The sequence below is a fragment of the Bos mutus genome, chromosome X (genome assembly GCF_027580195.1).
Source record: "Bos mutus isolate GX-2022 chromosome X, NWIPB_WYAK_1.1, whole genome shotgun sequence".
NCBI classification, from domain to species: domain Eukaryota; kingdom Metazoa; phylum Chordata; class Mammalia; order Artiodactyla; family Bovidae; genus Bos; species Bos mutus.
Window position 1 is genome coordinate 96753153 of NC_091646.1, and position 72089 is coordinate 96825241.

Here is a 72089-nt window from a genome sequence, read left to right on the forward strand (position 1 = left end):
TGACCACAAGCCTATTGATAATTGTCCACTGCTAACTACCTAGGTTTAAGGCATATGAATCATGGGTTGACTTTGATTGTATCTTTCTTTTTCCTTTGTTCAGACTAGTTTCAGGGAATTTGGGGAGGTGGGTTTAGACGCATACGCTTAGGGTATATAAAGTTTTCACAAAAACTGGCCGGGGTCCTTGGCTAGGAGGAGACTCTGCCTTGGGTCCACCGGTGTGGGCCTGCTCCACTGCACTCCACTCTCTGCAGTGTCCTTCTGAGTGAATTTGTTTCCCGGAATTTGTGGCTACAACAAATTGATGCTTTTGAAGTATGGTGTTGGAGAAGACTCTTGAGAGTGCCTTGGGCTGCAAGGAAATCCAACCAGTCCATCCTAAAGGAGATCAGTCCTGGGAGTTGATTGGAAGGACTGATTTTGAAGCTGAAACTCCAATACTTTGGCTACCTGATGCGAAGAGCTGACTCATTTGAAAAGACCCTGATGCTGGAAAAGATTGAGGGCAGGGGGAGAAGGGGACGACAGGGGATGAGATGGTTGGATGGTATCACCTACTCAATGGACATGGGTTTGGGTAAACTCCGGGAGTTGGTGATGGACAGAGAGGCCTGGCGTGCTGCGGTTCATCGGATCACAAAGAGTCGGACACGACTGAAAGACTGAACTGAACTGAAGCTAGATCTGCATCTTTGGTTGCTTTTGTTATTATAATCACACATAATGGCCTGCCTCAGGGAACCCTGCCCCTCTGACTGACTGTTAAGCTAAAGTGCCTTTGTTCAGAACTCTGTCCACCAGTAGATGGCAAGAAGGAAGAAATTAACACATCCTACTGCCTGAGGCTTGCCATTTTAGGGGATACTTGCAAGATGAAATGGCCTTTTTACTTTGTTTCCTCACCTCCCCCCATCTCTGATCCATAAAAGAACCTGGCATCCAGACCCCAACAAGATGATTATTTTGAGACATTAGCCTGCCATCTTCCCGGTCATCTGGTTTTCCAAATAAAGTTGTATTCCTTTCCTCAACTCTTTGTCCTCAGATTCACTGGCTTCTTGTGTGGCAAACAAAGTGAGCTTGGACTCATAACAGTTCTAGCACTTAGAAACTTTGAAGGCAAGTGACAGAAATCATAAGAAACTCAGGAAAACCAAAATTTTGTTCTTCAACTGTGTTTCAGGTCACAAGAAAAAGATTGAATTCTGGACCTCAGGAACCACTGGAAAACTACAGACTTGAACCAGGGCTGAGAAAGTCAGTGGAAACGTTCATCTCACTTCTTGGTCCTCTGCATTTCTGCTTCATTCCTCCTTGCAGATGAATGTTCTCTGCTTCTCAGTTAAATGGTGGAAAAATAGCTATCTCACAACCCCTGAACAAAATGACTCAGACACACTCACACAAAAAGCCTTAGCTCAGTTCCAGTCTAGCTTCCTATAGATGTGCATTTGATTGGTCTAGACAGCTCTAGATGTCCACCCTGCTCCAAATGTTACAGGCAGAAGGCTGAAGTCATGAGCTGCTAAGAGAGGTGAAGGAGACACCCTGGTCTCTGATCCTGTGGATTCAAGGATAAACTACTTCTCAAATTAAGAATAACTTTAGAATGGAAAGATACTCTAAATATCTACTGTAATTGTTCAAACTTCTTACCGCTGCTTTCAACTCTGTATCACATGGTAATGAAACTAAATTTATATTTTTAATTTTTTACATTTAATATTTTTTTACTTGATTGACAAATTTTATTTTAAGGAGTATTGCTTATGAGGAAACTTGGTAAATTATTATTCTCTGGAAAAATTTTGAAATGTATTTTTTACAAAGGTTTTTAAAATCTTGAAATTCAAAATTCAAGTGCAATATCCTTGCAAAAGAGCAAAGTACTGTACAGGCAACACATACTATACCTCATCTAAAACATACAAATGGGGGAGGGATAGATTGGGAGTTTGGGATTGCCATGTACACACCACTATATTTAAAATAGACAACCAGCAAGGACCTACTGTATAGCACAGGAAACTCTATTCTGTAATGACTTAAATGGAAAAAAAATTTGAAAAAGAATAGAGTCATGTATATGTATAACTACTGTATACCTGAAACAAACACAACATTGTTAATCAACTATAACATAAAATAAAAATTAAAAAGTATAAAATATACAAAGGAAAGCAAAATGTTAAATTGAAAAGTGCCATTGAAATTTCTGAATTATTTCTCTGGAAGCTTCAGAAAGGACCAAAGTATCAAATATTAAACACATGCTAGTGTTGCTGAAATAAAAAACTTAGTTCATGTAACAGCTAGGGTTTTTCAGCTAATGAAGATATTTGTCTCATTTGCAAGAATGACATTTATGTAGTGAATATTATGTGTTCTTTGATACATATAATTATAGTTTTTCATATATTATTTTGTGTGTATATTCATTTGAAAATAAAATGAATACCTACTCTTATGTATTTTCCTAAGAGAAATGAAAGCATCCTCACACAAAGACTTATATATGAATGTTCATGGCAGCTTTGTTCATAATAGTCCCAAATGAAAATAACCAAAGTGTGTCTCCACTGGTGAATGAATAAACGGATTATGTTATATCAGACAACAGACTATGGACTACTACTCAACATTAAAAAGGAGCAAGCTACTGGTATAGGCAGAAATATTAAAAGATCTCAAATGCCTTATGCTAAGTGAAGAAAGTCAGGCACAAAAGACTAACATACCATATGATTCTATTATGGGACATCATCCTGGAAAAAGTGAAATTATAGGAAGAGAAATCAGATCAATGCTAAGGAATGGGTCGGGGGGATTAGTTATAAAAGGAGATGAAGGAATTTTGGGGAAATGTTAAATCTTATGATTATGGTGGTGGGTGCATGACTTTATAGTTGCCAAAATTTATCAAACTGTGGACTTGAAAATGGCCAATTCTCCATTATCTAAATCATATCTCAATAAACCTGATTATAAAAATGAAATAAAAGAAATACAAAATGATAAATTAATGAATACAGCATACAAATTTGCTACTCTTAAAACTCACAAAAATAGATTTTACTTACATAATACATATTTCAAAATTGAACTGTCTCCTATAGTCTCATAAGTATTCATTACCTTAAAAATAATGCCTCCTGATGGATTAGACATTGAAGTTACATTGATCAACCTATTTGCAATCTAAATACTAGAGGAAAACTTTCAAGTTTTGCCTATTTTATGGAAAGCCAACATGTATATCTTCCCCAGGTACAGACAGACAAATCCAGGTTATATCTGAGGAAATTTCAGAAAACTCTGGTTTCATCTGACATTTAGATATTTAATCTATCATAGCATATCCTGCTAATTAAGTACATTTCTATTTAATTGATGTGAGCTCACTGGGACCTGTAAAATGAAAAGAAACATTTCAATGACTGACCAGGTCAGTCTGGTCTTTCCCTTATAGAACATTTCTTCATTTATAATTTTCAAAGGAACAAAAGTCTAAGGTGATCCAGATGACTGGTCTCCCACATTGCAGGAAGATTCTTTACCAGCTGAGCCACAAGGGAAGCCCTAAAGTCACGTCCAGCTCTTTGCAACCCTGAATTCTCCAGGCCAGAATACTAGAGTGGGTGGCCTTTCCCTTCTCCAAGGTATCTTCCCAACCCAGGAATCAAACTGGGGTCTCCTGCTTTGCAGGTGGATTCTTTACCAGCTGAGCAACCAAGGAAGACCAAAACTTGTCAAAAGAACAAAATGAAGGCAAAGAACAAAGTGAAGGGATCCAAAGATAAAGAAAATGAATTCCTAGGGACAACTCCAATGTAGAAGATGAGAATCTTATTTCATGAGTAGAGAAGGCTCTTATGTTCATGAGTGCCAGGAGTTCAGCTAAGATTTTCTTGGGTTCCTCAGATCCTGGGGTCCAGCAGCAGTCATTACAAAGGAGAGTTGCCTGGGCATTACACTGTGAGGAAGCATACATCCTCAGTACCATGACTCTTAGGAGCACTGGGAAGTACATGGTATATATGAGTATATGATTCATATCCCTTGCTAGGTCAGGGAATATAGGCCTCCTTATGAGCAGAACTGTGCTTTCCTGTAGCCTCAGTATTATCTCAAAGACTGTTTTTTTCTGGGAAGTACTATGGTCATCAGAATGAGGCACTGAAGGAAGACCTCTGGCAAAAAGAAACTACCTTTATTGGGGCTACTTTATTGTGCATTGTCAATAACTCATCCAATGAAGAGACACCAAAACAAGAAATGAGCTTCAAGAACTTCCCTCGTGGTCTGGTGGCTTAGACTCCATGCTCCCAATGCAGGGGTTTTGGGTTTGATCTCTGGTCAGGGAGCTAGATCCCTCCTGCCACAACTAAGAGCCTGAATGCTGCAACTAAGTCCTGACACAGCCAAATACATAGATAGAAAGGTATTTTTCTAAAAATGACCTTCAGGTCTCCTGGCCCTGGTTCTCTGAGGCCTACCTCCATTCTGGTCTTCCTGAGAGAGACTGGCTGGCACCTGAGAACAGACACAGGAGGAAGAACTGGACACCTTGCAGCGTACATATTATGATTATATTTGTTTTCCCTGCAAAATAGACTTTATGGTATTAATTAGTATAAACGACTTTTTAAGATTTTTTTTTTTTTTTACTGACAAAGGACAGAGAATTTCTCAAGCAATATACAGCAGAACACTATGCTAATCCAAGGTAATTATTGAGGCCAGTCTCTTTGTCTCTTTTCTCCTGGGAAATGTGTTTTGCCAAGCTACCTTGGTTCTCTTTGGACTATTCCACTTCCATTTTCTTTTCTCAAACATCCGGTATGCTCTATTTGCTCATTTTCTTCCTTCTTAACTTTAACATGACTTTTAGAGCAGAAATCCCCAACCTCTGGGATCTAATGTCTGATGTCTGAGGTGGAGTTGATGTAATAATAATAGAAATAAAGTGCACAATAAATGTAATGTAATGTGCTTGAATCATCCAGAACCCCCCCCTCCCCTGCAACTGTTGGCCCATGGAAGACTTGTCTTCCATGAAACTGGTCCCTGGTGCCAAAAAGGTTGGAGACTGCTGTTTTACAAAATTCTCTCTCCTCTGTGATCAGTGTCATGCAGTAATTAAGAGAAGAGGCTCTGGAATCACATGGACCTCAGCTTGAATCATGATCCCACAAATTACTACATAATCAAGTAATTTACCTTCCCTATGCCTGCAAGTTAAGAATAGCACATGGCTTATAAAGCTATTGTGCATGCATGCTCAGTCCGATCCAACTCTTTGCAACACCATGGACTGTAACCTGCCAGGCTCCTCTGTCTATGGAATTCTCCAGGCATGAATACTGGAGTGGGTAGCCATTCCCTCCTCCAGGGGATCTTCCCAACCCAGGGATCAAACCTGCTGTATTGCGTCTCCTGCATTGGCAGGCAAATTGTTTATCACTGAGCCACCTGGGAAGCCCACATAACGCTATTATGGGGATTTAAAAGATAGCCCATGTAATGTGTTACATAGTCTCAGGCACATGATAGGGACTCTGTAAATGTTACCTTTTTGCATTCTCACTGCATCTCTTCAGCTTCTGCCTCCAGTTCTGATTGATAAATTATTTTCTGACTCTCTGTGTTCAAATTCTTGACAAAGAAAATCAGGTTGCCATAACTCTCCTATCAAACCACACAGCTACACGACTGTCCATGGATTAATGACACTTCAGTCAGATACCCTCTCCTGACAACCTCACCATGGCCCGGACATGAGTTTAGGTTACAAAATCTGCCTATCAAAGAAGAAGAGGCTAAGAGGAAAGCAGTTTCCTGATGGAGAATCAAGGCTGATTGTTATTGATCAGCATCATGGAAAGAAAATATTTATAAATTAAGAGTTTCACAGTATTAAACCAATGTTTCTTTGTATCAGAAATGATCATGGTAAATGCTTGCTATTGGCTTTGATGAGTTTGGTTGGTAGGGTACATCTGTCTACTTAAGCCTATTTACTTTGAGAATTTCTTTTGTAATACATCAATATAATAATAACAATTAATTCAAAGGCAATTCTAGACATACAAAATAAAATTGCTTCCATGAAACTGTCTCATAGCAATCAGTCTCTGACCTGACAGTGGATAAAATTAATGTGAACTCTATCTGTCATTGCCTGTGTGGTGAACATCTTCCTGAAGGTAAATTGGCTTCACACAGCAGACAGGCATGCCAAAAATTATCCACATACACCTCCTAGAAAGGGGCATGGGAGCTCAAATTCAAATGAAACCATCTGTGCAGAGAGGTCTGTGAAGCTGATGGGTACGTTATTTACAGGCCAATTCTGTGAGGCTTGCTGGCTGAGTAATTAGGACAATCGCTACTCTGGCCTTTAGCCCCTACTCTGACTTAGCTCACACAATTTATATACCCAAATAGACAAGTTCTCCACCACTCTTCTGATCAAGTGCAATGCAGTCTATTCTAGGGCATAACTTTATTGCCAAATTGTCTACTCTGATTTATTTCTTTGTAGTTCATTTTAAAACTATGATATCAGGAGATAACTTTTGAAACTCAATTGTTAAAGGCAGCAAGACACTAGGGTGAATTCATTCATTCACCCATTCATTTAACCAATGCTTTCCAAAGATCTACTTATGGTAGATCTTGTTTTCAAATGCTTGAGATACATCAATAAACAAAACTAAAAAAAATCCTAGAGCTTACCTTCTATGCAGACCAAAAATAAACAAGATACGGACTTCCCTGGCAGTCCAGTGGTTAAGATTCTGTGCTTCCACTACAGGGGGCATGGGTTCAACCCCTGGTCAGGGAATTGAGATCTCGCATGCCTTGTGACCATAAATAAAATAGAATGAAATAGATAAACAAGTAAAATATAAGGTATGATAGAGAGTGATCGAGATTGGATTTTCTTATTCTTTTTTTAAGAGCAGCAAAGGAAGAAACACTTTCATTCTTTTTAAGGTAGAGGGGTAGATTTAACATTAATAAGACTGGAAAAACACTGGATGGAAAATGAAAATCTCTCACATGGACAAATTCATCTGTTGGTAAAAACTCCCCAGTGGCCTATAGCCTCAGGCAGAACAAAGTCAAAGGCCGCAAACCAGTCAAATTGACCAGAGAGGGAGTGAATTCTACTGAAGATTAAAGGATATGTTGCTGCTGCTGCTGCTGCTAAGTCGCTTCAGTCGTGTCCAACTCTGTGTGACCCCATAGATGGCAGCCCACCAGGCTCCCCTGTCTCTGGGTTTCTCCAGGCAAGAATACTGGAGTGGGTTGCCATTAAAGGATATGTTAGGTAAGGCCTTAAAGTAAATGAAAGCAAGGAACAGATCTAGAAACCTGGTCATCAGAAGAGGAGAAAATATCAAGTATGTACTGAAGGTAAGGCCAGACAGAAGAGCGGACAAAGCTGAAGACAATCTCCTACTAGGAGCTCAGAGATAGGTTAGGAGTATTTGGGGACCAGATCCCTAAACAGGATCTCAGCAATAGGAGGCAGAATCCAGCCAAAGAACCTGAGAAACGATTTGGAACAACTCAGCCAAGCTAACCTTAACTCTAAATCAATAGTCACCCTCAACCAGGAAATTTGAAAAATGTTTTAGGGGCTTCCCTGGCAGTCCAGTGGTTGGGACTTCACACTTTTAATGCAGGGGATGCAGGTTCGATCCCTGATCAGGGAAATAGGATCCCACATGTGCTTCATGGCTTTGTCAAAAAAACAAAAATTAATAAGAAAAATGTTTCAGGGCAGAAGTCAATTCATTCTGTCTTGGAATGCTGGTAAAAAGAAGGGAGGGTGGCTATGACAGTAATTTCAAGGATGGTATTTAAAATTCTTCACAACCGGTATTATAGTGTAGTGTCCAAACAAAATGGAAATGGATCCTAATGCTGAAAAGGATCCTGGAAGGCAGGCCCAGGCATGCCGCCTTAGTTGCTGAATGGATCATATGGTATTGAGGTGGGATGTCTAGGGCAATGACAAAGAGGAGGTCTGGGGGCTCAGGGAAGTGGCTGATAATCAACTGGCACTCTAACACCTCAATATATTGATATAGTTTGCCCATTTTTTGGGTACTCTAAATCCGAAATCCTCGAGGAAGAGTTTTGATGACACAAAGTACTTTATCCAGTCAGAGCATTTTGGTCCACGTAAAGACTGCAGCATAGGACTTCCCTGGTGGTACAGTGGATAAACAATCTGCCTGCCAAGGCAGGGGACATGGGTTTGATTCCAGATCCAGGAAGACCCCACATGCTGTGGAGTAGTTGAACCCCTTGGCCACAACTGCTGAAGCCCACACGCCTAGAGCCTGTGCTCTGCAACAAGAGAAGCCACCGCCTTGACAAGCCCGCGTACTGCAGCAAAGAGTAACCCCCACTCACTAGAGGCAGTCTATGCACAGCAAGGAAGAGACAGCAAAGCCAAAACTAAATAGAAAAATAAAATCTCTCCTCTAGCTAGAAAAAAAAAAAAGAGAGAGAGAGAGCAGCATAGTCATTAGAATACACAGTTCTGGCCAAGCCACTTGCAGGCTGTGTCTCTGGCATGTTCCTTATTCTCTGCAAGTCCTGGCCTTCCAGTCATGAAATGGGATGGTGACACCTACTTCATGGAGTGTTGTGAAGATCAAAGGGATGGGAAAATGCCCAGCCTAATGACTTCTACACAGAAACTGAGCAGTCATTCCTGGAATAGTGTTGCTGTGGAAGGGACCTAGATTAGATCTTGGCCAGTTCCCTGGGACATAGGAGAAAGTTGAGGTCCTGGGATGCTGTCACTTCCTTGTGGTCAGCCAGGAGTTTAATCACAAGCTCAAAAGAGGAACGCAGGTTTCCTGGCTCCCAGTGGAATGCTTTTCATTCTATGTTATACTGTTTCTTTTATCCTTTTACAAATGATGTACCATGGCTTTGCCCCTGTGGTATGTTAATGTGTTCATATTAGTAACTTTTTGCTGTAGACAGGTAGAAGAAGGAGAAGTGAAGTCTCTTAGTCGGTGTCTGACTCTTTGCGACCCCATGGACTATAACCTACCAGGCTCCTCCATCCATGGGATTTTGCAGGCAAGAATACTGGAGTGGGTTGCCATTTCCTTCTCCAGGGGATCTTCCCAACCCAGGGATCGAACCTGGGTCTCCTGCACTGCAGGGAGACTCTTTACCATCTGAGCCACCAGGAAGAACAGGTAGTAAGGAAGAGGGAAAAATAAATATAAAATGAGATTTTACACATAAAGGATAAAACCTATAGAAGAATGCTTAATGAAGGGCTTGGGCGTGTGGTGTGGGGCTTCAATGAAAATAGCACACGTATAGGCCATGAACTCATTCTTTCCAGAATGATTAGTCAGCGTGATGCTCGCTGTCTATTGTCCTCACAAAGACTTATTGGTTATTCTCTAGCTGACTGTCCAGAAGTTCAAGTAGGAGCTATGTTCTGACAAAACACAGATGATCCTGCCCTGGGAACCACTGCCTGGAAGTCTGCCGAGAATCTGCATTTCTGTCTGTCTCTGGCAGTTTCACGATGATATTTAGAAGCAGCGATGTGAAGTGAATAGCCACAGAGTGGAGAGTTTTTCCATCAAGTTAGCGTGACCCCTGACAGCTGGGGACAGCAAACTCGCTTTTAAAGAAAACTGCCAAAGGGTCACCCTGCTCTAGCTTTTCTTTAGTTACCCAACACCAGCACATGGGTTCGTGTGTGGAGACAGCAAAGGAAACACGCCCCAGGCCCAGACTTTAGCCGCCTTCCCTTTCCCTGCGTCCTGCCCAACCTGCAGACCTGTAAGCAAGCAGCTCCGCTGAGGGAAGATGCGATGTGGTTCTGTGGTTCACTGGTGTGTGTGTGTGTGTGTCTGAGGGAAGATGCAATGTGGTTCTGTGGTTCATTGGTGTGTGTGTGTCTGTCTGAGGGAAGTTGAGATGTGGTTCCATGTTTCACTGGTGTTTGTGTGTGTGTGTGATTTTTCCAGAGACACAAACTCTACATAGTCACTACGGCAGCAGAACATGTTCTACCTTCCAAGAAGCAGAAGAAGCAGTCCCAATCTGTCAGAAAACAACTGTTTGCCAAATAACTCTCTCCCAGAAGCACTAACCTCAGTTTAATATGTTATTGATTTTCTAAACTGTTAAGTATGGTTTATAATGGCAATAACCTACATGATACCACTCATTACATCAGTTAATACCTAGTTTACTAGAACATTAACTTTCAGCACAGGGAATTAACTGGCAAACTGATTGTGTGTGTGTGTGTGTGTGTGTGTGTGAAAGAGAGAGTCTTACGATGAGAAATTTCCAAGTGTACATTAGTTATTTTTAAATGGCTATGGGAGCTTGACAGTGTAGCCCAAACTCTTCTTTTCTTCCTAGAAGCAACAGTCCAGTACTATGAAAGTATGAAATGCCCCTGACATTAGTGAAGTAATTCATAATTAGCCATTGGAAAATCAGGTACATTATTGATTAAATATCACTACTAATGGGAAGATGTGCTTGTGTATACATACACATGTGGAGAACTTGGGAATAGGGTAAGGAAGAGTTATAAACTATACAAAACATAAGTGCTGCTAGATCACTGGTGCAAGGTAAGATTCATGTTTATTCCTTTATAGGGAGGTAGCATGACATATGGGAAGTTCTTATATTTTATTGTATTCTCAACTTAGCATGTTTTTTGAACTTAGCATATTTTTCTACTTAGCTGTACTCATACAATACTTCCCTTGTGGCTCAGATGGTAAAGCATCTGTCTGCAATGCTGGAGACTGGGGTTCGATCCCTGGGTTGGGAAGATCCCCTGGAGAAGGAAATGGCAACCCACTCTAGTACTCTTGCCTGGAAAATCCCATGGACAGAGGAGCCTGGTAGGCTACAGTCCATGGGGTCGCAAAGAGTCAGACATGACTGAGAAACTTTACTTACTTACGCAATAATTTTTTCTAATACTGTTTATGAAAAATGCTTTTCTCAGTAAACTGTATATATATTTATATATATATAGTTTATATATAATCTATATGAAAACATACATGTGCCTGAAGAAGATGCCTTGATATCTTTGTATTTTTTAAGTATTTGGAGGAGACAAGACATCCAGAATGGTAGAGTGACAAGATTGGCAGATCTTCTACTTAACATACAATAATACAACTGGACAGATTGTCAAAATAGTCATTTTAATATTATTTGGAAATTTATCAAAGTGAAAGTTGCTCAGTTATGTCCAACTCTTTGTGACATAAAGAGTTTTATCTCCAGAGCTAGAACCTACATCTCTTATGTCTCCTGCATTGGCAGGAGGGTTCTTTACAACTAGCACAGCCTGGGAAGCCCCAAAGCCAAGGCACACAGGTCTGAAGTGGTAGGCCCAGGATTTGAACCCAAGCCACCTAGCTCCAGGTCCCCTGCCCTAACCACTACGCCATACAGCCTCTAAATTTACGAAAGGCATACAACAATCTGCAAAGCATTTGATTATGCTTAAAGAAACTGTTGAAATTCAGGCTTCAGGTACAAACAATGTTAGCCTATGACATTTTCACCTGTACCTGCTTCCTGTCTTCCCCTGCCTCTCACTAAATTTATCCTGGATAGTAGCTCTACTAAGGTGGACAAGCCATAAAAATCAGGTACTTCACTGCCAGTTGAGCCTAATCTAATTTGATAACCCACATAGAGGGACCTTTTTCTGGAATAATAGCTATCTTGGTGACAAAAAATCAGGGAAGGGCAACATTACAGCTGTCTAATTTGTGATACTGGATGAAGCAATTTACCATACAACCCAACAATTTCACTCCTAAGAGTCTACCCAAAAGAGATGAATGTATAGGTTCACACACAAACTTATACACAAATGTTCATAGCAGTATTATATATAACAGTCAAAAAACCTGAAAATAACCCATATGTTCATCAGTTGATGAATGGATAAACAAAATGTGGTAGATACATAAAACAGACTGTAATTCAACAATATAAAAGAAGGAACTACTGCTACATGTTACAACATAGAAGAATCTTTTTAAAAATAGCTAAGTGAAAGAAGCCAGTTAAAAGACCACATGTTATATTATTTTAGTTATGTGGAATGTCCAGAAAAGACAAATCTATAGAAACAGAAAACAGATTAATCATTGCAAAGGGGTAGGACTGTAGAGTGTATTTATTTATTCATTTTTAAATTTTATTTTATTTTTAAACTTTACAATATTGTATTAGTTTTGCCAAATATCAAAATGAATCCACCACAGGTATACCCGCGTTCCCCATCCTGAACCCTCCTCCCTCCTCCCTCCCCTACCCTCCCTCTGGGTTGTCCCAGTGCACCAGCCCCAAGCATCCAGTACCGTGCATCGAACCTGGACTGGCGACTCGTTTCATACATGATATTATACATGTTTCAATGCTATTCTCCCAAATCTCCCCACCCTTTCCCTCTCCCACAGAGTCCGTAAGACTGATCTATACATCGGTGTCTCTTTTGCTGTCTCGTATACAGGGTTATCGTTACCATCTTTCTAAATTCCATATATATGTGTTAGTATACTGTATTGGTGTTTTTCTTTCTGGCTTACTTCACTCTGTATAATAGGTTCCAGTTTCATCCACCTCATTAGAACTGATTCAAATGTATTCTTTTTAATGGCTGAGTAATACTCCATTGTGTATATGTACCACGGCTTGCTTATCCATTCATCTGCTGATGGGCATCTAGGTTGCTTCCATGTCCTGGCTATTATAAACAGTGCTGCGATGAACATTGGGGTACACGTGTCTCTTTCCCTTCTGGTTTCCTCAGTGTGTATGCCCAGCAGTGGGGTTGCTGGATCATAAGGCAGTTCTATTTCCAGTTTTTTAAGGGAATCTCCACACTGTTCTCCATAGTGGCTGTACTAGTTTGCATTCCCACCAACAGTGTAAGAGAGTTCCCTTTTCTCCACACCCTCTCCAGCATTTATTGCTTGTAGACTTTTGGATCGCAGCCATTCTGACTGGCGTGAAATGGTACCTCATAGCGGTTTTGATTTGCATTTCTCTGATAATGAGTGATGTTGAGCATCTTTTCATGTGTTTGTTAGCCATCTGTATGTCTTCTTTGGAGAAATGTCTATTTAGTTCTTTGGCCCATTTTTTGATTGGGTCATTTATTTTTCTGGAGTTGAGCTGTAGGAGTTGCTTGTATATTTTTGAGATTAGTTGTTTGTCGGTTGCTTCATTTGCTATTATTTTCTCCCATTCTGAAGGCTGCCTTTTCACCTTGCTAATAGTTTCCTTTGTTGTGCAGAAGCTTTTAAGTTTAATTAGGTCCCATTTGTTTATTTTTGCTTTTATTTCCAATATTCTGGGAGGCGGGTCATAGAGGATCCTGCTGTGATGTATGTCAGAGAGTGTTTTGCCTATGTTCTCCTCTAGGAGTTTTATAGTTTCTGGTCTTACGTCTAGATCTTTAATCCATTTTGAGTTTATTTTTGTGTAAGGTGTTAGAAAGTGTTCTAGTTTCATTCTTTTACAAGTGGTTGACCAGTTTTCCCAGCACCACTTGTTAAAGAGATTGTCTTTAATCCATTGTATATTCTTGCCTCCTTTGTCAAAGATAAGGTGTCCATATGTGCATGGATTTATCTCTGGGCTTTCTATTTTGTTCCATTGATCAATATTTCTGTCTTTGTGCCAGTACCATACTGTCTTGATGACTGTGGCTTTGTAATAGAGTCTGAAGTCAGGTAGGTTGATTCCTCCAGTTCCATTCTTCTTTCTCAAGATAGCTTTGGCTATTCGAGGTTTTTTGTGTTTCCATACAAATTGTGAAATTATTTGTTCTAGCTCTGTGAAGAATACCATTGGTAGCTTGATAGGGATTGCACTGAATCTATAAATTGCTTTGGGTAGTATACTCATTTTCACTATATTGATTCTTCCAAACCATGAACATGGTATATTTCTCCATCTATTAGTGTCCTCTTTGATTTCTTTCACCAGTGTTTTATAGTTTTCTATATATAGGTCTTTAGTTTCTTTAGCTAGATATATTCCTAAGTATTTTATTCTTTCCGTTGCAATGGTGAATGGAATTGTTTCCTTAATTTCTCTTTCAGTTTTCTCATTATTAGTGTATAGGAATGCAAGGGATTTCTGTGTGTTGATTTTATATCCTGCAACTTTACTATAGTCATTGATTAGTTCTAGTAATTTTCTGGTGGAGTCTTTAGGGTTTTCTATGTAAAGGATCATGTCATCTGCAAACAGTGAAAGTTTTACTTCTTCTTTTCCAATTTGGATTCCTTTTATTTCTTTTTCTGCTCTGATTGCTGTGGCCAAAACTTCCAAAACTATGTTGAATAGTAATGGTGAAAGTGGGCACCCTTGTCTTGTTCCTGACTTTAGAGGAAATGCTTTCAATTTTTCACCATTGAGGATAATGTTTGCTGTGGGTTTGTCGTATATAGCTTTTATTATGTTGAGGTATGTTCCTTCTATTCCTGCTTTCTGGAGAGTTCTTATCATAAATGGATGTTGAATTTTGTCAAAGGCTTTCTCTGAATCTATTGAGATAATCATATGGTTTTTGTTTTTCAATTTGTTAATGTGTATTACATTGATTGATTTGCGGATATTGAAGAATCCTTGCATCCCTGGGATAAAGCCCGCTTGGTCATGGTGTATGATCTTTTTAATGTATTGTTGGATTCTGATTGCTAGAATTTTGTTAAGGATTTTTGCATCTATGTTCATCAGTGATATTGGCCTGTAGTTTTCTTTTTTTGTGGGATCTTTGTCAGGTTTTGGTATTAGGGTGATGGTAGCCTCATAGAATGAGTTTGGAAGTTTACCTTCCTCTGCAATTTTCTGGAAGAGTTTGAGCAGGATAGGTGTTAGCTCTTCTCTAAATTTTTGGTAGAATTCAGCTGTGAAGCCGTCTGGACCGGGGCTTTTGTTTGCTGGGAGATTTTTGATTACAGTTTCAATTTCCGTGCTTGTGATGGGTCTGTTAAGATTTTCTATTTCTTCCTGTTCCAGTTTTGGAAAGTTGTACTTTTCTAAGAATTTGTCCATTTCTTCCACGTTGTCCATTTTATTGGCATATAATTGTTGATAGTAGTCTCTTATGATCCTTTGTATTTCTGTGTTGTCTGTTGTGATCTCTCCATTTTCATTTCTAATTTTGTTGATTTGATTTTTCTCCCTTTGTTTCTTGATGAGTCTGGCTAATGGTTTGTCAATTTTATTTATCCTTTCAAAGAACCAGCTTTTGGCTTTGTTGATTTTTGCTATGGTCTCTTTTGTTTCTTTTGCATTTATTTCTGCTCTAATTTTTAAGATTTCTTTCCTTCTACTAACCCTTGGGTTCTTCATTTCTTCCTTTTCTAGTTGCTTTAGGTGTAGGGTTAGGTTATTTATTTGACTTTTTTCTTGTTTCTTGAGGTATGCCTGTATTGCTATGAACTTTCCCCTTAGGACTGCTTTTAAAGTGTCCCACAGGTTTTGAGTTGTTGTGTTTTCATTTTCATTAGTTTCTATGCAAATTTTGATTTCTTTTTTGATTTCTTCTGTGATTTGTTGGTTATTCAGCAGCGTGTTGTTCAGCCTCCATATGTTGGAATTTTTAATAGTTTTTCTCCTGTAATTGAGATCTAATCTTACTGCATTGTGGTCAGAAAAGATGCTTGGAACGATTTCTATTTTTTGAATTTACCAAGGCTAGCTTTATGGCCCAGGATGTGATCTATCCTGGAGAAGGTTCCATGTGCGCTTGAGAAAAAGGTGAAATTCATTGTTTTGGGATGAAATGTCCTATAGATATCAATTAGGTCTAACTGGTCTATTGTATCGTTTAACGTTTGTGTTTCCTTGTTAATTTTCTGTTTAGTTGATCTATCCATAGGTGTGAGTGGGGTATTAAAGTCTCCCACTATTATTGTGTTATTGTTAATGTCTCCTTTCATACTTGTTAGCATTTGTCTTACATATTGTGGCGCTCCCGTGTTGGGTGCATATATATTTATAATTGTTATATCTTCTTCTTGGATTGATCCTTTGATCATTAGGTAGTGACCATCTTTGTCTCTTTTCACAGCTTTTGTTTTAAAGTCTATTTTATCTGATATAAGTATTGCTACTCCTGCTTTCTTTTGGTCCCTATTTGCATGGAAAATCTTTTTCCAGCCCTTCACTTTCAGTCTGTATGTGTCCCCTGATTTGAGGTGGGTCTCTTGTAGACTACATATGTAGGGGTCTTGTTTTTGTATCCATTCAGCCAGTCTTTGTCTTTTGGTTGGGGCATTCAACCCATTTACATTTAAGGTAATTACTGATAAGTATGATCCTGTTGCCATTTACTTTATTGTTTTGGGTTCGAGTTTATACACCGTTTTTGTGTTTCCTGTCTAGAGAATATCCTTTAGTATTTGTTGGAGAGCTGGTTTGGTGGTGCAGAATTCTCTCAGTTTTTGCTTGTCTGAGAAGCTTTTGATTTCTCCTTCATATTTGAATGAGATCCTTGCTGGGTACAATAATCTGGGCTGTAGGTTATTTTCTTTCATCGCTTTAAGTATGTCTTGTCATTCCCTCCTGGCTTGAAGAGTTTCTATCGAAAGATCAGCTGTTATCCTAATGGGAATTCCCTTGTGTCTTATTTGTTGTTTTTCCCTTGCTGCTTTTAATATTTGTTCTTTGTGTTTGATCTTTGTTAATTTGATTAATATGTGTCTTGGGGTGTTTCACCTTGGGTTTATCCTGTTTGGGACTCTCTGGGTTTCTTGGACTTGGGTGATTATTTCCTTCCCCATTTTAGAGAAGTTTTCCACTATTATCTCCTCAAGTATTTTCTCATGGTCTTTCTTTTGTCTTCTTCTTCTGGGACCCCTATGATTCGAATGTTGTAGCGTTTAATATTGTCCTGGAGGTCTCTGAGATTGTCCTCATTTCTTTTAATTCGTTTTTCTTTTATCCTCTCTGATTCATTTATTTCTACCATTCTATCTTCTAATTCACTAATCCTATCTTCTGCCTCTGTTATTCTACTATTTGTTGCCTCCAGAGTGTTTTTAATTTCATTTATTGCATTATTCATTTTATATTGACTCTCTTTTATTTCTTCTAGGTCCTTGTTAAACCTTTCTTGCATCTTCTCAATCTTTGTCTCCAAGCTATTTATCTGTGATTCCATTTTGATTTCAAGATTTTGGATCAATTTCACTATCATTATTCGGAATTCTTTATCAGGTAGATTCCCTATATCTTCCTCTTTTGTTTGGTTTGGTGGGCTTTTATCCTGTTCCTTTGTCTGCTGGGTATTCCTCTGTCTCTTCATCTTGTTTAAATTGCTGAGTTTGGGGTGTCCTTTCTGTATTCTGGCAGTTTGTGGAGTTCTCTTTATTGTGGCGTTTCCTTGCTCTGTGTGGGTTTGTACAGGTGGCTTGTCAAGGTTTCTTGGTTAGGGAAACTTGTGTCGGTGTTCTGGTGAGTGGAGCTGTATTTCTTCTCTCTCCTTTCGAAGACTTGGGTTGCTTTTCTGGGTGCCTGATGTCCTCTGCCGGCATTCAGAAGTTGTTTTGTGGAATTTACTCGGCGTTTAAATGTTCTTTTGATGAATCTGTGGGGGAGAAAGTGTTCTCCCCGTCCTACTCCCCCGCCATCTTAGGTCCTCCTGTAGAGTGTATTTAAATGAGCAAATGGAATCATTTTAGATTGTGATTATGGTTACGCAACTCTATAATTACCAAGAAACATTTAATTGTACACTTAAAAAGAGTGAATTGTATATAAGTGTACCTGAATAAAGCTGCTAAAATTGGTATACTATGGTGTGTAAAAATATGATTAAGAATACTAGCATTAACACAGAATAATCATTAGTTCTATTGTAATAATATGACTTTTCTTGAAGCATGAAGTATTTTGAAAAAGCATTGTAAGATTCTAAGTAAGTTTTATAAAGCAAGTCTCTTATTGCTTCATGATATACTAAAATAGAAACTTCTGAGAGCTCCATTATTTCCCTTGGTATATCTTAAGAAATTCTCCCATTCAGAAATGGTCTCATAAATCATGATAATAATAACTTCAGATAGTTATAGGAGAATCTATTCTGAAATTACAAGATGTGTAATTATATAAGCTACATACAGGATGTAGGAAAAATACAGGATTTGTTCCACATTTCAGCTATTGAAAGAGAGAAAAATAATTGCTGATAATTTACTTTGGCATTAACTTGGCATTAGACAATGCACTGAACAAAAGAATGAATACTGTTTCAGAGAGTATCTACCAAGTTCTCCTGAGATTAATGTAATTGTCAATTTCTAAACTAATTGAGGAACCTGAGACCAGTTTCCTTAAGTTCCTTTTAAAGAGCTTCTTCACTAGAGACTGATCAGATGCTCAGTTTATATACTGTTAGAACAACAGCAGCTCAATAAAATAGTCATTTTGTGTTGAAAAGATTTTTCCTAAAAAGTAGAAGATAAAATTATGGCCAATATGCTTTCTCTTTATTTAAATTTAAAATTTTGGATGAGCTATTTCTACCTATGAAAGTTATAACATAGAGGTATTTACACATATATGTGTATATTTAAATGAATAGTACTACCTAATGGTAATGGAGATACGGGAAATTTGATCATACCCTGTGGTGCTGGTGACATTGCCAAATGGAAAACAATTTGTCAGTGTGAATCTTGAAACATAAAAACCTTCATGCCTGTACCTAGTAACTCTCTTTCAGAGAATCTGTCCAAATAACCTGCTCCTTGGGCACTGCTTCAATACGTGCAGCCTTTTGGGGGGTTAGGGTACATGTGGATAGGAGAAAGAACAATATAACTCAAAGAATCTTAAATATTTGCTAATTTCAAAGTGCCTGACTGCATCATGATAAAAGAATTGAAAAAGACTAATGTAGGTTAAATCTCTTTTGCCTCTGACATATTTTCCACAAAGCCCTCCCAGTTTAGCTTCATTGCTGTGTCAGTCATACCTCATGTGAATTAAAAAGATATTACCAAAAGATCTGGGCAGAAGGAGTCTGGAATTGTGGCCCTTAAAGTTAATGTAGAAACAATTGTCACTTCATTCTCATTTTTAAGGTTTTACTCTTTTTAAAGCTTTTGGAACCTTGTGACCTACATGTGCATGTGCAGAGTCCTCATTTGTGTCCCCAAGCTTCTGATAGCTTGTATCAAGCATATCATTTTTGTAACAGGATGATAAATGCAATTCTTCCTGTAGGCTCAGAAAGAGGCCACAAAGGCTGAGAAGAGAATAATAGTTGCCTGGTAACTGCAGGATCTAAGCCAAGGACCTGGCTCATCTATGTAGGATTTACAAAGTGGGTGGCCCAATGCTAGATCTTCCAGCATTAATAGATCACCCACCTCCAGATCAGATTAGAACATGAGATTAAAAAGTCAAGATATTTAATTTTGTTCTTATTGTTTTGCTTTTGTTTTGTTTTATACTTCTTACTGAATTAGTGTAGCCAAAAGAGAAGTGCATATATTATAAGTGTGCAGCTCAATAAAATCTTATAAACTAAATTTACCCATAATGCTAGAATCAGATTAAGAAACAGAACATTACTAACTCCACAGACTGCTCCTTCAAACTTCTTCCAGCCAACCATACCACCATTTTTGAACTCTAACATATAACATGGAATAACGTAGCCTGTGTTAAGAATTTTATATAAATGGTGTAAGACAGTATACTCTTGTACTTGGCATATCTGTTCAATATTGTGTTTTTGATATACTGGTGTGTACAGTTGTAGAATTACCATTCTCAATGTTAAATTCTATTGTGTGAATATATATACCACAACTTATTTTTTTCCTTCTATTATTGATGGAAAATTAAGCAATTTTCAATTTGGAGATATTACAAATAGGGCTTCTACAAACACACTTTTGTTGAACATATATGTGCATGTCTGTTAGATATATGCCTAAAGAGTAGAACTGCTAAGTCAAAGAGAATAGATATGTTTAGCTATAGTATTGGAAAGCTGTGCAGAGTTCTATAGTATATAGAACTGCGGTGTTGGAGAAGGCTCTTGAGAGTCCCTTGGAATGCAAGGAGATCAAACCAATTAATCCTAAAGGGAATCAATCCTGAATATTCATTGGAAGGACTGATGCTGAAGCTGAAACTCCAATACATTGGCCACTTGACTCATTGGAAAAGACCCTGATGCTGGGAAAGATTGAAGGCGAGAGAAGGGGAAAACAGAAGATGAGATGTTTGGATGGCATCACTGACTCGATGGACATGAGTTTGAGCAAAGTCCTAGAGTTGGTGATGGGCAGGGAAGCCTGAAGTGCTGCAGTCCATGGAGTTACAAAGAGTCAGACACGACTGAGTGACTGAACTGAACAGAACTGAACTGAGCTGTAGTATATAATAGCAAAGCATTTTCTAGTTATATCAATGTATACTCCTACTTGTAGTATATGAGAGCTCCAGTTGCTCCACATCCTCAAAACACTTAGTATTTTCTTTTTCATTTTAGCTACTCTGCAGGGCTTCCCTCGTGGCTCAGATAGTAAAGAAGCTGCCTGCAATGCAGGAGACCCAGGTTTGATCCCCGGATTGGGAAGATCCCCTACATAGTAACCCACTCTGGTATTCTTGCCTGGAGAATTCCATGGTCAGAAGAGACTGCTGGGCTACAGTCCATGGGGTTGCAGAGTTGGACATGACTGAGTGACTAACACTTTCACTTTGACTAGGTGATGTAGAAGTATAGAGTAGTGAGGATTTATTTCAAGAAAATTTTAATTGTACTGAGACTTCCCCTCAACTCAAGTGAGAGGAGATTTGGAATCTATTAAAACTCTTTATAATTTCCAAAAGCAAGAGGAACAAAAGGACAAGCATCTGACTTCTGCTTATGAATTTCAAAGGCAAGGTCTATGGCTGGTACCACCTCTTGCTCTTGGCAGAATTTAGAAGGCTGCCCAAGAAGCCAGCTCCTCTTTCAAAAAAGTGGGGAAGAGGTGCTGTTTTTCTGGAGACTAAATATGGCCTTGAAAAAGGGATCCAATTTGGGTTTTCTTAATATTTACTCCTGGAGAAGGCAATGGCACCCCACTCCAGTACTCTTGCCTGGAAAATCCCATGGACGGAGGAGCCTGGTGGGCTGCAGTCCATAGGGTCCCTGAGGGTCGGACGCGACTGAGCGACTTCACTTTCACTTTTCACTTTCATGCACTGGAGAAGGCAATGGCAACCCACTCCAGTGTTCTTGCCTGGAGAATCCCAGGGACAGGGAGCCTGGTGGGCTGCCGTCTGTGGGATCGCACAGAGTCGGACACGACTGAAGCTACTTAGCAGCAACAGCAGCAGCAGCAGCAGAGTCCCATTGGAGAAGGCCATGACACCCCACTCCAGTACTCTTGCCTGGAAAATCCCATGGACGGAGGAGCCTGGTAGGCTGCAGTCCATGGGGTCGCTGAGAGTCGGACACGACTGAGCAACTTCACTTTCACTTTTCACTTTCATGCACTGGAGAAGGCAATGGCAACCCACTCCAGTGTTCTTGCCTGGAGAATGCCAGGGACGGGGGAGCCTGGTGGGCTGCCCTCTCTGGGGTCGCATAGAGTCGGACACGACTGAAGTGACTTAGCAGCAATATTTACTCCAACTCAGAGCAACTGAACTCAGTTGAACTGAGAGGACTAGTTGGAATACGTAGGAAGCCCAATTACAAGCAGATGAAAGCCAAGAGGCCAAAGGTAAAGTTGTGTATAGTCAGCCAGACAAAAGGCATTCCCCTAATCAAGGAGTTAAAATGGGAGTTCTTCAACTGGAAAATTACTGAAGGTCCTAGAAATGCTCTGTATGGGAAGGAAAGGGGTATCTTTGGAAAAGTACTATTACCAGAGTACCCCAACAGAATTCTGAATGAATCAACCACTTAAATTTGTGTCTTTTCCACCATTGCCCTGGGGTGAGCCATATAGTAAGTAGCAAACAACTAAGAGAAGAAGCTAGCTCCTATTCTTGTCCTTCTGCAGGCTTCCAGTACTGGAGGAGGTCTATGCTTAGGAAGGATAAAAGGGTGAGTCTGAATAAGTTTGGCATTTGAAATAACACTCGGAGAAGGCAATGGCAACCCACTCCAGTACTCTTGTCTGGAAAATCCCATGGACGTAGGAGCCTGGTAGGCTGAAGTCCATGGGGTCGCACAGAGTCGGACACGACTGAAGTGACTTAGCAGACTGGAGTTAAGTCATTATGTGATGAACTTGTAGATGCTTTAAAGAGATTAAAATACTTTTTTTTTTTTAATTTGTTAAGAAGGACTGGAAAAACTAGGGGGCATGTGAAGAATTTCATCCAGGGGCAGAGAGAAAACTGACTCACAGTAGAATTAAAAGGCGGCGGGGAGAGAATGAGAAGAATAAGGAAGAATTTCCCATAATCCAAGTGATTGACTTAATGTTTAAAAAAACCAAAAACTCTAATAAGCTCATTGTTGATCCTCCTGATGGTATTCATTTTTTTGCAGGTACAGTTTATAGGCAAGCAATAAGCAGAAAGACATTTGAAACTCATGTGGAAAGTGCTATAGTGCATGTAAAACCAAATCAACCTCAATTACTACCTAATCACGTGCTTCAGAAAAAAGGCAAAATCATTCAATCGATGGTGTTAAAGTGACACCTCTGAGTGACAACAGCTTCTACTTATCAATGAACATGATAACTGTCAGCCTGTGTCTTAACTTGAAGACTGGTCCATTGAACTGTTCTGACAACTCTTGGAACAGACACAGTTCTACTCCAGTTAGAACAGCAGGATGTGTGACCAACATACAGGCTACTGAAGTTTCTGAGTCACAGGTAAATTTCAGTGAAATTTCAAAAGGTCGCATAGAGTGTAAGGATTCCTATTCCTATTTCACCACCACCAAAGCCTACTGTCTTTAGAGTCTATTCTTCAAGTCTGGTAAAGCAACCATATAGACCTTCAGGGAAAGTAGACAAAAAAAAATCTACCTAATCCTGTAGTAGGAGTGAAGAGGACATCCTCACTTCATAAAGAAGAGCATATCAAGGAAACCAAAACAGAAGAGCATAAAACAACTGAAGATGTTAATGGTCTTCTTTTGAGTGGGCACGGGCAAACAGAAATAAAGGAATAACTGTATATTTAAAAAATGCAATTTAACTGGAAACTAAGAGACTTCTTTTTTGACTTCTCAGAAAACATCAAGTACAGACTCCTCCAATATCCCTGGCCTCCCAGCAAATTCTATTCCAGTCAATAAATCTGAAATTTAACTGGTCAAAATACAGCTAACTTCAGGGGTTCATAAACAATGTCTGCCAACTTAATATGTTGTCTTTACATGCTAAAAAAGGAGAATAGAATGTACAAGATTAGAAATGACTAAGAAAGGATTTAGGTTTTTTACTGACCTCCCTGACTGAGCTAATCAGCATTTATTAGGAAGTCCTAATTTGTAAGTGCAGAGCCAGGAATGCTATTATTAATTTGTTATCAACTGTATGAAGGATGGCATAAATTGATAAACATATTCTTTCTTAATCTTAACAAAGAAAACTAACAGATTTTTCCAAATAACATATGGTATGAATTCTCCATTGTTCACCATCCTATCATATGTGTATTTTTCATGATAAATTGCAGTTATTCAGTCTCTCCCTCTGTCTTTCTAAATTAACTTTCCAAAGTTAGAGTATAGTCTTTATGCCCTTCCGAGATGCATTAATTAAGGCTTTCTTTTCACCATTACTTTATATTGTCAAATATAGGTACACTATTTCTTCTTCCCACATTCTTGTTCTCTGTAGTTACCTTGCCTTTCCTCCTACTATCTGAGAAAATATGGTATATTAACAAGTGAAATGCACAATGTCTGGTGTTTTGTGTAGCTATGAATTTAGATTGAAATTGCCAAGCACAGATTTAGTCTTATCATTTTGTTTACACCATGGGAAAAATTCAGCTTATTAAATCTTTCATAGAGTTGCACCCAAGCTTTGCCAAGTAAGAAAGCTGGACATTTTCTGGGTAGTGACTTTTTAATTCTAATTTTCATAACCTAGAGATCAGGCTGTTGCTTTCACATGATGTTTGTTGTATCTCATGACTGGAGTTTGTTCTGGCTTATAATTCTAAACTCCTTTTGTTTCTCAAGAGCTATATTGTAAACAGATGATATAGCTCCTGATTGAAAATGCACTTTAAACACCTCCACACAAACTTGCAAATAAATAAATAACCCAGCAACAACCAACACCAAGGTTAAAGGGAAAACTCAGAATTGAAATAAACTAAATGTTTAGCATTAAAGGAGTTGGGATTGTGAATGTATTTAACTGTGCTCAATATTTCAAATTTTCTGTGACACAAGTGTAATGTTAATTTGTAACGTTAAGAATATAAAAATAAAAGCTTGGAGCTGTTAGTTTAAAACTAACATTAGAGAGCTAAGGATTTAGATTTTACTTTGAATGGTTTGAATCCCACCAACACTTCTAAATGTATAGATAACCCAAACCATCATTAATCAAACCATTCAAAGTAAAATCTAAATCCTTAGCTCTCTAATGTTAGTTTTAAAAAGCTCAACATTCAGAAAACGAAGATCATGGGATCTGGTCCCATCACTTCACAGGAAATAGATGGAGAAGAGTGGAAACAGTGTCAGACTTTATTTTTTTGGGCTCCAAAATCACTGCAGATGGTGACTGCAGCCATGAAATTAAAAGACGCTTACTCCTTGGAAGGAAAGTTATGACCAACCTAGGTAGCATATTCAAAAGCAGAGACATTACTTTGCCAACAAAGGTCCGTCTAGTCAAGGCTATGGTTTTTCCAGTAGTCATGTATGGATGTGAGAGTTGGACTGTGAAGAAAGCTGAAAATTGATGCTTTTGAACTGTGGTGTTGGAGAAGACTCTTGAGAGTCCCCTGGACTGCAAGGAGATCCAACCAGTCCATTCTGAAGGAGATCAGCCCTGGGATTTCTTTGGAAGGAATGATGCTAAAGCTGAAACTCCAGTACTGTGGCTACTTCATGTGAAGGGTTGACTCATTGGAAAAGACCCTGATGCTGGGAGGGATTGGGGGCAGGAGGAGAAGGGGACGACAGAGGATGAGATGGCTGGATGGCATCACTGACTCGATGGATGTGAGTTTGGGTGAACTCCGGGAGTTCGTGATGGACAGGGAGGTCTGGCGTGCTGCGGTTCATGGGGTCGCAAAGAGTCGGACATGACTGAGCAACTGAACTGAACTGAACTAAATGTATTATATATGTGTATAGATATTTGTATGTCTCTATATATTGTGTGTATGTGCATGTGTGTATGTAAAGTTCAAAAGTATTTTATTGCCTATCTCATTCTTTTTTTTTTTTGGTGGGAAGGAGAAGGAACAAAAAAGAGAAGAGCTATCCTCCCTTCCCCCGCCTCCCCTTCCCCACTCCACCCCCTATCTCATTCTATATAGTATATTTTAAGTTAGAGTTGGAAAACTTTTTAACAGATACATAACCCTGCCATGCTATAGTCTAGAAAAACCCCAAATTATTTTTAATAGATGTTTTCATGTAGTATTAATGGGATTATGGGTTATTTTATGGCAGAATGCCACAGTGATAGTTGAATCATCAAATAATTCCTAGACTACTTCTAATATCAATACCTGGAGGTTATTTCTAAGTCATACTTGTAACCCTGGGTCAACTTTATGATGCCCTTAGCTTAACAATCCTAAATTCTTTGAAATGTTTTGTTAAGGACATAGTCTAGAGCCTTTAAAAAAGATCTAGATAATATTGGTCTCAATATCTTGCAGATAGACCAATGTTTCAAAAAAGATTTTCGCAAATTCCTGGTAAAAGCACTAATGCAGAAAAAGGAACTCCAGTTCTGATTGTCTACCTTCAATTCTTTTTTAAAAAAATTTATTTATTTTTCTAATTGATGGAAAATTGCTTTACAATTTTGTGTTAGTTTCTGCCGTACACCAACACGAATCAGTCATAATTACATATATATCTCTTGCCTCCCTCCCCTCCCCCATCTCACCCCTCTAGTTCATCACAGAGCACCAGGCTAAGCTCCCTATACTATCTAGCAACTTCCCAGTATCTATTTTACACATGATAGTGTATGTATGTTAATGATGCTTTCTCAATTCGTTTTACCCTCACCTTCCCCCATTGTGTCCACAAGTTCATTCTCTATGTCGAGTGAAAAAAAGATATACAACTTGAGAGTTGTGAGTTAAGTTTTAATTGGGGCAAAGTGAGGACTGCAGTCTGGGAGGCAGCATCTCAGATAGCTCTGAGAGACTGCTTCAAAGTGGCAGTGGGGGAAAGCCAACATATAAGGTTTTCATGAAAGGGGAATTCAATACCATGAAGGACATTTTACAAAAGGTTTTTTCCTAGTCATGAGGATCTGATGTCACCATGAATGGATTTAGTGGTTCTCTATATATGAGAAAATGCAAGGATTGAGATCATAAAATCTGTTCCTAAAAGCATCCAACTATCTAAAGACTTGTCGCACCAGATTCCCTGGAGTACAGAGTGCCTCATTCCACCCTGAACTCTGTCAAGGGTTGTTGAAGTCAACAGCTATAGCAACATGGGGTTCAATCTCCGCAGAGGCAGATGGCAAATGTCTTTGTTGTTCAGTCATTGGCAATGCTCTTGGTAAGTGCCAATTTGTAGTTGACATCTACTAGGTTCATCAGTACCATTTGTCTAGATCCCATATATATGTGTTAATATACAATACTTGTTTTTTTCTTTCTAACTTTCTTCACTCTGGATAAGAGGCTCTAGGTTCATCCACCTCACTACAACTGACTCAAACTGGTTCCTTTTATGGCTAAGTAATATTCCATTGTATAAATGTACAACAACTTCCTTATCCATTCATCTCTTGATGGACATCTAGGTTGGTTCCATGTCCTGGCTATTGTAAATATTGCTGCAATGAACACTAGGGTACATGTGTCTTTTAGAATTGTGGTTTTCTCAGGGCATATGCCCAGTAGTGGGATTGCTGGGTCATAAACATGGAACATCCTCTGGATCATCGAAAAAGCAGGAAAGTTCCAGAAAAACATCTATTTCTGTTTTATTGACTATGCCAAAGCCTTTGACTGTGTGGATAACAATAAACTGTGGAAAATTCTGAAAACTAATATCATGGCATCTGGTCCCATCACTTCATGGCAAATAGATGGAGAAATAGTGGAAACAGTGGCAGACTATTTTTCTGGGCTCCAAAATCACTGCAGATGGTGATTGCAGCCATGAAATTAAACGACACTTACTCCTTGGAAGGAAAGTTATGACCAACCTAGATAGCATATTCAAAAGCAGAGACATTACTTTGTCAATTTTCCAGTGGTCATGTATGGATGTGAGAGTTGGACTACAAAGAAAGCTGAGCGCCGAAGAATTGATGTTTTTGAACCGTGGTGTTAGAGAAGACTTCTGAGAGTCCCTTGGATTGCAAGGAGATCCAACCAGTCCATTCTAAAGGAGATCAGTCCTGGGTGTTCACTGAAAGGACTGATTTTGAAGCTGAAACTCCAATACTTTGGCCACCTGAAGCAAAGAGCTGACTCATTGGAAAGATACTGATGCTGGGAAAGATTGAGGGCAGCAGGAGAAGGGGATGACAGAGGATGAGATGATTGGATGGCATCACGGACTCAATGGACATGGGTTTGGGTGGACTCTGGGAGTTGGTGATGGACAGGGAGGCCTGGCATGCTGTGGTTCATAGGGTTGCAAAGAGTCAGACACAACTGAGCGACTGAACTGAACTGAAACATGGAACAAGATAGAAAGTCCAGGGACAAACCCACACACTTATGGGCACCTTTGACAAAGGAGACAAGAATATACAATGGAGAAAAGACAGTCTCTTAATAAGTGTTGCTGGGAAAACTGGACAGTTATGTGTAAAAGAATAAAATTAGAACACTTCCTAACACCATACTCAAAAATAAACTCAAAATGGATTAAAGACTTAAATCGAAGGCCAGAAACTATAAAGCTCTTAAAGGAAAACATAGGCAGTACACTCTTTGACATTAATTTCATCAAGATTCTCTATGACCTACCTCTTAGAGTAATGGAAATAAAAATAAAAGTAAACAAATGGGACCTAATAAAATTTAAAGCCTTTTGTACAGCAAAGGAAACTATAAACAAAATGAAAAGACAACCCTCAGAATGGGAGAAAATAATTGAAAACAAAGCAATGGGCAAAGGGTTAATCTCCAAAATACATAAGCAGCTCATACAGCTCAATATCAGAACAACAAACAACCCAATCAAAAAATGGACAGAAGACCTAAACAGACATTTCTCCAAAGAAGACATACCAACAGCCAATAAACACATGAAAAAATGCTCAACACTGCTCATTATTAGAGAAATGCAAATCGAAACTACAATGAGGTTATCACCTCAAAGCAGTCAGAATTGCCATCATCAAAAATCTACAAACAATAAATGCTGGAGAGGATGTGGAGAAAGGAAACCCTCCTACACTGTTGATGAGAATGTAAACTGATACAGCCATTTTGGAAGCAGTATGGATATTCCTTTAAAAACTGGGAATAAATCTTCAATATGACAGCAGTTCCGTTACTGAGCATGTACACTGCCTTCAATATGTATCCTCTACTCTGTGTTTCAGGATTGTTCCTTTCATTCCACCCTAAGGAGATAAGCTAACTGAGACACATACTCTACTCCTTGAGGCCTGAAGCTAAAAGCAAACAGGATATTATTTTTTAAATAGTTCTAGTGAATAATACATGAACATAATATAGCAAAGTAAATTTAAATTGTATGTTAGATATGCTTATCCTTCAAATCCACTGATTATCTAGATACAGGATTTTTCTTCCCAAATCCACTGCCTCAAATAGCACTTTGGCCTCTTGACATTGTCTGAATCCCTCTACTCATCAGTTGAACCATATTCTCCCAATGACACTATTTTTTATTCTATTATAGAAAATAATTAGAGTTTATTAATATTTATTTCTATAACCACCACTTATAACTGGAACAGGAGGAAAGAGGGCAGGCACAACTTTTGAAAGAATGACATAGCCCAAGGATACAATATAAACTTAGAATCAAGTGGGTCCAAGATGGCAAACAAGTAAACTTCAACTAGACCTTGATCTTCAATCAGCAAGCTAAATGACACACCCAAAGGCGTTATCACAGTTCCAAGGCAGCATCAGAAGACCAAAAAGTGGGTGGTGGCCAACTCCTGGAAATCTCTACCCCTTCCCCAAAATAGTTGGAATAATCCTGCCACTCATTAGCCTATGAATTTACCCAGCCCATAAAAGCTAACTCATTTCGAGGCCGCCAGACTTGCCTTCTGTGATGGCCCACACTCTATCTGTGGAGTGTGTTTCTCTCTAAATAAATCCACTTCTAACCTGTCATTTTGTCTCTCACTGAATTCTCTCTGAAATGAGACATCAAAAACCTGAGCTTCATTAGGCCCTGATACCAGGTACTGTGGGTTTTGGCTGGGTTTGAGTCCCAGCCACATGGGTTCAATCCCAGTCTAAGGTAACCAGTTTCATAACCACTGAATGAGAAAAATATCATAACAAAACCCATATGGAAAGGAGATCCCTGAAGTGTGTGTGTGTGTGTGGGATTTATATTTATTTTTTACAGATCCATTGACTGAATTTGTCCAGTCCTTTTAATTTTTTTTTTAAATTTTATTTTATTTTTAAACTTTACATAATTGTATTAGTTTTGCCAAATATCAAAATGATATTTGGCAAAACTAATATTGGAGGTTAATTACTTTACAATATTGTATTAGTTTTGCCATACATCAACATGAATCTGCCACAGGTATGCACGTGTTCCCCATCCTGAACCCCCCTCCCTCTTCCCTCCCTATACCATCCCTCTGGGTTGTCTCAGTGCACCAGCCCCAAGCATCCAGTATCATGCATCGAATCTGTCCAGTCTTTTTAAAAGAGACGTGAGACAGCATTAATTCATCCATGTCAAGAAATAGCAGTACTGTGCTAGACTCTAAGAATACTGCATCGAGTGAAATAGATAAAACCCGTGCACTTACATATTTACTTGTCTGGGGGAGACAGACAGATTATCCTATAAACAGACACAGTTAACAGCTGTGATGAGTGTTATATAGAGTGTAAATTCGGTTTTGTTAAAGTGTACAGGGAACCTAATTTCTGTTGAAAACACAAGGAAGGCCTCTTTTAGATGTAATCATGCACAGCATGTCTTCAAGGATGAGAAGAAGTCGGGCATGGGAAGGGCAGGGGTGGGGGAAGATGGACAAAGGGCCTGAGTTAAGAACTCTGGGTGCCTGAGGGAATGAAAGGTCAGGAGTGAGAAGCATAAATAGGATGTTAGCAGGGCGATGCAGGACAAGGAGTTTATAGAGGTCAGCTCCAAAAGGATGTGAGATATTGTGTTCAGTCTAAAGGGAAATCCTTGAAGAGTTTTGAGGAGGAGGTGACATGATCCAGTTGACACCTTAAGGAGATCATGCTGTAGTTTAGGGAGAATAGATCAAAGAACAACAATGTATGAGCATTTATATTCACAAATCTAGAAAAGGTTATGAAATTGGGGGCATATTACACATACTAGATGTAAAACCTAATTCACCTAATGGAAAGAATTAGATGTCAGGAAATAGATTAAATTTTTCTAATGAGAGAAGTGTTTGTTAGGAGCATGAGAATTCTAGAAAAAAATTCCAAGTAGACAATACATACATGAACTTTCTCATATTGTTGTAGAAACCAGTACTCGAGAAACCCAGCACCATACTCGGAGAGTTGGAGAACTCAGGCTTATTAGGCCAGCAGGCCCAGAGGAGGTAACACTCCAAGCTCTGAGCCCCGAACAAAGGGGTTACAGTTTTTATACATGGGCAGGCATGATTAACTGGGTTTGCAGGGGCTGGGCAATTGCAAAGAGCAGGACAAGGGTGAGTGAGATAAGCTCAAGTTCCTAGTATATCTGAGACTATGTGACTTACGTGATCCAGACTTTGCAAGGAGCAATCTGAGTTACAGAGGCAAAAGGAGCAGGAGGTTATGTAAAGTTTTAACGTTTCCTCTTCATTCCCCATCTCTTGATGTTTCTATCACTCATTGCAGAAAGAATTCTCTCATGTTTTGGTAGGACATTCAGAGCTTCCCGTCATTTAGGGGGCTATATTGAACTATTACCATTTGTAACTTTATGGACTCAATTCGAGAAGTTATGAACTGGGTAACAGCACTGAGAATACAAGGGCCAAATAAGAGCGCTGCAAAGAATATGAAGAGAGGACCGATAAAAAGGAGAAGCCATGATGCCCAGCTCCAGATATTGTTCCAATTACCCCAGGAATTTGTTAGTTTCTCTCTCCTTTTCATGATTCGTTCTCTTAGCTGCTGGGACACGTCCCTGATTGATTTACATAAAAGCAGCATTCTTTGTTCAAGAAGAGGCTGCTGCTACTACTGCTAAGTCGCTTCAGTCGTGTCCGACTCTGTGGGACCCCATAGACGGCAGCCCATCAGGCTCCACCGTCCCTGGGATTCTCCAGGCAAGAACACTGGAGTGGGTTGCCATTTCCTTCTCCAATGTATGAAAGTGAAAAGTGAAAGTGAAGTCGCTCAGTCGTGCCCAACTCTTAGCGACCCCATGGACTGCAGCCCACCAGGCTCCTCCATCCATGGGATTTTCCAGGCAAGAGTACTGGAGTGGGGTGCCATTGCCTTCTCCGAAGAAGAGGCTGAGTCCTCCCTTTTCAGCTGTCAGTAGATCTAGCCCTCTCCTATTCTGTAAAACCACCTCAGCCAGGGAATCTAACTGGTCTGTGATTTCCTTTCTTTGCATTATTGTCCCTGTCCAGTAGGTTTTTCCATGTATTTGGCAGACAGACACCTGTTCTGGGTTGTAACATCTGCCTGGCATTTGGGGGTAGATGGAGGCCCAGGGGCATGATGGCAATGCCATGGTGTCGGGATACTGCCCGGGGTTTGGATCCTCTGGTGGGGGAAAGGTAGTGGCAGCAGGGGGCATAACTGGAAAACATTTTTGGCACCCAGACGCCTGGATATACATCGCATAGTTATGAAGGCAGTAGGTGATTGGCCTATAGGATTGGCTATCTATACGTTGTTGTAGCTGATGGTTAAGTAAGCGATTTTCCAAGGGTTAACTAATGTTGACAGGTGTATGATGGATAAGGAACGGCACCATCTGTTACAGCAAGGGACACCAAAAGGCTGCAAAGCAGCCTGCATATAACAAATAACTGAACACTAGCAAAAGGTTTTCTCCCCATCTTTGGGTTGTCACGGCTATAACAACTGAACCTATCATGAAGGGGGGGGGTCAGCTATACTGTGAATGATTTAGTTCGTAGGGAGAATCGATCATAAGAGACATTTAATAAGAATGAGGCTTCCCACTACAGTGAGATAACAGACAGCTAACCGCAGCTTTTGACCCAAATCCCAGTCCTGGGGTGTGACTGAATCTAGTCCTGTAGCGAAGAGCACAGCAATAATACCAATCAGGGATAGAGGCTAAGGTTGACAATGAAAATCCATTGACATTTTGATAGCCAGATCCTTAAGATTCCGCCTTGTGTTAATTAGTCAGCTTCCGGAGTGCGTAGAGCAGGGCTCAGTGTCTTTCATGGGTGAGGGTCATTGTTTTTGGAACCAGACCATGAGGGGATTTTCAGGGTCCCGAATTGCTTTCCAGGTGTTCTCATTACAGGAAGTCGCTGCCTTCTTGGCTCTGGTGTGGTGGATCCAAGGGATGACACCTATAACTTTATCAGCAGTAGGGGTTGCCAGGACGACCCTGTGAGGGCTTGTCCAAACTGGCTGAAGTGGTGGTTCCTTTTTCCAGTCTTTAACCCATATCTCATCTCCTGGCTGATAGGGATGAACCCAACTGCCCAATGGAATGGGTGTCCTTTCTCAGGTTTCTCGGGCGATGTGGCAGAAGACTTTTCCCAGGGCTTGGAGGTGTTGGGACATCTCCAGGTCAGCTAGTTTTTGGTGGTCTCCTTTGAGATTTTTATCACTGGGGGTGGTCTCCCATATAAGATCTCAAAGGGAGAATAGCCTGAGGACCTCGGCGTGCATTTACAGAGGGAGGTGAGAGTCCACAGAACGATAAGCAGCTTGTTCCAGCACTGTCTGGGTGTTGGCCGGGGGATATTCTTGTTGTACTACTACCTGGAGAAACCAACTTAACAAGAAAGTTAAAAATGTATGGCCCGAAGATTAATAGAAGTAGGAAAGCTGCTGAGGCACTAGCCGGGAGAACCAGGTCCAGACATTGGTTGGTGACATTAGAGTTTCTCTAGGTATGAGAAGATGCAAGAATTTGGACTCGTAAAAACCTTTACCTGAAAACATCTGACTATCTGAAGGCCTGTTTTTCTGGGTATTTCCCAGAGCACAGACTGCCTTATTTTTTGTCTCCACCCTGAATTCCTTTCAAGGGGGTGTTGAAGGTCAGCATCTTGTAGTGGTCATGATTTAATCTTTGTAGAGGCAGCTGGCAAGGGCCAACTTCTAGTGAGCAGTGACCCTTCATAGCCACATATTTGACCATGTTTTGGGGGCATCATGGTCATTGTGTCCCACGGTCCTGGGAAGGCTCGTTCCCAAGTCTAACAAAGATTCCATTGACAGGCCACTCAATGTGTTATCACTAGACCAGATCTTGTAAGTAGCAAAAGTCTCTGGACCTTATCTGTTTTACTAGCCTCTTGGTCCAGGAAAATATTTCCTCTTGTTGTTTCTTCCCATATCTAGAGTTACATCATTATAATTATCGATCTCATATGAAACTGCATATCAGCACTTTATCACAGGCTCAGTCACGTATTTGGTAACATAAGAAATAATCTTCTGAAACAAGCTACTTAGAAAATAATATAGCTAGCAGTTATTAGTAAGGTCACAAGCAAGAATTTAAGTCAAGAACTTTAATTGGATATAGCCTGGTATACCCCAGGTCATCTGTCTCAGTTAAATGATTATAGCCAATTGTTAATCTCCTGGTTGTACATCATGGAGCATCTGGCCTTTATCCAAAGATTGGTTACTGAGATAAGCTTTAGAAACAATCGTAGAGTGCCTTTTGTAATAACTTAATTAAAACTTTTAGCAATATAACATAACAATGAACTATCTCAGAAGTGAGTCTTAGTAAACACAGACCTTAATTAACAAAACTAAAACTCAATATTCGGTGAAATATATATTTTTTTCTTTTGGAGAACTCATTGTGAGGGCATTAACACTGTAGCCAGGGAAGACTTTAACCCATCAAATAAAAATGAGGTCTGTCAGGGAGCCAGGAAAAGCCAAGTGGCCATCTTGAATTTCCCATAACTCTGGCTCTTTGCTTTTTAGCTGTTGTTTATCAATTTTCAATTTCCTGATTCAGAAGCAGGTTTTGCCAGGTTTTAAGGACATCAGGATAGCACAAGTCTAACTGTGAGGTGTTATTTTTTATAGAAGCAGAATGAGCTTTGTCTACATGTACCATAATCTTAAATAATATTTACTTTACCAAAGTAACAAAAAGATTTTAAAAATAAATATAAATCACTTAAAGGCAAAGAAAATTATCTGTTATCAAAGCTGCATTCTAAGAAAACTTTGTTCTCTAAACAGAAGACCAAATCTCAGTCCAGCTTACTGTTAATAACAAAATCTGTTTATCTGCTTAATCTTAGAAAGTCTTTTCCATAAATCTTGAAGAACTAGCAGTATTCTTCTGAAGGCATGAGAATAAAACCATGGAAGTCATGTTTAAAATCTAATTCTATTGCAATTGACAAAGAAACCTGGTCATTGTTATATGTAACACTTTAATATGATAACTAGAACTGTAATTGACCATAGTTTATCAGGACATATCAGATCTGATATCAAACCATATCATGAATTTCACAGTTTTAAGATATCTATATTAGTAATATCAACCATACAGTGTAACTAACCTGAAAAGATTTTTTACCCCTTTAACAGTACTTCCCATGTAATTTAACATGTCCAATGAACTCAAGTAGCTTAGCTTTTGGGGATGTCTCAGGGGCCCTTTGAAGCATCCCAAAGTTAGCTAGAAGTCAAGTTATTTAGGAAGCTTTGTCAATAAATATCAAAAGGGTTTATAACACTCAGTCAGGTTCAGTTCAGTTCAGTCGCTCAGTCGTGTCCGACTCTTTGCGACCCCATGAACTGCAGCACGCCAGGCCTCCCTGTCCATCACCAACTCCCGGAGTCCACCCAAACCCCTGTCCATCGAGTCAATGATGCCATCCAACCATCTCATCCTCTGTCATCCCCTTCTCCTCCTGCCCTCAGTCTTTCCCAGCATCAGGGTCTTTTCCAATGAGTCAGCTCTTCACATCAGGTGGCCAAAGTATTGAGTTTCAGCTTCAACATCAGTCCTTCCAGTGAATACCCAGGACTGATCTCCTTTAGGATGGACTGGTTGGATCTCCTTGCAGTCCAAGGGACTCTCAAGAGTCTTCTCCAACACCACAGTTCAAAAGCATCAATTCTTCAGCATTCAGCTTTCTTTATAGGATCATATAAGTCACTGTAAAATAATAGTTATTCACTTAACCAAAGTTAACAAAAGATTTCAAAGGTAAATATAGAAGAGATCAATTAAGAGGTAAAGAAACTTAAATCTATAATTAAAAGCAGTTCAACATCTGAAGAAAGTATGTCCTCTTAACCGAGAGAAAGGCTGAATTTTAGTTTTTGCACCAGCTTACTTTAAACTCATTTAACTGCAAAACTAATACAATTATGTAAAGTTTAAAAATAAAATAAAATTAAAAAAATAAAAAAATAAAATAAACTGTATTTATGTTTACTAATGCATATATATGGAATTTAGAAAGATGGTAACAATAACCCGTGTATCGAGACAGCAAAAGAGACACTGATGTATAGAACAGTCTTATGGACTCTGTGGGAGAGGGAGAGGGTGGGAAGATTTGGGAGAATGACATTGAAACATGTAAAATATCATGTAAGAAACGAGTTGCCAGTCCAGGTTCGATGCACGATACTGGATGCTTGGGGCTAGTGCACTGGGACGACCCAGAGGGATGGTATGGGGAGGGAGGAGGGAGGAGGGTTCAGGATGGGGAACACATGTATACCTGTGGCAGATTCATTTTGATATTTGGCAAAACTAATACAATTATGTAAAGTTTAAAAATAAAATAAAAAAAAGGAAAGAGATATCTAGTAAAAAAAATAAAAAAATAAAATAAACTTAATTAAATTCATTTTAAACTTAGTTAGACCTAACCATGCACAAAACTTTTTTTTCAGGGTCCACTTTTCACAAACCTATTCACTTTTTGTAACAGCCACCTGTAAGTCAGACCTACTTTCTTTTCCTTTCATAAAATGTAATTTTTATTTTTTATGCCTTCTTTATTAAAAACATACATCCTACTTTCTTTGCTAGATTAGCAAACAAATATTAATACTAGATATTTAATATTGAATATGTCCCAGTTCACATGAATCTGGAATTTATTTAGGTTAATTTTTTTGTATTTAGAATTTTTTGATTTGTAAGTGCTTACTTTTCTTTAGGCCAATTATATTAGAACTCATTTACAACTTCAACAATATTATCAGAAAAAAACAAAAGACTTACACTGAGACATACATAAATCCAGACAGACAGACTGACAGAGATCTTATAGTTTTCTGTTTGAGATTTAAAATATCTCTTTGACCTCCATTTTTTTCCCCTTTGCTTGAAGTTCTAATTAGCCCAAGTCTGAGGTCTCAGGCAAAGTTGGCTGTGTATTTCAAGGACATGGCAAGGGTTAACCACAAGCTTTTCCCTAGGCAGGCCTTTCAACAAGCTAGCTGTTTTTAATTGCATATGCAAAAAGAATTGGATTTGCAGATTCCAAAATGAAAAATTTCCCTTGGTCTGTTCAATCAGTAATCACGCACTCACAATCCTTCAGAGGCTATCACAATGCCTCCCTTCTCCTGAGTCCTCAGGCTTCCTTAACTGTTACTCCCTTCCTGGGAGCTCCAAGGAGGTCAGCAGTCAAGATACCTTCCTTCTTCTGAGTTCCCAGTTCTCCCTATCTGATGCTCCCTTCCTGGGAGCTCCAAGGAGGTGATCAGTCTCCTCTTCTACCCGTTGGGGTAGGACCTGACTGGGGACTGGCCCCAGGGCCTTACCTGATCCTGTGGCCATTCCTGGTGACTTGGTCCATCCCTCCAATGAGTCCAGTCGGGGCTCAGCCTTCTGGAGAGTCAGAACACTGGTCCAAAAGAGAACCCAGAATACCATCAGGTGGTGCACCCTCTTGTTCATCTCGGGGTCCCTTCACTCCAGCCAGGCTGAGCCACCAGTACAGTGGCTCAAGGGGCCAGCATGGTTGGAATCTTGCTGGGGCCTCCAGAAATGTTGCATAAACCAGTACTCGAGAAATCAAGCACCACACTTGGAGAGTTGGAGAATGCAAGTTTATTATGCTGGCAGGCCCAGAGGAGTTAACACTCCAAGTTCTGAGCCCTGAACAAAGGGGTTACAGAGTTTTTATACACAAACAGGCATGATTAAGCGGGTTTGTAAGGGCTGGGCGATTGCAAAGAGTGCGACAAGGGTGAGTGAGATAAGCTCCAATTCCTAGTATTGAGTCCCCACTTTCTGAGACTACATGACCTACGTGATCCAGACTTTGCAAGGAGTCTGAGTTACAGAGGCAGAAGGAGCAGGAGGTTATGTAAAATTTTAACTTTTACTCTTCAATGTAAGTATAAGTATCAACTACCTATAATGCCTTTTCTCATTTGATTGTCAAATGGAACATCTGATTCTAATATTCCCATGTATCAAAGCCATATAAGGTCACTCAGATGCAAGTTCATGGGGGCAAAGCCCAAAACTGCAGGTCTAATCTACACCGCCTTTGCCTTCACACATTGCCACACAGCTGATTGTGCTACTGCCATGGTGAAGAATGGGGCTCCTAAATTAGAAACTAAATCACCCAGAACACTTATCACTAACAAGTGTCCTAGTCACTCTATGAATCATATAAATCTTTTGTGCAAGGGTCAAGGGGATGGTGGACAGACAATATGTGCAGCACTACTGGCCAAGGGCTGTATACTCCATGGAGCCACAGAGTCAAGGACACAACTGAGTGATGTTCACTTTCACTACTGGCATGTAAAACACTATCAGTATCAACCACTTGGTGCATATGATTAACTATATTATAGATTCAATAGATACTTTTTAATCAGATTTACACATTTTAAGAATAATTGAATTGGTTGCACAGATATTATAATAAGGAGTCAATGATAGAGGATCTTATATGCTAAACTTAGTTTTACACATTTCAGCAAAAATATACCACATTAACCTCATGTCATAATAATATTCAGAAAATTTTCTACAGCTTTTGTTTGGCTTTTGGTACAGATCTGCATTTTCCTAACAGCTGGGACTGTATAAGTTTAAATCTGGTGTAAATTCCCCAGCATATTTCCTTCCTTGCAGAACTATTGTGGAACTTTTACAATTTGAATTATCATGGTAATTCAGAGGAAGTTATGTAGCAGCCACTGGCTTATTCACATGTGATGACACATGAAGTAGGCCTTATTTTGTATTTCAGGAAATTGAGTGGTCTGTTGTACCTTTCTTTTCTGGAGGTTGAAAATGTTAGCTAGAATAAAAGAGATGAAGATAAAGCACAATTGGTCAGACTCCCTAGAGGTTTTCATAACATTCATTCCTAATCTTTCAGGAAAAAAAATCTTCAACTTTGCTTTCTAGGAAATAAAAAAATTCTGAATGGGTAATTGATTATCTTGGGCTCCAAATTCACTGCAGATGGTGACCAGAGTCATTAAATTAAAAGACGCTGGCTCTTTGAAAGAAAGCTATGACCAACCTAGAGAGCATATTCGAAAGCAGAGACATCACTTTGCCGACAAAGGTCCGTCTAGTCAAAGCTATGGTTTTTCTGGTAGTCACATATGGATGTGAGAGTTGGACCATAAAGAAGGCTGAGTGCCAAAGAATTGATGCTTTCGAACTGTGGTGCTGGAGAAGACTCTTGAGAGTCCCTTGGACAACAAGGTGATCAAACTAGTCAATCCTAAAGGAAATCAACCCTGGGTATTCACTGGAAGTACTAATGCTGAAGCTGAAGCTCCAATACTTTGGCCACGTGATGCGAAGAGCTGACTCATTGGAAAAGACCCATATGCAGGGAAACATTGATGGCAAAAGGAGAAGGGGACAGCAGAGGATAAAATGGTTAGATATCATCATCGACACAAAGTACATGAATTTGAACAAACTCTGGGAGATAGTGGAGGACAGAGGAGCCTGGCACACTCCAGGGGGGTTGCAAATTTGGACATGAATTAGAACTGAACAACAACAGTGTACTGAATAACAGGAAACAAAGAAATTGTCCTCTCTGAATATGATAGCTGGAGGGGAGAATAATGGGAGTAGGGGAGGTAGGGAAGCACAGTTAACTAAACAGTATTCATAGCTGCTCCCCTATCCAACTACTTGCCTGCTTGTTTTGGGGCCTTTAGTTGGGCAAATTTGGAGAAATAGCATAGTAACTGATGATAGGGGTTGGATAGATTTGCTCTACATTGTTAATGGCAGAGGAAGCGGTGAAGACAAAGAATGTATTGGATTGTATTTGAGGAAAAAGATGATAGGGGCTGGAGGAGACTAGGTTTGGGAGTTTGGTAGAGGGAGGGGAAAGAGATTGATTCTGCTGCCAAGCATGTGATACTGTAATAGAAAGAAATGGAGAAAGAGGGTTTTAACTTGTGTTGATTGTTAAAGGGTATAGCCATGAGTAGCCATTTCTTTAGCAACTCAAGTCTACATAGCTACATAAATAAATAGATAGGAAGAGAAATAAACTTAAGGTAGATAGATAGATCAGAGAAGGCAATGGCACCCCACTCCAGTACGCTTGCCTGGAAAATCCATGGACGGAGGAGCCTGGTGGGCTGCCGTCTATGGGGTCGCACAGAGTCAGACACGACTGAAGCGACACAGCAGCAGATAGATAGATGGATACAGATGTAAGTAAGAAAATAGCTATCATTTACTGAGAACCCACTGTGAGTTCAGCTTTTTGATACAACATCTCTAATCTTGACAAAGTAACATATTGTGGTCATTTTACAGATGAGAGAACTGAGGTTTGGAAATGTTAAAAGGCACACAGCTATTAAATGGACCTACTGAAGATTTTGACCTATGTGTGAACCCAAAATTTACGAACGTTTCCCCTCCATCAGGCTGTTTCCCCAGGCATTCTTTCCAAGCAAAGTACTGCAAGCTTTAGGAGAGAAGAATTATTGAGCTGCTTCTTTCATCTTTCTTCTGCCAACATAAATATTTCCTCCCTAAATTTATTTTAAATTGAAACAGGAGAGCTAACATTTATTACATAATAGGACATAATTTAAAGGAACAAACAGAGATTATCTGGTTCAATTGAATTTTATTTGACTTATTTCTTCAGGTAGTACTTCTAGTGGGGGTGACAGAACACACATAGAAATATAGATTCATTGGTTTGTGTCTATAATAGGCATTCTCCCTCTCCTCACACACATTGCAAGCAAATTTGTGTTCTCCTCAAAAACCCAAAGATTCATACAAAAATGAGAAAAACAAAAACCAGTACTCAAGGTTCAGTTCTCCAGATAAAACAGGAATATCATAGAAACACAAGGCAGAGCAGCTTCATTGATCATTTACCCACCTGGAATACTGTCAGCAATATTCAGGTTCGGCCCTCTTTTTCTTATCAGAATGTTTGTCTGGCAATGTTCTTATAGATTATCTATTTCTGCTGAATAACTTGAAGCAGGGCTGCTAATCAAGAGAGAAAAGAAGCTGCCTTTGGTGATGAAAATTGCTTTCTAGTGACTGATTGTGCTAATCAATCTTCTACAAGGGAAATCAGGAGTAAAAGATGGCCAATAATTGCAAAATACTGCTGCACACATGAAGAAAAATAACTGATGCACAAAACACAGAAAAGCAACTCTTGAGAAAATGTTGCAGAGTTGGCTATTTAAATTATATATATACATTGGAAAGCAGCTTTTCACACTTTAACACCTAAATGTTATTTTTAATATGTAGGTAAGGACTATGTCTACCTTACTCTGGCATTGCAGTATTTGATGACACTTCATTATCTGAGAGCTAGCTGGGATTTCTCATTAGAAATCTGCAAACATTGAAAGGTATAAAAATTATCAAGATTGTTGATGCACAGATTACATTTAGCTTCTGATCATAACTTTCTGTATATGACAATCACAAATGAATTAATAGCAGAAAATATTTCTAATGATCCTCAGCTGTCAATGTACCTCAAATAATGATCCATAGTGCTTCAGTCTTTTTCTTTAGAGTTTGCTTACAAGTTCATTGTGATCTTAACAACTGTGAAATTCATTGTAATGTTGACTCTGTAGCAAGTTTTGTGCAGACATTGTAAAGTAGAAAATAAAACCAATACTCTTTCCATTTTAAAAAGTATGAATGGTCTTTCAACCTTTTGTGCATTTAAACCAATTTTTCAGGACTTTATGTAACATAGGAGCCAGCTACATTAGAGATCTGGAACCATATATGTGAGTAAAATATGTGAGATAATGCTTGAAATTTCAGAAATGAATTTTGACTTCTTAGAAGCACATACCATGTTTCTTCAATCCTGAGAGAGCATCAGTATTTGTGAGATTCACTGAAACAATTATGGAATAAATATGTCACAAATTAAATTATGACATTGCATTAATGAAAGTCCTACATGACACATCATCTGGTCACACCAGCTTCTTTTTGCTTTGAAATTTTCTTCTATTTCCAAGTGATTTGGAATTTTCTCCTGCTTGAAGTATCAGGCAATTTCAAAACAAAGTAACAAAACCTAAAACAGTAAAATCTCTATAATGGGAATCTCTCTATGATATTATGAAACCTTTTTTGTATTTCTTTGCATGAAATCATGAAACTGTAATCACTCCTTAACGATAAGGCTTCCCTGATGGTTCAGGTGGTACAGAATCTGCCTGAAATGCAAGACACCAGGGTTCGATCCCTAGGTCTGGAAGATTCCCTAGAGAAGATAATGGCAACTCATTCCAGTATTTTTGCCTGGAGAATTCCATGGACAGAGAAGCCTGGTGGGCTACAGTCCATGGGGTCACAAAGAGTCAGACATAACTGAGTGACTAACGTTTTCACTTTCACTTTGATGATAAATATTTGCGTTAATAGTATCAAATTTGTGCACTACTGCTGTATTTTTAAGGCCAAATAATTCTATATTTCAAACCAAATGATACTGATAATTTTGTAATGTAACGAAACTTAACATGTTTAGTAACATAACTCAACTGAAATGATGTTAAAAGCTACAACCAAGAGTGGATATGTACAGGCAATGATAAATAGACATAACTAGCAGTTGTAAGAATCCAGACACATCCTGATTTCAGAGAGGTTAAATATAAAAAAAATACGTATCTTAGAATTGATATTATACAGTAATATATTGCAAGGTGAAACTTTAGAGATGAAAATGTCCAGTTCCTTCATTTTTCATAGTAGCTCTGTTGGACTGCACCCTGCAGACTTACAAGGCCTATATTTGCCCAGCTTCAAGACCAAAGAAAGAGTCTGGAGTCCCTGACAGAGACATCAGTAGTTTAATGCATGGGGGAGCTTACGTCTGAAGCAAGGTCCTAGAGCAACACCCCACCATATATGGCAGATGGCAGGCACAACACGGCTGCTGTCTTTCCTCCTGGGGTTGGGGGTTGGGAGGTGGCCAGTTGTAGGGAGAATTGACATCACATTGTCTCATCAGTTACCAGGGAAACCTGTAGAGGGGCATGCTCCTCACTGTCCCTTTGATAAGAACAATCACTAACTGGGGTCTGGAGCAAGTAGGGAGGTCAGTCCTGTGGGTAGAGTATAGATGAAGCAGGTACTGGTTGGGCAGGAGATGTGCAGAGAGCAAGACAACAGCCATCTTGAGTGGCCTGGCCGTATAAGCTCCATAATGCTCAACGAATTAAGAAAAGCTGTCCCAGATGGTGGTAAAATCTAGACAAAAATCCTAATTTTTAGGACAACAACTTATCCAATTTTGGTGATCTACAGCTTTTGAATGATTTATTACTTTATGATTTTCTCATTAACTTGTGTTTAAACCTGTTATTTGATTGAGGACAGATTTAACTCATCATTCTTTTAACCACTGGTTATTGAACAAGATGCTTCTATAGATTACTAAGTGAATCTACTGACAATATAAACTGTTAATCCATTATGTAATTTCAATATTTTATTTAGTTTCTAGTAACTAAAATATACACAGAAGAACTGTACAAAAAAGATCTTCAAGACCCAGATAATCACAGTGGTGTGATCACTGACCTAGAGCCAGACATCCTGGAATGTGAAGTCAAGTGGGCCTTAGAAAGAATCACTACGAACAAAGCTAGTGGAGGTGATGGAATTCCAGTTGAATGATTCCAAATCCTGAAAGATGATGCTGTGAAAGTGCTGCACTCAATATGCCAGCAAATTTGGAAAACTCAGCAGTGGCCACAGGACTGGAAAAGGTCAGTCTTCATTCCAATCCCAAAGAAAGGCAATGCCAAAGAATGCTCAAACTACTGCACAATTGTACTCATCTCACACGCTAGTAATGCTCAAAATTCTCCAAGCCAGGCTTCAGCAATATGTGAACCGTGAACTTCCTGATGTTCAAGCTGGTTTTAGAAAAGGCAGAGGAACCAGAGATCAAATTGCCAACACCCACTGGATCATGGAAAAAGCAAGAGAGTTCCAGAAAAACATCTATTTCTGCTTTATTGACTATGCCAAAGCCTTTGACTGTGTGGATCACAATTAACTGTGGAAAATTCTGAAAGAGATGGGAATACCAGACCACCTGACCTGCCTCTTGAGAAACCTGTATGCAGGTCAGGAAGCAACAGTTAGAACTGGACATGGAACAACAGACTGGTTCCAAATAGGAAAAGGAGTATATCAAGGCTGTATATTGTCATCCTGCTTATTTAACTTATATGCAGAGTACATCATGAGAAACGCTGCACTGGAAGAAACACAAACTGGAATCAAGATTGCCGGGAGAAATATCAATAACCTCAGATATGCAGATGACACCACCCTTATGGCAGAAAGTGAAGAGGAACTCAAAAGCCTCTTGATGAAAGTGAAAGAGGAGAGTGAAAAAGTTGGCTTAAAGCTCAACATTCAGAAAATGAAGATCGTGGCATCCGGTCCCACCACTTCATGGGAAATAGATGGGGAAACAGTGGGAACAGTGTCAGACTTTATTTTTCTGGGCTCCAAAATCACTACAGATGGTGACTGCAGCCATGAAATTAAAAGACGCTTACTCCTTGGAAGGAAAGTTATGACCAACCTAGATAGCATATTCAAAAGCAGAGACATTACTTTGCCAACAAAGGTTCATCTAGTCAAGGCTATGGTTTTTCCTGTGGTCATGTATGGATGTGAGAGTTGGACTGTGAAGAAGGCTGAGCGCCGAAGAATTGATGCTTTTGAACAGTGGTGTTGGAGAAGACTCTTGAGAGTCCCTTGGACTGCAAGGAGATCCAACCAGTCCATTCTGAAGGAGATCAGCCCTGGGATTTCTTTGGAAGGAATGGTGCTGAGGCTAAAACTCCAGTACTTTGGCCACCTCATGTGAAGAGTTGACTCATTGAAAAAGACTCTGATGCTGGGAGGGATTGGGGGCAGGAGGAGAAGGGGACGACAGAGGATGAGATGGCTGGATGGCATCACTGACTTGATGGACGTGAGTCTCAGTGAACTCCAGGAGTTGGTGATGGACAGGGAGGCCTGGCGTGCTGTGATTCATGGGGTCGCAAAAAGTCGGACACAACTGAGCGACTGATCTGATCTGATCTGAACTAAAATATAGAATTATTATAATTGATTAATCTTCCTGACATAATACTTTCATTCTGTGAAATTAAAAAACTTCCTTTTGTTTGCTGCATCATTTCTAGATTTCTCCATCCAGTTTTTAAGACCTTTCATGATTTAGCCTCATCTCAAGTACTCAATTTGATTTCTCTCCTCTTAAAACCATTTATCCTGTTTTTGCTTGCCATTTTTACTACTAATAAAATGCCTGGAAAATTATCATTTAATCTCAGTTTTAATTACTGACCATGGAATCATCTGAAAGTTAAGTAATTTATTGTATTAATTGGCTTTGGCTGCTAGCACACAATGTGCCCCATATCTGGGCTTGACTGTTAACTCACTTTTAAATGCATTTCACAGAACCAGAAAAGTAGGATCTGGAGTCAACATACCATTGGCTATGAGCTGTCAATTTTGACTTCTTTATCTGGCTTTAACAGTCCTTTTAAAAACTGTTTAGTGACTTTAGTGGTGTGCAGTAAACCTTGTCACACATCAGGTATATGAGAAGGCATTCTCAAGAAGAATATCACCTTTTCTATTCTTTTCTCATGACAACATATCTTTGTCAGTAATGAAGCTTCTTCCTAAATCAAGAAACCAAATTTAAAAATGATTAAATCAGGCATCACTGAATACATTAAAATTATTACCATATAACAGATGGTTGATACTGACTTCTGGTTTTTATGTCTCTCACATATCTAATATGTCAAAAAAAATAGTTCTCAAGATATTGAAGGACTAACTTTATATGAAAATAAGAAACTAAACAAACTTGCTGCTGCTACGGCTAAGTCACTTCAGTCATGTCCGACTCTGTGTGACCCCATAGATGGCAGCCCACCAGGCTCCCTGTCCCTGGGATTCTCCAGGCAAGAACACTGGAGTGGGTTGCCATGTCCTTCTCCAATGCAGGAAAGTGAAAAGTGAAAGTGAAGTCGCTCAGTCGTATCTGACTCTTTGCGACCCCATGGACTGCAGCATACCAGGCTCCTCCGTCCATGGGATTTTCCAGGCAAGAGTACTGGAGTGGGGTGCCATTGCCTTCTCCAAAACAAACTTACCCGTACCTAAATGTTTGTCATCATTCAGAAAGTATTCTGAATCAGTATAAGTATGTTTAGCTATGGCTCAAAGGACTAAGAAGGAATTACATGTTGTTTGAGTTGGTTTGTGATAGGTGGTAATTTCCTTTCAACTTTGCTCTTCTTTAACTTAACAGACTGAAGTCCTAAGAACATCTTTAACCTGAAAGCCATGATCATTCTACCATAAAGATTAGTCAAGAAATATCAGTGTCAAACTTCTGAAACCCAAATTCAATGAAATATTCTATAAAACTGTCAGAGAGAAATGACATGTTATTTATGGGGGAAAAACAATTTAACTCACAGGATACTTTTCCTCATAAATGGTAGAGGCCAGAAAGAAGTGGCACAACATCTTTCAGGCATAGGAAGAAAAGAATTGCCAATTCAAAATTCATTATCCCATGACAACATCCTTCAGGAAGGAAAGGGAAATAAAGACATTCTCTGATGAAAGAAAATCAAGACAAATTTTTGCTAGCACACCTTTCCTAAAGGAATGGCTAAAGAAAGTTCTCTAAAAATAAAGGAAATTTTAAAAAAAGAATCTGGAACATTGGGAAGGAAGAAGTAACAATGAAAAGAGAAAAGGCATGGATAAATATAATAGATTTTACCTCTTTTCTTGAATTTCTAAATTATGTGTGGGGGTCATAGCAAAAATTATGACTGTCTTTTATGGTACTCGGCATATAATGGAAATGCATACACTATACAAGATGTGAGTAAAAAAATGTTCAGAGAGAGGCAACATTTCTATACCTGACTCTAGCTGGTAAAACATCAGCACCAATAGGCTGATGTTATTTCTATATAATGTTATACATAGAGTAACATCAACAGAAAGCTGTAAAAACAGAAAGACTCAAAACACTATAGACTAGTGAAAATAGAGTTCTAAAAAATGTTCAAGCATACAAGAGGAAGGCAGGCAAAAGAAACTAATGAAAACAGAAAGAAACAAACAGAAAACAAGAAAGAAAATGTCAGTCTTAAGCCTTAACATTTCAGTAATTATATTAAATATAAATTCTCTGATTACATTAATTAAAAGAGAGATAGAAAAAAGGATTAGTCAACAACACATATGATATAAACTGTTGATCACATTTTTATTTCAAATAAAATTATGCTGTCCTACTTAATGAAAGATATTGTGATTCAATTATCACGTTTTACATAGTAAAGATATGCACCTTATATATATATAATACCATATAGATATGAGAGTTCAGATTTATTGTGAAGATTAGCTTTACAAATTCAGGCTTAATAAATATCAGAAAATAAATTATATATTCAAAAACAGATCCCTTAATTAACATGATGGAATATAGATGACCACTAGAAATTGTCGTTCAAGCAATTTCTCAGTATACATAAAAAGTAAATCATATACTAACTTTTTTAAGTTTTAGTTAACATATTTTTTATTAGAGCTATAGCAAGTTTTAAAAGCATATCATATGATACAACTAATGTGGCCCTAATTAAAATCTGTACATATTACATGTAGCTACTAATATATATTTATTTATCTAAATATTAATATTCAGAAGGTATATCTCCAAATGTAAAATGAGAACAGTGACTATAAGCCAGTGGTATAACATGGCATTATATATATGTTATACCATGGTATAACATGGTATAAGATTGGTATAAGCCATGGCATTATGAAATACTATTCTGATACATTAAAATGGGATTGATTACTTTGGTGTTTTAGTATGTTCATTGTATGTTATTGTTCTTTTTTTCTAGTACAGAGCATTCATATTTTCTGGAAGATTTTTTCATAATACAATATGAAAATATTCCATTATGCCTACTGATTTAAAAAAAACTATCTACTAATAGGCCAGGATATTTGCTAATTGCATGACAGTTGTCAGATATGCATTCTTTGATCATTTTGGTTACCATCAAAAAATCTATGGTCATATCTATAGAACCGATAGATCCTTATTCTGACAAACCTATGTAACCTATGCCTGCAGTAGGTATAATAATTGGTAATAGGATTGTTTTTAGAATGAAATGCAATAATGTATTAAAGTATCTAGTGTATTGCCTAGAAATAAGTAAGCATTCAATAATAATAGTTAAATTTGTCATAATAAAAACATATTATTTTGTATGTTTTTACTGACATATCAGCAAATATATGCATCTTAAAACTTATGACAAAATTAGTTAAATAATGTTAAACCAAGAATCGAGGACTTTATTACATCTAATTGGAAGCATGCAGACCTTATGCTTACAGATACACCAAAATTCCATGCATATTTCACCAATCAATTGGTTCTGTGACCATCTGAAGGCAGGCAGATTCTTTACCAACTGAGCTATCAGGGAAACCCATTTCAAGTAATAGCTCTTCCAATTCACAGATTTCTATTTAAAGAACTAAATTTACAGTTATATTAATCCAGAATTAATGTATTATAAATCTCATTTCACCTCTCCATACTTCCAAATTATTTTTCCAGCCATGTCTGCAATTCTTAGAAAAAACAATTAGGTTAGGGAAGAAAACTATGATCTTCTTGTTAAAATGAAACTTCCAATAATACTAAAGTAAGAATTTCTTAGAGGACAATCATCACTGTATATCAAAGCTCCAAAATACTTCCTGAAATTTATTTTCTCTGTGTTTCTTGCTAGTTACTATGCGTGTGGGCATGCTAAGTCACTTCAGTCGTGTCCAACTCTTTGAGACTCTATAGACTGTAGTAGTCCCCCAGGCTCCTATGTCCATGGAATTCTCCAGGCAAGAATACTGGAGTGGGTTGCCATGCCCTCCTCCAGGGGATCTTCCCAAGTCAGGGATCAAAGCTGTGTCTCCTCCATCTCTTCCAACTCCTGCACTGGCAGCCGGGTTCTTTACCACTAGCAATCACCTGGGAAGCCCCGCTAGTTACTATAGAGACTACCATATCAGCCAGGGGTGGAAATGGAGATTGGAAGGGAGACAAGCAGAGAAACTCCCTAAGAGCCACAATACTCATCTCTGAATATCTTACAGCTTTGTTCTCTTTATTAAAGGTTAATATAATGGCTTCAGTTTGTCATAGTTTGTTCATGAAGCAAAATCTCTCATGTCTTTCGTGAAAAAGAGCTTATACATGATTCTAGATTTTTGGAGGTCTAAATTCAACAAAACAAAGTCCAAAATGAGGTTCTTTTCTGGCCCAAATTTGACTTTGCTTCTAGGTTCTACTTTCTTGTCTAGAGATTTAAGTCTTCCCAAGCATTAACACAAGAAAAGCCCACTTTCTGAAAGAAGACTGCAGGAAAACTTAACCACACTTTGTCATACTCGAAAGTTTGTCATACTCGAAAATGTACAATAGATTTACACCTACCATATCAGGTATGGTTTCATAACACAGTATTCTCCATCCCCTCAAAAATCAAAGTCCTCATTTTATTTACCAGCCATTCTGGTGTATTAGGACTAGCAGACTAACAGAATGGTCAAATTACTGTAATAATGTCAAATTACTGTAAATCCATTTACTAAGGAGAACCACTATTGTGACTCCTTTTCATTTTTGCAGGACTCCCTTTGGCCACCTGATGTAAAAAGTGGACTTATTGGAAAAGACCCTGATACTAGAAAAGATTGAGGGCAAGAGGAGAAGAGGGCAACAGAGGATGAAATAGTTGGATGGCATCACTGACTCAATGGACGTGAGTTTGAGCAAACTCGGGGAGATAGTGAAGGACAGGGAAGCCTGGCTTGTTGTAGTTCATGGGATTGCAAAAAGTTGGACACAACTTAGCAACTGAGCAACAACAACACAATCTAAAGAATGGCAGTTACTGATTCTGTTTGGAAATACCAAATTATTTTGATGCTATCAGGACTTATTAATTTGAATATTTCCAACTTAACTGATCATCACCAGAAGATGGCATAAATATACTAAATAAGAACATGAATATTTAGAGACACTTTCCTTACTGAGGGAAACAAATAATGTTCTAAAATTATACTGCACAATCCAATTTTAATTTGTTTCCTTATATTCTCACACAGTTCTTCTTTACTGTAGAGACTGGGTGTCTTATAAAAATGCAAACATATTCTTTTCATCTACATTAATATCAATAACTAGAATTTTTAAAAGGCAGAAATCTGTTTCAGTCTAGAGTCATATCTGGAAAAAATAAAATCTTTATTTCAGTTGATATTTTTCAATATGAAATACCTATTTTTCTTGTCACTTTAAAGGAAATAAACATTGATAAATGTTATTAACATTTAATGAATGATTAATAGCACTGCCTTTTCCATAATAATTTATTATAAGAAGTGTTTTATCATGATCAAGAGCCATGTAAATAATTCTATGCATTGCCATTTATAAATGCTTTATAACAGTTTGAAAGAACATTATTTAGAACCTGTTTCAAATATGAAAATGGTAAAAAACAAGCCTTCTAATGCCTGAATCTTTAAAGTCTGTGTTCTCATTAATCAAGTTTCTTAAATCATTCCTAAATGTTACCTCAATTCAAAATGCAACTCCCATTTCTTATTCAGATTTGCCCTCAAATAGGAATAGAACAAATCTACAGCACTCAAGCCAAAGCGAGCAGTAGGCCAACGTGTAGTGGTAGCAAAAGTCCTGGAGCATTATTACCTGCCATTGAAGCTTAGGATGTTCTGGTACTAATTTTAGATAGATTTTTAAGAGATATAGTAGGAAGGAGTTTATAACAGATTTGCACATAAACCTTTCAAGCTAATTTACTGACATTAAACCTAACTTAGAAACGAATGTCACCTTTCATTGGAAAATGGGAAATTTCCAGCCATATGTGGCATTTTTCTCCTCTCTGGCCTCTTAATAGAAATGTAATCTTAATTCTGCCATTGAAGATCCATTGTACATAATAAGCCTTCCAGAAACTGGATGAGAAGGAAACTTCTCCCTGGCCTCTCCTGACGGTAAGAAGTAAAGCAGTCTCAGATCACTTGAGGGATTGGAGGTGGAGGGTGGTGTGAGGGGATTGCTTAGAGGTTGACTACTCCTTAGCCATGGTCAGAAATGAGATTTAAGGAATTTAAGAATACTTTGATAGTACCTCTTCTCTTTCATGCCTTTCATCTGCTTGTTTCAGGGACTAAGTCATTGGTTAAATTCTTGAGCATGTGTAATCAGCAATACCACACTCAGGTAAAATATATATATATATATATATATATATATATATTAAAGTAAAATAAACAAACCAAAGAAAGGAAATAAAATAATAAGGCAACTCCTACAGTATTATGTGTGTGTCTGTGTGTCTGTGTATGTATTAGTCGTTCAGTTGTGTCTGACTCTTTGCAACCCCATGGACTGTAGCTGGCCAGGCTCCTCTATCCATGGAATTCTGCAGGCAAGAATACTGCAGTGGGTTGTCATGCCCTTCTCCAGGGGATTGTCCCAACCCAGGGATCGACCCACGTCTCCTGCATTGCAGGCAGACTCTTTACTGTCTGAGCCACCAGGGAAGTCCCTACCATACCATACAGAACACTAATCCAAAAATTTGACAAAAGGAATTCCACATGTAAAAGGATATATTTTGCATCCACTGTAGTTGTTATTTTGTAAATAGGAGAAAGCCGTCTACCATCTCTACTCCTTGGGCCTTCTCCCTTGGTTTTCTCTTTAGCATTAATCTTTCTCTCTTCACCACCCTCATCTCTGCTCAGATCTACCCTTCCTGCCTCCAGCTCCTCTCCTCTCCATTGTATCTGCAGAATCTTTTTCCTAAATATAACTTTGATCAGAACACTCCTTCAAGGACCTGTCCTTCCTTACATTAGCATGTCTGACCCAAGACTCTCAGAACACATTTGTCTGTGGACACGTCACAAGCTGTTTGATGAAAAGAGGAATCTTTGATCAAATACACTTGAGAAATTCAGAGTAAACAGAATAAAGTCCATGTCTCTACTTATTATAATCTTTGATACCCCCAAAACTTAGTGTGAATTTTTAAGTTAGAACTAAGATATGAAAAGGGAAAGTGTTAGTCACTCAGTCATGTCCAACATTTTGTGGCCCCATGGACTGTAGCCCATCAGGCTCCTCTGTCTATGGAATTCTCCAGGCAAGAATACTGCAGTGGGTTGCCATTTCCATCTCCAGGCAATCTCCCCGACCCAGGGATTGAACCGCTTCTCTTGCATTGCAGGCAGATTCTTTACTCTCTGAGCCATCAGGAAAGCCTAAGATATGAAATACTTCTTAAATTTATTGGTCCATCAGAATCCATTCTTACAGAACATCATCTTCCAACAACTCAAAGGAGACTTAAGAATCCTTTTGAGATGCTGGTTGACAGTATAATGAATCAATTATAAATCTGATGTTCCATGAACTTCACAATAGGGCCTTGTGTTAGTTTACCAGAACTGCCATAACAAAGTATGATAAATTGGGTGGCTTAAAACAACAGCTCTTAACGCTTGAAGTTCAAAATCAAGGTGTCAGCAGGGCCATGCTTTCTCTGCAGTCTCTAGAGGAGGACTCTTTCTATACCTCTCCTTGGCTGCTGGTGGTTGCCAGAATTTCTTGACATTTCTCACCTTGTACTTGCATAAGTGCAATCACAGTTGTATTATATGACTCAGAAATATAACATACTTAAGAGAAAGCATGACTTCTTATATTTCCTTCTACTTCATAGCATACAATAACTGAAAATATTTTATCAAGCATGTCCACTGTGTTATTAAATTTGTGATTGGTAGCTATCTGTAAAGGTGCTGTCTAATATTGTCTACTCAAACAGTTCTTTTTCCTGAATCTTCTGCTATATTCATCACACTGTGCTGTTGACATCCACCTGCATAAGGAACCTGGAGGCAAATATTTTCAATATTTTCTAATATGGAAGAAATAAGTCTATAAATTGATTTCCTTGAGAGAAGAAATATTTTAAAAATAAAGTGTCTGGAACTCAAAGGGTCAGTTCAGAGTTTGTTTTGTGTTCAAACCATAACTTCTTTCTGCTCTTGGAACTTGACTCTTGGCAGAAAAATAGGTCTAAAATGTTCTTTTGGGAGTCAGAGAGAAGAAACCAGAAAGAGCTGATGCTGATGTTTGCAACAAACTTTGAAGAATTTGGTAAATGTTCCATTTATCCTAAGCTAACCTTTTGACAATCTTGGAGGAAAATCCCTTTATAATAATGGATTCTGAAGGTATATATATTTGTCTAGGCCTGGTCCCATAGCATGGACAAAAATGAAGCCTCTACTTAGTCACTTTGCTACACGCACATACACATTCATAAATATATACACATATCACACACATATTTTAATAAATAAGCACATATAGACACACAGACATTCATAAATACATGCACATTCGTAAACACACACATACAGACATGCATGCACACACTAAAATGCTGCACTAATCCTTATATATCTTGAATATTCCTAATTTTCCAGGTAAAGTGGAGAAAGAGATGTCCAGGATGGTTTCAGCATGAAATTTATGAGTTTCTACTGTCTCACCAATGAGATAAGGAAGAGGATGAAATAATGGCAGCTAATTTGTTTATCAGGAGTAAAGCTCTGGTAGCTCAGTCAGTAAACAATCTGCCTGCAATGCAGGTAGACCCGGTTTTGATTCCTGGGTTGGGAAGATCCCCTAGAGAAGGAAATAGGAACTTACTCCAATATTCTTGTCTAGAGAATCCCATGGACAGAGGAGCCTGGCAGGTTACAGTCCACGGGGTTGCAAGAGTCTGACCCGATTTAGGGACTAAACCACCAATTTGTTTATAAATTGCCTGAGGGAAGCTCCAGACCTAGGCTCCTGCAAGGAGTATCCTTTTAAAAGAATGCATGCCATATCCTCTCCCCACTTAATCTATGTGAACCACACCTGGCATTCATTTACTTTCTTAAATGCCATACCTTCTTTCTTTGAGATTCAAAACTTGGTCACTGATGTTTCTGTCACCTAGTTAACTGGTACTCTTCCAAATTCTGGGGTAAATAGCCCTTTCTTATGGAAACTTTGACTAGAATGAGTACTAGGTGAGCTCCTCCTTTTATAGTCTTTTGTAACCTTGAGTATATTTCTTTTATGGGCTACCCTGATGGCTCAGAGGTAAAGAATCCTCCTGCCAATGAAAGAGATGCAGGCTTGATTCCTGGTTTGGGATGATCCCCTGGAGTATGAAATGACAACCCACTCCAATATTCTTGCCTGAGAAATCCCATGAACAGAGGTGCCTGGTTACCTACAGTCCATGGGGTTGGACACAACTAAGCAACAACAACAACAAATATTTCTTTTATTATACTATTCAAAGTTACAATTATATATTGGTGTGATTATTTAATGAAAGTTTGTGTCTCAAGAAAGCAAAGGTTATCTAATTTGTATAACATTTTCTCCCCTATACCTAATAGAGTGACAGGCACACATACAGCAGATGAACAATAAATATTTGTTGATTTGACAGGAGGTCATCCCTGTAAGATCAGAAAGCACAAAGCATCACTGCCTTGTATCAAAAAAGATGAGCTAAGTATGGCTAAGATTGTAAAGGAAATGTAATAGTTTACAAAGCTGGAAAGTCCTAATATGGAATGAATTTCAAGGATGATTTGATTCAGTAGAGCAATGTGTTCTTCAAGAACCCTGATCCTTTTCATCTCTCTCCTTCTGCAGCATCATCTGAGACCTGGCTTCCATCCAGGTCACAAGATGGCTGTCAAAAATTCCAAAGGTTACATGATTTCTTGTCCATATTCAGGAAAAAAAAGTATCTGCCACAGTGAAAGGAAGAAATCTACAGTTTCACAGTAACTGGCTTGGCATAGATCGTATGTCCAGCACTGCACCAGTGGCTGTGGCCAAATAGGATGGAGTATGTTGACTTAACTAAGTCATTACAGGCTTACTTCTTGGTACCAATGATTTCATAAACAGGTGGATATATGAAGGAATATCTCAGTAGTCTGAAGAAAAGGAAGAGATTAATGGATATTAGAGAGACATCCTTTTCTCCTTTGCTTTTCACTTCTTTTCTTTTCACAGCTATTTGTAAGGCCTCCTCAGACAGCCATTTTGCTTTTTTGCATTTCTTTTTCATGGGGATGGTCTTGATCCCTGTCTCCTGTACAATGTCACAAATCTCCACCCATAGTTCATCAGGCACTCTGTCTATCAGAACTAGTCCCTTAAATCTATTTCTCACTTCCACTGTATAATCATAAGGGATTTGATTTAGGTCATACCTGAATGGTCTAGTGGTTTTCCCCACTTTCTTCAATTTAAGTTTGAATTTGGCAATAAGGAGTTCATGATCTGAGCCACAGTCAGCTCCTGGTCTTGTTTTTGCTGACTGTATAGAGCTTCTCTATATTTGGCTGCAAAGAATATAATCAATCTGATTTCGGTATTGACCATCTGGTAATGTCCATGTGTGGAGTCTTCTCTTGTGTTGTTGGAAGAGGGTATTTGCTATGACCAGTGCATTCTCTTGGCAAAACTCCATTAGCCTTTGCCCTGCTTCATTCCATACTCCAAGGCCAAATTTGCCTGTTACCCCAGGTGTTTCTTGACTTCCTACTTTCGTATTCCAGTCCCCTATAATGAAAAGGACATCTTTTTCGGGTGGTAGTTCTAAATGGTCTTGTAGGTCTTCATAGAACTGTTCAACTTCAGCTTCTTCAGTGTTACTGGTTGGGGCATAGGCTTGGATTACTATGATATTGAATGGTTTGCCTTGGAAACAAACAGAGATCATTCTGTCATTTTTGAGATTGCATCCAAGTACTGCATTTCAGACTCTTTTGTTGACCATGATGGCTACTCCATTTCTTCTAAGGGATTCCTGCCCGCAGTAGTAGATATAATGGTCATCTGAGTTAAATTCACCTATTCCAGTCCATTTGAGTTCGCTGATTCCTAGAATGTCGACGTTCACTCTTGCCATCTCCTGTTTGACCACTTCCAATTTGTCTTAATTCATGGACCTAACATTCCAGGTTCCTATGCAATATTGCTCTTTACCGCATTGAACCTTGCTTCTATCACCGGTGCCATCCATAACTGGGTGTTGTTTTTGCTTTGGCTCCATCCCTTCATTCTTTCTGGAGTTATTTCTCCACTGATCTCCAGTAGCATATTGGGCACCTACTGACCTGGGGAGTTCATCTTTCAGTGTCCTACCTTTTTACCTTTTCATACTGTTTACGGGGTTCTCAAGGCAAGAATACTGAAATGGTTTGCCAATCCCTTCCCCAGTGGACCACATTCTGTCAGATCTCTCCACCATGACCCATCCATCTTGTGTGGCCCCACATGGCATGGCTTAGTTTCATTGAGTTAGACAAGGTTGTGGTCTGTGTGATCAGATTGGCTAGTTTTCTGTGATTACGGTTTCACTGTGTCTGCCCTCTGATGCCCTCTCGCAACACCTATCATCTTACTTGGGTTTCTCTTACCTTGGATGTGGGCTATCTCTTCATGGCTGCTCCAGCAAAGTGCAGCCACTGCTCCTACCTTGAACGTGGAGTAGCTCCTCTCAGCCCTCCTGAGCCTGTGCAGCCGCCACTCCTTGGACGTGGGATTGCTCTTCTCAGCCACCACCCTGACCTCTGCCGTGTGGTAGCTCGTCTCCACCGCCACCCCTGACCTTGGACGTGGAGTAGCTCCTCTCAGCCGCTCTTGTGCCGATGCAGAATGGCACTCTCAGTTGCCGCCCCTGACCTTGGGCAGGGGGTAGCTCCTCTCCGCCACACTTCTGAGAGGTCCATTGCAGCTGGAGAGCTTCTGATATCTCCTTCATATAAAGGAGAAAAGGAAAGATATAAGCATCTGAATGCAGAGCTCCAGAGAATAGCAAGGAGAGATAAGAAAGCCTTCCTCAGTGATCAATGCAAAGAAATAGAGGAAAACAACAGAATGGGAAAGACTAGAGATCTCTTCAAGAAAATTAGAGATACCAAGGGAACACTTCATGCAAAGATGGGCTCAATAAAGGACAGAAATAGTATGGACCTAACAGAAGCAGAACATATTAAGAAGAGGTGGCAAGAATACACAGAAGAACTGTACAAAAAGAGCTTCATGACCCAGATAATCACTATGGTGTGATCACTCACCTAGAGCCAGACATCCTGGAATGTGAAGTCAAGTGGGCTCTAGGAAGCATCACTACAAACAAAGCTAGTGGAGGTGATGGAATTCCAGTTGAGCTATTTCAAATCCTGAAAGATGATGCTGTGAAAGTGCTGCACTCAATATGCCAGCAAATTTGGAAAGCTCAGCAGTGGCCACAGGACTGGAGAAGTGTTGAGGTCCTTTAATGGACTGGAACCTGGTGGTCCGGAGTCAACAATAAGAAAGTAAAGGAGAAAAAGAGGCTGATATTCCTTGGTTTACGCAGAAAGCCAATAAAGCCCCTGGCATGGAGCTTGCTCTGTTCATGGAGGCCTCAGGCGCCCTCTTGATGGGGTGAAGGTGCAGAGCACCTTCTCGAGAGGGTCTCAGAAGCCCGGGCAGGAAAGTGAACTCAGAGGGCCTCTGTGCTGCAAAGAAATACCGTGAGAGAGAAAAAGAAAGACAAGGGGACCAGAGCTCTGATGGAGCAAAGGTGTTTTATTCAACATTGTGTAGGTATTTATACTGTCTTACAAGATAGTTATTTTCATCAGAGATAACATCAAAACTTACAAGTTATCAAGAAAACATGAGGTTATCCATATGAAAGAGAGAGTTGTAAATAACCACTTTTACCATATGGTTCATAAAAAGGAAGAGGGTACTTATCACTGTATAGAAAAACTAATGAAGGAAAGGCCTGGATTCCTCAGTCACGGGAGAGGCTTGCCTCTCCTCTTAATTCCTGAATATTCAGGAATTAATAAGGAACAGAGAATTCCTGACAGATCCAAAGCAGCACACAGGAAGCCTCCTGTTAAATGCTTCCTGACAGAAAAGGTCAGTTTTCATTCCAATCCCAAATAAAGGCAATGTCAAAGAATGCTCACACTACCACACAAGTGCACTCATCTCATACGCTAGTAAAGTAATGCTCAAAATTCTCCAAGCCAGGCTTCAGCAATACGTGAACCGTGAACTTCCAGATATTCAAGCTGGTTTTAGAAAAGGCAGAGGAACCAGAGATCAAATTGCCAACATCCGCTGGATCATGGAAAAAGCAAGAGAGTTCCAGAAAAACATCTACTTCTGCTTTATTGACTATGCCAAAGCCTTTGACTGTGTGGATCACAATAAACTGTGGAAAATTCTGAAAGAGATGGGAATACCAGACCACCTGACCGGCCTCTTGAGAAACCTATATGCAGGTCAGGAAGCAACAGTTAGAACTGAACATGGAACAACAGACTGGTTCCAAATAAGAAAAGGAGTACATGAAGGCTGTATATTGTCTCCCTGCTTATGTAACTTCTATGCAGAGTACATCATGAGAAACGCTGGGCTGGAAGAAGCACAAGCTGGAATCAAGATTCCTGGGTGAAATATCAATAACCTCAGATATGCAGATGACACCACCCTTATGGCAGAAAGTGAAGAGGAACTAAAAAGCCTCTTGATGAAAATGAAAGAGGAGAGTGAAAAAGTTGGCTTAAAGCTCAACATTCAGAAAACTAAGATGGTGGCATCTGGTCCCATCACTTCATGGGAAATAGTTGGGGAAACAGTGGAAACAGTGTCAGATTTTATTTTTTTGGGCTCCAAAATCACTGCAGATGGTGATTGCAGCCATGAAATTAAAAGACACTTACTCCTTGGAAGGAAAGTTATGACCAACCTAGATAGCATATTCAAAAGCAGAGATATTACCTTGCCAACAAAGGTCCGTCTAGTCAAGGATATGGTTTTTTCAGTGGTCATGTATGGATGTGAGAGTTGGACTGTGAAGAAAGCTGAGCTCCGAAGAATTGGTGCTTTTGAACTGTGGTGTTGGAGAAGACTCTTGAGAGTCCCTTGGACTTCAAGGAGATCCAACCAGTCCATCCTAAAGGAGATCAGTCCTGGGTGTTCATTGGAAGGACTGATGTTGAAGCTGAAACTCCAATACTTTGGCTACCTCATGCGAAGTGTTGACTCATTGGAAAAGACCCTGATGTTGTGAGGGATTGGGGGCAGGAGGAGAAGGGGACAACAGAGGATGAGATGGCTGGATGGCATCACTGACTCGATGGACATGAGTTTGAGTGAACTCTAGGAGTTGGTGATGGACAGGGAGGCCTGGCGTGCTGCGATTCATGGGGTCTCAAAGTGTCAGAAACGACTGAGGGACTGAACTGAACTGAACTGAATGGATATTGAACAGGCATTGCATAGACTAAAATGTGCCATACTGTTGCTATGTAACTATGCAGTACATACTGGATACAGTTTATTTAGAGTATTACAGAAAAGTGATAATGAAGCTCATGGAGTGTTATGGATTCAATTGTGTCTCACTCCTCCAAAATTATATGTTGAAGCCTTAACCCTCCAGTAACTCAGAATGTGATTGTGTTTGGAGATAAGGTCTTTAAAAAGATAATTAAGTGGGGCCATTAGGGCAGCTTCTGATCCAATATGACTGCTGCTGCTGCTAAGTCACTTCAGTCATGTCTGACTTTGTGCGATCCCATAGACGGCAGCCCACCAGGCTCCTCCGTCCCTGGGATTCTCCAGGCAAGAACACTGGAGTGGGTTGCCATTTCCTTCTCCAATGCATGAAAAGTGAAAAGTCAAAATGAAGTTGCTCAGTCGTGTCCGACTCTTAGCGACCCCATGGACTGCAGCCTACCAGGCTCCTCCGTCCATGGGATTCTCCAGGCAAGAGTACTGGAGTGGGGTGCCATTGCCTTCTCCGTCCAATATGACTAACGTCCTTATAGGAAGAGATTAGGACACAAACAACACAGATGTAGGGATAACCATGTAAATTCACAGGAAGGAGGTGTCCATCTGCAAACCAAGGAGTGAGGGGTCAGAATAAACAAATCCACTGACACCTTGAACTAGCCTGCAGAACTGTGAGAAAATATATTTCTGTCATTTCAGCCACCCAGTCTGTGGATTTTGTTACAGCAGCCCTAGAAAACTAAAGCATGAAAATAACATAATTTCCAAATTAATTAGACAACTATGTAGAACTTAACGGAAGTACAGTGATGGCATAGGTAACACAGAGCTCATTTAAGGCTCATTTACATGGTTTTCACTGAATTCAACTTTATTCTATCACATACAGCTTCCTGTGATACTCTCATGCAAGTAAATTCCTGTCAGGGTTTAAAAACCCTCAAATTTCGGCTTTTTTATACTCAGGCTTTTATATTACTGCTCTTTTATAATCACGCTTACATCATCTTCCTAGAAGACTTAATGTAAAAGTCTATATGTTTCTATTTAAAAGGTGGTTATAAATACTAGATATTTTGTCCCTTGAACAAAACTGAACAAGAGCATGTTTACATACTTATTCAGCAAGAGAAACTAAGGTCTGCCTAAAGAGGTCGCCCTAAAAAATACCCATGACTCAGCATCCCAGGGTTCTGGAAAGCCATTAGTCCCACTGTCTAACTCCAAAGACTGTTGTCATAAATCCTTCTCCTCAGCAGATGTTCACACTTCAACAATGTGACTGTTAGTAAACGTGAAGTGAGTATTGATATTTTGCAACAGTTGGAGAATGACAAATTCAAGGCCCTGCAAAATTCAGGGCCCTGCATCTATATAGATGCCATAAGAGTTAATACAGAGGCCTTTAGATGAGAAGAGGAAACAATTACAACATAAACCTATTAGCCCTTGAAAAAGTTGAAACTCACATCCTCTGCTTTCTTTCTCTTAATTTAGGATTGCTATACCAGACATGAACATTGGGCCATAAACTCAGCTGTGCTAGAACTGCAGATGTATGTATCTCTTTAGAGTTCATTTTAATTCCTATAATGATCTTCCATTCCACTGCCATGCTGGTTATACTCCATCTGCCCCATATCCAATCTCACCTCCTCCCCTGCTTGGTTCTGTGCCCCAGGATGCTAACCTCTATAAGCTGTATATCACACACTCCCTTGTTCTTGGGGCTTCCAGGTAGATTTGACCAATGGAATGAGAAAGCAGGTGATAGCCAATTCCCCACCCTCACTTCTTTGCTGTTGGGCAAAGCCCTCAGCAGGATACAGCAACCTTTTTCGATGTAGGGCAGAATACTGGTTTGTGGAGAAATCTATGAATTCCTAGGTAAAGTGATGTCAGACAGGCTGGAGCAAGGCATGTAGGAGAGAAATCTTTCCAAATGTTAACAGTCATTTTAGGGGACTTCCCTGGTGGACTTCAACCAAAACTGAAGATGATACATATTCCATTGGGCAACTCTAAATGTAAATGAACTCAGCCTGTGTAACCACTAGTGGTTCAGTGGTTGACTCTGCCTTCCAGTGCAAGGGGTGCAAATTCAACCCCCGGTTGGGGAAGTAAGATCTCACATCCCACAAGCTGTGGGGTGTAGCCAAAAGATTAAACAAAAAACTCAGTCATTTTAGCTCAATTGGTTCTTACTGGCTGAACATCAATCCTTATTCTTCTCCAATCCATGACCCTCCCTGTGGGAGTTAGTGTGAGGTTTCTGCTAGACTATCCTGTGGCCTAAATGAGGCACACTGACCTCACAGAATTACAACCCAATATTTTCAAAAAGAAAACAAAACTTTGATTCCATAGTATCAACAAACATCTTAACTACTATGAGCCTCAACTTCTTCAACCAAAAGTGAAGATGATACATATCCCATTGGATAACTCTAAAGGTAAATTAGCTTAGCATGTGTAATATGCTCAGTAGTATGAATGGCACCTAGTTTAAGGATAGTACTGGAGCAACCAGTACCAGTCTATGATCTAAATGAGGCAAAGTGAAATACATACATACATGTATGCTTTGAATTTATAATCAATATGAGCAAGTATATATACTTGATAAAGCAATACAAAAATCATTACTTTTCAAAATAATACGAAATATTTTCTTTTATTTTATTGCTTGGATTTACTTTTCCAATGGAAAAATCAGGATGGATCCATCCCCTGTTTGTTACAAGATAAAATTCTGTGACATTGTAATATCAACCTTACCCCAGCACAGTCCTGCCCACTCTCAACAGTTGCACTTTTACTGTGTTTTTCTCTCCTAAATCAGAAGAAAGTACTTTATTTTAGATTCTGAAAAGTTTTAAAATAAGCAAGGATAGTATTTTTACATTGAAATGAACCATCTGGTCATTTTATCCCATGCTAAAACTAACATCCAGAGTTACTGTAATGTTTATTTATTGGATTATTTATTCATGAAAATAATATCACAACTAATAAATTGCCATGAGTAGTCAGGAACTGCTTTCAACAATTTCTTTTCCTTTTTTATGCAATAAAATTATCTTTAAGAACTAGAATTTAAAAATGTCTATGAAAATTTGAACATTAGGAAATCTAGATACATACTTTAATTCTGCCACCAGTAATTTCATAATTGCCAACAATTCACTCAATTTCTTCACCAGCTAAATATATGATTGTGATAGGTGATCCTTAAGGAACACTTCAAATCAAATATTATATCTTGGTATTCCTGAAGTATTTTTAGCATAAAATAGCACCTAACAAGGAGAAGGCAATGGCACCCCACTCCAGTACTCTTGCCTGGAAAATCCCATGGATGGAGGAGCCTGGAAGGCTTCAGTCCATAGGGTCGCTGAAGGTCGGACACGACTGAGCAACTTCACTTTCACTTTTCACTTTCATGCATTGGAGAAGGAAATTGCAACCCACTCCAGTGTTCTCGCCTGGAGAATCCCAGGGATGGCGGAGCCTGGTGGGATGCCGTCTATGGGATCACACAGAGTTGGACACAACTGAAGCAACTTAGCAGCAGCAGCAGCAGCAGCAGCAGCACCTACCATACTTTCAACATATTCATATACTTGCTAGGGCTTTCCTGGTAGCTCAGCTGGTAAAGAATCCGCCTGCCATGCAGGAGACTTTGGTTTGATTCCTGGGTTGGGAAGATCCCTTGGAGAAGGAATAGGCTACCTACTCGGGTATTCTTGGGCTTTCCTGGTGGTCTTTCCTAGGTATATCTCCTAGTCCAATGCATAGAAATAGAAAGTTGGTAAAGTTGGTAAAGTATCCACCTATAATGCAGAAAACCTGGTTTCGATCCCTGTGTTGGAACGATCCCCTGGAGAAGGGAATGGCTACCAATCCAGGGTTGGGAAGATCCCCTGGAGAAGGGAAGGGCTACCAATCCAGGGTTGGGAAGATCCCCTGGAGAAGGGAATGGCTACCAATCCAGGGTTGGGAAGATCCCCTGGAGAAGGGAAGGGCTACCCACTCCAGTAGAATTCCTGGAGAATTCCATGGACAGAAGAACCTGGCAGGCTATTGTCCATGGGGTTACAAAGAGTCAGATACCACTGAGCAACTTTCACTTTCATACATTCAGCAATTATATCTTGAGCCATATGTGTTTAATAATCACAGCAAACCTACTTTGCAAATAAGAAATAAACTGTGATGTTAAGTCAGGATCTTACAGGTAGTTAGAGAAGAGTCATGGCTTGAAATGGTCATTTTGAATTCAAATTCTATTGTCCTGTAAATATTGCCTTCTTTTTATTATGATTTTCCAAGATACACTGAAAGCTTAAATGACTGAAAATAAAGTTTCACAAGTAATCAGTCAGCCAGGAATTAGATAAGCAGCAATTTTAGTAAATTTGAAACACTGATAGGTATTCAAAATGTGTCAGTTAAGAAATGTGGAGATATTCTTAATCCTTTTATAAATAAACTATGGATATAATTCTGCATTTACAGAGAACAGAAAAATAACAGCTTCAAGAAAGAACACCCTCTTTCTGCCTCAATGGAGCCAGAGATTGTTTTACTCTAAGCAAATACCAGGGGTGTGGCACCTGCTGCCTATTTTCCTGCTGTGCTTCTCAGGCAGGTGTTCTTTGTTGACTGCCTGTGGAATTCAATGGATGGTTGGCTCATAATCTGCAAATCATTGCTTACATATTTATTTTTATAGTCAGTAGACTGTTTTCTGGATAAATTATACCAGTTTCCTAAAATTTACATGAAAACAATGACTCTGCTTTCTACTGGTGGAAGTTTCAAAAAGACTCACAAGCTAGGAATGTTTGTAACTCTTCTATAAGTAGAAAAGACTAGGAAAAATAAGCTCAAATGAATACTTAAAAATTTAACACACTTCAGCTTAGTAAAGGGGAGTGACAATGGCCATTTCTATGGCTGTGTTGTGGGGATTAAAATAATTCTATAGACAAAACATTGTTTTCTTAAATGTGAGATGAAACTGCTCTTGGCTAACCATTAATCTCATTTATAAAGTCTTAAAAAATATCTTTCTGAAACAGTGATGACATTTTCTTTCATACTATGCAATGTTTTTCTACACAGAGTGCTGTAAAAAATAATCCTTGGGGATACAGAACTTGAACTTCAGTTCTATTTATTGATGCAAAAGCATCAGTAAATAGAAATGTCAGTAATTAGAATCAGTAAATAGAAATGACACATCATTTCTATTTGGATACAGTTTGATGTCAGTTCTTCTGAGTCATTGAAATTAAATCTCAAAGTACTTATTTCCCTGGATAATGCAATAGAAAAAAAAAAACCATCAACTGATTGATAAATTTTTACAGCCAATGCTATGGTATCAGGACCCCAGGCAATTAGACATTTCAAGCTCAGTATATCTACTATTTGCTGATGACATGGTCTTTTACGTACAAAGCCCTTGAGATTCCACAAAAAACTTAGAATAAATGAATTCAACAAAGTAGCAAGATACAAAATCAACACAAACAACTGAGTTTCATTTCTGTATACTATAAAGAATAATTTGAAAATGAAATAAAGAAAACAATTTCATTTACAATATCATCAAAAGGAATGAAATACCTAGGAATAAACCTAAACAGGGATATGAAAGATTTGTACATTGAAAATTACAAAACACTGCTGAAAGGAAGTAAAGAAGACACAAATAAATGAAAGACACTCTGTGTTCATGGACTGGAAGATTTAATATTGTTAAAATGTCCATAAGGTCTGAAGTGATTTTCCTATTCAATGCAATTTCTATACAAATCTCAACAATATTTATTTCACAGAAATAGAAAAATATCCTAAAATTCTGATGGAATCTCAATGGAACCTAAATAACCAAACAACCTTAAGAAAGAAGAACAAATTTGTAGGCATTATACTTCCTAATTTCCAAACATATTACAAATCTACAGTAATAAAACCAGCAGCATGATACTGTCATAAAGACAGACAAATAGACCAATAGACTAGAACAAAGATCCCAGTATCAACCTCCACATACATTATCAAATGATCTTCAGCCAGGGTGCTAAGACCACTCAATGGGGAAAAGACAGTCTCTTCAACAAATGGTGTTGGGTAATGGATATCCACATTCAAAAATGGAAAACGGACCTTTTTCTTACACTATATACAAAAGTTGAATCAAAGTAGATTATAGAACTAAACATAAGACTTATAATTATAAAACTAGAAGAAAACATTGGGAAGCTTCATGACATTAGACTTGGCAATGAGTTCTTGAATATGATACAAAAAGCACAAACAAAAAGAGCAAAAATAGACATTAATCTAAAACCTTTGTGCATCAATGGAAACAATCAACAGAGTAAATAAGAAACATCTAATGGGAGAAAATATTTACAAATCATATATCTGATAAAGGATTGATATCCAGAATATAGATAGAACTACAACTTGACAACAAAACATAACCCAATTAAAAATGGAACAGGACATTAATAGATATTTCTCAAAAGGGGATATTTTGTTGTTGTTGTTCAGTAGCTAAGTTGTGTCTGACCATTTGCAACCCCATGGACTGCACCAGGCCAGACTTCCTTGTTCTTCACTATCTCTCAGAGTTTGCTCAGATTCATGTCCATTGAATCAGTGATGCTATCTAACTATGTCATCCTCTGCCACTCCCTTCTCCTCAATCTTTCCCAGCATCAGGGTCTTTTCCAATGAGTTGGCTCTTCGCATCAGGTGGCAAAAGTATTGGAGCTTCAACTTCAGTATCAGTCTTTCAAATGAGTATTCGGGATTGATTTATTTTAGAATTAACTGGTTTGATCTCCTGGTGGTCCAAAGGACTCTCAAGAGTCTTCTCCAGCACCATAATTCAAAAGCATCAATTCTTTAGCGCTCAACCTTCTTTATGGTCCAGCTCTCATATCTGTACATGACTACTGGAAAAGTCCATACCTTTGACTATACGGACTTTTGTCAGCAGAGTGATGTCTCTGCTTTTGAATAGCAGAGTGATGTCTCTGCTTTTGAATACACCATCTAGGTTTGTCATAGCTTTCCTTCCAAGGAGCAAATGCCTTTTAATTTCATGGCTTCAGTCGCTGTCAGCAGTGATTTTGGAGCCCAAGAAAATAAAACATGTGTCTGCTTCCACTTTTTCCCCTTCAATTAATATTTACCATGAAGTGATGGGACCGGATGCCATGATCTTTGTTTCTCGAATGTTGAGTTTCAAGCCAGCTTTTTCACTCTCCTCTTTCACCTCCATCAAGAAACTCTTTAGTTCCTCCTCACACTCTGCCATTAGAATGGCATCATCTTCGTGTCTGAGGTTGTTGATGTTTCTCCTGGCAATCTTGATTCTAGCTTGTAATTCACCCAACCTGGCATTTCACATGATGTACTCTGCATAAAAGTTAAATAAACAGGGTGACAATATATAGCCTTGTTGTAGTCCTTTCCCAATTTTGGACCAGTCCGTTGTTCCATGTCTGGTTCTAACTGTTGCTTCTTGACCTGCATACAGGCTTCTCAGAAGACAGGTAAGGTGGTCTGGTATTCCCATCTCTTTCAGAATTTTCTACAGTTTGTTGTGATCCACAGTCAAAGGCTTTCATGAAGTCAATGAAGCAGAAGTAGATGCTTTTTTGGAATTTCTTTGCTTTCTCTATGATTCAACAAATGATGGCAATTTGATCTCTGGTTCCTCTGCCTTTTCTAAACCCAGCTTGTACATCCAGAAGTTCTCAATTCATGTACTGCTGAAGTCTAGTTTGAAGTATTTTGAGCATAACCTTGATAGCATTGAAATGAGTACAACCAGATGGTAGTTTTGGCATTTTTTGGCACTGCCCTTCTTTAGGACTGGAATGAAAAGTGACCTTTTTCAGTCCTGTGCTCACTGTTGAGTTTTCCAAATTTGCTGATATATTGAGTGCAGCAGTTTAATAGTGTCATCTTTTAGGATTTCAAATAGCTTAGCAGGAATTTCATCACCTCCACTAGCTTTGTTATGTTTCCTAAGGCCCACCTGACTTCACACTACAGAATGTCTCACTCTAGGTGAATGACCACATCATTATGGTTATCCTGTTCATTAGGACCTTTTTGTATAGTTCTGTGTATTCTTAATCTCTTCTACTTTTATTAGGTCCTGACTGTTTCTGTCCTTTATCATGCCCATTCTTGCATGAAATGGTCCCTTGATAACTCTAATTTTCTTGAAGAGATCTCTTGTCCTTCTCATTCTATTGTTTTCTTCTATTTCTTTGCACTGTTCATTTAAGAAGGCCTTTTTATCTCTCCTTGCTATTCTCTGAAACTCTGCATTCAGTTGTATATATTTTTCCATTTCTCCCCTGCCTTTCACTTCTCTTCTTTCCTCAGCTATTTGTAAAGCCTCCTCAGACAACCACTTTTCCTGCTTGCATTTCTTTTTCTCTGGGATGATTTACTGCCTCCTGTATAATGCTATGAACCTCTGTCTGCAGTTCTTCAGGCACTCTATGAGATCTAATCCCTTGAATCTATTTGTCACCTTCACTGTATAATCATATGAGATTTGATTTAGGTCATGTCTGAATGGCCTAGTGGTTTTCCCTTTTTTCTTCAGTTTAGCCCTGAATTTTGCAATAAGGAGCTCATAATTAGCTCCAGGTCTTCTTTTGTCTGACTGTATAGAGCTTATCCATCTTCAGATGCAAAGGTGCATATATAAATGGCCAAGTATGAAAAGATGATAAACATCACTAATCATTCAGGAAATAGAAATTAAAACCACAATGAGATATCACTCCACATTTCTTTACTATCAAAAAGGTAGAAATAACATGTGTTGGAGAGGATGTGGAGAAAATGGAACCCTTGCAGATTGTTGTGGGATTGCAAAATGGTGGAACTGCCATAAAAACCAGAATGGAGGTTTCTCAAAAAATTAAAACTATAACTACCATATGATTCAGAAATCTCCCTTCTGGGTATATATCCAAAAGACTTGATAGCAAGGTATCAAAAAGATATTTGCACCCAAATGTTCATTGCAACATGATTCACAGGAGCCCAGAGATGGAAGAAACCTAATGTTTGTTGAGAAATACACAGATAAATAAAATGTAGTATATACATACACTGGAATATTATTGAGTCTTAGAAAGAAGGAAATTTTGTCACATGCTACAACGTAGATGAACTTTGAGGATACAATGCTAAGTGAATTAATCCAGTCCCCAAAATATAAGTACTGTATATTTAACTTAAATGAAACATCTAAGTAGTCAAATTCATAGAAACAGAAAATAATGGTTTCCAGGGGCCAGGGGAAAGCAGGAAAGGGGAGCTGCTGATTAATGGGCATAGAGTTTGAGATTTACAAGATGAAAAAGTCTGGAGATCTGTTTCACAATAAAGTGAATATACTTAATGCTAGTGAACTGTGTCTTAAAAATGGCTAGGATGGTAAATTTATGTTATGTGTTTTTTTACTGCAATTAAAATAATTATAACTAGATTAGTTCAACAAGAATATTGTCAATTTTATTTGTTCTCTTAAAAGAGAATATACAGTTGACTCAAACAACATGGGAGTTAGGGGTGCTTAGCCTCGCAGTCCAAAATCCACATATACCTTTACAGTTGGCACTCTGTATTCATGGTTCTGTATCCCTGGATTCAACCAACCATGATGGATTGTGTAGTGCTGTAGTGTGCACTTATTGAAAAAAATCCATGTATAAGTGGACCTTGACTGTTCAAATTTGTGTAGTTCAAGGGTCAACTGTAGTTCCTACTAACATTTAACAAGTTTCTCCTACAGCACTCACCTAGCCTGTGAAATATATATTTTAGAGCACTGATCTGAGGAAATGTACTTTCAAACAAAGACTGAATGGTAATTACCTTCAGTCTATACAGCAGAACCACAACAATACTCATAGTGATTATTTGGCTGTCAGTAGCACCAAAAGTAATATTTAAGATCAAATTCCATATAATTTCAGCCATCTTAAGAGAAAGAATATTGGAGTGTGGCCATCTTTGTCTTTATGAAATATACTTAAAATTTAAATCCGTGTGGAATGATCATTACAAATAAGGCTACTAATCTTATTCATGTTGCTGCTGCTAAGTCACTTCAGTCGGGTCCGACTCTGTGCGACCCCATAGACGGCAGCCCACCAGGCTCCCCCGTCCCTGGGATTCTCCAGGCAAGAACACTGGAGTGGGTTGCCATTTCCTTCTCCAATGCATGAAAGTGGAAAGTGAAAGTGAAGTCGCTCAGTCGTGTCCGACCCTCAGCGACCCCATGGACTGCAGCCTACCAGGCTCCTCCATCCATGGGATTTTCCAGGCAAAAGTACTGGAGTGGGGTAGGTTTGCTTTTCACATCGTGACAAAAAATAAGCCCTTCCTACATACAGGACCATTTTCCTAGGTCAGAAGACTCTACCTGCCAAATTGCCAGTAAACAAAATACGATTCTGTCATTGAACTATTTCATATTTTAGCTCTTTGGATCCAAGTTTCTTGGAAGAAATTAGTGTAGTTCAGGGATTCATTTCTTTTATTACAACCGTAGGGATAAAATAAACTCCAGAAGCTTTTTGTTTTTGTTGTTAAATGTCTCTTAGCAACATTTTGTGCAATGAAGAGTTTTCTCTTTTAAAAATACTGCTTATAAATGTGCATCTAACCTTTTACCTATGGTAGAAATGTTAGAGTCATCCTTCACATTTTCCTTTTCCTTAGAAAAAAATCACCATGATTTGCTTATTTTATCAAATAATGTAAACAAATCTATTCTTTTGTTATCAACAGCCAGTGTTGAGCTTATTAAGAATGTAAACTCTGGAACAACTTATCCTGGGTTTATTCCAAGCTCATCTAACTCTTAAATCTGATCTTCAACAAAGTACTTAAGCTTTCTCCATTGTGGTTTCCTAAAAATGCACATAATAATAATTTCCGTTCATATGATATTTGTATTAAATGACTTATTACACTAAAAATTATATATTTGGCACATTTGTTGTTGTTGTTTAGTTGCTAAAGTGTCCGACTCTTTTGTGATCCTATGGACCTCTCAGGCTCCTCTGTCCACGGGATTCCTCAGGCAAGAATACTGGAGTGGGTTGCTATTTCCTCCTGGGATCTTCTTGACCCAGTAATCGAACTTACATCTCCTGCTTGGCAGGCAGATTCTTTACCACTGCATCACCAGGCTGACATCTAAATAATGTTAACTTTTATCAGTATTATCTCTGTTACCATTGTCATAGTTTCAACTCCTGTGGTCTCATCACTGGAGAGCTATAACAATCACTGAATTGGTCCACTTCAATTCCATTCTCCAAATACCATCTAGAGTGACCAATCTAGAGTACAAATCTGACCACATCACTTCTACACTTAAAATCCATCCACAGTTTTCTACCACTGACAAGACTGAAAGACAAAAGGTCCTCATATGGCAAAGAAGAGCCTCCATGATTGGATGCCATGTTATCTCTTCAGCTTTATATGATGCCTTATAGCCTCTCACATGACACTTCCCAGGATATGGCATGTTGTATTGTACCTTCATACAAGTGAAACCATGCTGTGCCCACCTGCATTTCTTTGACTGAGAGTTTTCTCTGACCATCAAAGCCCATTTTCTCACCTGTATGTCAGGCAGAAAGTGCTGGGAAATCAACACCTCCCAGGAGAAAACTTTAATCAATGACTAACAGAAGCTGGTGCATAAAAACTCACACTCCCATCATCCTCTAGTAATCACTTAGGAATAACTCTGAAATGCATAGTCCATACTGTCCTTCAGAATTCTCCAGCAGGATGAAACTCAAGCTACCCATAGCAAATACTTGAAAGCAAACTTTTTATTAAGATCATCTCCTCACCATCTTGGGGCTTCCCTTGTAGCTCAGTCAGTAAAGAATCTGCCTGCAATGCAGGGGACCCGGGTTCGATCCCTGGGTCAGAAAGATCCCCTGGAGAAGGAAATGGCAACCTGCTCCAGTATTCTTGCCTGGAGAATACCATGGACAGAGAAGCCTGGTGGGCTTCAGTCCATGGGGTTGCAAGAGTTAGACACGACTGAGTGACTAAAACATCACCACTACCACCTCACCATCTTACTTCCTCACTGGTGTGTCCTGGTGTCACCTGCCAAATAAACCACTCCTTCTCAAATCCCACTGTTGGGATCTGATTTGGTGGATCACAAATTATGACCTTGGTAATTAACGTTACCTGCAGCTATAGCCAGATATCTCATAACTAAACACATTTTTTTTTCACTTTTGTGAAGTCTAATGAAGACTGGTCAGACCTTCTCCATATTGTTGCCACACCATCCAGACCACACAGGCTAGGTCAGCAGGAAAAGCAGGATGAAAGAGGCACCCCCACTCTTGA

The 72089-nt window shown here is 39.0% G+C and overlaps 2 long non-coding RNA genes across 2 annotated transcripts in view; both read right to left on the reverse strand.

The window, feature by feature from the left end:
* Positions 1-34372: 34372 nt before the first annotated feature.
* Positions 34373-51324, reverse strand: LOC138986405 (uncharacterized). The gene is made up of 3 exons (XR_011463256.1): positions 40938-51324; positions 37354-37436; positions 34373-35725 (listed from the first exon to the last, which is right to left on the reverse strand). It is a non-coding gene; the product is annotated as an uncharacterized lncRNA (long non-coding RNA).
* Positions 51325-56570: 5246 nt separating this feature from the next.
* The window catches only part of LOC138986358 (uncharacterized), a 20260-nt gene continuing 4741 nt past the window's right edge, over positions 56571-72089 (reverse strand). Inside the window, exon 4 of the long non-coding RNA XR_011463190.1 lies at positions 56571-57096. This is a non-coding gene — a long non-coding RNA (uncharacterized lncRNA). The remainder of the gene's footprint in view (positions 57097-72089) is intronic.